The 70,677-nt window shown below is 48.3% G+C and overlaps 1 protein-coding gene across 4 annotated transcripts; it reads left to right on the forward strand.

The window, feature by feature from the left end:
- Nucleotides 1-3,329: 3,329 nt before the first annotated feature.
- CEP43 (centrosomal protein 43) lies at nucleotides 3,330-31,741 on the forward strand. 4 transcript variants are annotated; one of them, XM_070796509.1, is made up of 13 exons: nucleotides 3,330-3,512; nucleotides 4,359-4,412; nucleotides 5,014-5,068; nucleotides 5,535-5,623; nucleotides 6,064-6,201; nucleotides 10,351-10,431; nucleotides 12,943-13,002; nucleotides 22,497-22,720; nucleotides 24,615-24,727; nucleotides 26,415-26,483; nucleotides 27,089-27,128; nucleotides 27,997-28,093; nucleotides 29,493-31,741. In XM_070796509.1, the coding sequence occupies exons 1-13, from the start codon at nucleotides 3,411-3,413 to the stop codon at nucleotides 29,565-29,567; spliced, it is 1,197 nt and encodes a 398-aa protein (XP_070652610.1). In that variant the 5' UTR covers nucleotides 3,330-3,410; the 3' UTR covers nucleotides 29,568-31,741. The 4 variants fall into 4 exon arrangements, with proteins under 4 accessions (XP_070652610.1, XP_070652612.1, XP_070652609.1 ...); XM_070796508.1 differs by having other exon boundaries at nucleotides 3,331-3,512; nucleotides 22,494-22,720; XM_070796511.1 differs by lacking the exon at nucleotides 12,943-13,002.
- The last annotated feature ends 38,936 nt before the right edge of the window (nucleotides 31,742-70,677 follow it).

Consider the following 70,677-nt stretch of genomic DNA (forward strand, 5'->3'; position numbering starts at 1 on the left):
CTTTGACCTTAATTTAAGGCTTATTCGGGATATTTAAAAACGTAATAGTATGTTTCCTTCAATTATGAAAATGAACTTTAAGCAGTGAAGCCTGGAGTGCTGTAGTTCATGGGGTCGCAAAAAGTCGGCACAACTTTGCGACTGAACAACAGCATTATTAAAAATCCCAAGTTCACAAATTATAGAGACATTCTCAGCATTAAAGTGCTGAAGGAAATGAATATTTTAACAGAACTTTCACTCTGTGGACTTTACAATAGGAAACACACGTGCGTTTTAAGGCAAATTCCCCCACTGAATAAATGACTCTCTGGGAGCAAGTGAGGAGTTATATTAACTTTTTTGATAGAGTAGTAATCGAAATTGAAGGTAACTTAGAAAGTTACCTTCCAAAGCTGCTCAAAGAATCAAAATGGAGAAGCACAGCTCAGCTGAAACAAAAGCCCCAGGGGCCGACCTAGCCGGGGCCAAATAAAGATGAGCACCGTGGCCGACTGCCTGCCTGCGGCAAGCCCCCTCTGCCCTCGCTCATCCCCACCCCCGCCAACAGGTCAGATCCTCGTCTACAGTATTTTAAATGACAGAAATCTGTGAGGTAGGTTAATGCTCCATAGCTTAGCAAGGCCAGGAGGCCTAGAGAATTAACAAGTGGTAGAAATCCTCAGGCAAAGGAGGAGGAGAAGCGGGCAGCAGAGGATGAGATGGTTGGATGGCATCACCGACTCAACGGACAAGAGTTTGAGAAAACTCTGGGAGATGGTGAGGGACAGGGCAGCCTGGCATGCTGCAGTCCACCGGGTTGCAAAGAGTGGGACACAACTTCGTGGCTTTACGACAACAACCACAATAAATCCTCAGACTCAGGAAACCCAGTGGAGTGAGGGGACGTGCTCGGAAGTGCTGGACAGCTGCTCCCCCTGAGTTCTAACTTAGAGCACTCGCCCGTTTCTGCAGTGTTTCCCACCACAGTGGGCTTCAAGCCACCACAGTGATCTCATGGGCACACACTCTGGGCTGATAGCTGGCTGTCATATTCTTCCTTCAGCATTTTTCTATCATTAAAAAAAAAAAAAACTGACTCCACAATCTTTAAAATTCCCATCGCCCCCACTTCCCCAAATGTTGGAGGGATTGCACAAGTCACACCCCCAGCATGCACCCACTTCCCGCTTGGTCACAGCCACAAAGCTGTGGCACCTTTCCAGGGTTACCACCACCCCGCTTACCACCACAGTGGGTCCTCGCTGCCATCTGACTGATGAGGAACCGAATTCCAGACCCCATCCCTGTGTCTGCTTTGCATGACTCAGTCTGGGGGGACTGTCTTGGTCTGAGGGCCTTGGGAGGGGATCCCAGGAAGCACCAGTGTGAGCAGGGAAACGGGACCTCATAAAGCCTGTTCCCATTTAACTAGAACTTGAAACCGGACGCTGGAAGCTAGTGGGCACACCTGAGATGAACCTGCTGCCCCCAGGGGTGACAGAGCTGGGGGTCCTCACCTATTCACTGTCTGCGATTGCAGACGCTCTCAGGAGGTACAAATCCCCTGGCATCCCAGGTCTTCCCCCAATGCAGGCAGACCAGGCTCTGGTGGCGAAAAAAGCCAAAGCTGGAGGCTGGCCCGGGGGCAGAAAAGGTTCAGCTGAGGGCATATGGGCTCTGCCTACCGACCTGATGCACCCTGAATACTGTGAATGCTGCTGTTTTCCATCAATTACGGACAAAGTCTGAAATGTAATTATAAGTACAGAAGGGAATGCAAGTTCTTGATAGTATAAAAATAAAACTTGAACTAATAACATGGGTGGGAGAGAGTATAGATACACTAACGTCCTCATCTCTCTTTGCAGGGAGCCAATAGGTAATATGTAAATTTATAAATAATGACTTAGGTAAATGATTTAAAACTCATAAAATCTTCCACTGTTAAAAGTATGTAATTTTTAAAATTAGTAGTTGAAAGAAAAGATAAATTTTTATTCTTTGAAAAGATTTTTTTATGGTTGATGGGTCAGGATATATGTTATTTAGACTTAAAAAGAACCAGAAGAACTAAAAAAGAACTAAAAACAAACTTAATTGTATTAATAGCTGGGGGAGACATGGGTTCGATCCCTGGGTTGAGAAGATCCCCTGGAGAAGGGAAAGGCTACCCACTTTAGTATTCTGGCCTGGAGAACTCCATGGACTGTATAGTCCATGGGGTCACAAAGAGTCAGACATAACCGAGTGACTTTCACTTTCACTAGGGTATGGTAACAGGTGAGACCTAGGTGAGTAGGGAGGATGCAGATACTTTTAATATTTTCCGCTTTCTTTTGATTTTAAACCACTGGTATGAGTAACTTTCATAACAGACAAAACAAATGTAAATAAATCAGAGTCTATTATAAAGAATAGCTATGAAACATCCTTAAAGAGAATACTACATAGGAGTTAAAAGACAGAGGCAGAATATACCCGTCAAAAAAATGATCAGGATTTATTGAGTGAAGTTAGTAAATTAAAAAGTAGTCAGCATAGCATCCAAATTAGGGAAGTGAAAAAAGTACTGTGTGTTTGTAACATACCCAAGTGTAAGGCTGTCTGGAAAGGCACATGTCAGTTTGAACAGACCTGCCAGGAAACCGCGCCTTTTCCTTTCTCACTCATTTGTAACCCAGATGGTCACCTGCAGGTCAGCGCGTTGGAGCCCCGGCTCCTGGAGAAAATCGACTCTGAGGATGGGCTGCAGACTCGCCGGGCGGGCGTCGGGGGATTCTAGAATCTACAGCTTTCCCCTGGAAGTGCTAGTGGTTTGGGATCACCTTCCTCCACACGTGACAGAAGAGCTGTGTGAACACGCAGGGTGGAAAACACAGCAACGCAGCGTTTGCACGTCCACACACCCCGCAGTGCACGGCGTGGGGAGGTGTGCGCTCCCGGCGAGCGTGCACACACAGCTGCCCTGCACGCACACTTCGGCCGCACCTTGGGAAGCCACTGGGGGACCCAGGACTTCAGCCCCTCTTCCACAGCAGCGACCCGCAGGCGTGCACCTGACACCTTCCAAACGCCGCTATTTCCGCCTGCCTCCCGACCTAACCCCACTTTCCACCCGGGCCCCACCAAGCCTCTGGCCTCTGCGGACCGCGACGCCCCGCCAACCCTGCGCCGCCCGCGGCCCCGCCCCCCCGCGCCGCCCGCGGCCCCGCCCCCCGCACCGCCCGCGGCCCCGCCCCCCGCACCGCCCGCGGCCCCGCCCCCCGCACCGCCCAAGGCCCCGCCTCCCCCGCACCGCCCGAGGCCCCGCCCCGACGTGACGGCGGGCTGCGCGCCGACGCCGGGGGCGTGGTCTCGGCCGCGCGCCCTGCGGGCTGAGGCGACCGTGGCCGTTGGCGCGGCTTGGGCGGTTGTCTTGGAGAAGCAAGATGGCGGCGACGGCGGCCGCGGTGGTGGCGGAGGAGGACACGGAGCTGCGGGACCTGCTGGTGCAGACGCTGGAGAACAGCGGGGTCCTGAACCGCATCAAGGTGAGGCGGGGGACTGGGAGCTGGCGGGCAGGCGGCGGGCCGCGCTCGCGGGCCGCAGGGCCCGTGTGGACGCGGGCGTCACAAAGGGGCGCGGGGCGCGATGGAGGGGCCGCCCGGGCTGGGGTCCGAGCCGCCGGCCACCTCGGGGGCGGCCCGCGCGGGGGTCCGGGTCAGTCACGGGGAGCCCCGGGCGGTGCGGCAGTGAGCGGACGAAGGGGTCCAGCCGGCTTCAGTCGGAGGAGGCCGACCCCGGCGTCCGGGGTCCAGTCTCCGCAGCCCCCTCTGGTCCCCACTGCACGTTTGGGGTCCAGTTGCTCACTGTCCCCTCTGATGCCCACTGCACGTTTGGGGCTCGTTTGCCCACTGCTCCCCCCGGTCCCCGCCCCGCCTCCGATCGTACAGTCGCCCACAGTCCGGTGGTCGAGTTGCTCCCCACTCCTTGGCTGTCCCCCGCCTCTGGCCTGTGCTGCCGGTCGGCCAGCCCCTCCAGCTTTCTGTAACAAGCGGGGTGCGGATGTCCAACGGCTTGCTTCTTGGCGTGTGTTTCTCATTCATTCACACTACTGGTGGGCATGGTTAAGGATGGAGGTCCCAGCTGAAACCAGAGGCATGGGTGCTGAGAGAGACAGTGCCAGGGGCACGAACAGTGGACTCGAGAGCTTGTGTCATATTCTTCAGAGTGCGTCAGGATGCCCTCTGACCTCTCTCTGCACCTGCCTCCTAAGCGTTGTAATCTTGCTGGTTTTCGTTTTGACTTTGGAAATTTCGGTGTTTGTGCTTCTTGCCATGAAAATTGTCTGGAGATAATTTTTGTTCTTTTCCTCCTCTCCACCCCGCTTTGTAAAGGCTGAACTCCGAGCAGCTGTGTTTTTAGCACTAGAGGAGCAAGAAAAAGTAGAGGTATGAAATCTACAAACTTTAACGACCGTATTCATTTATGTTTAAGTTCTAATTGCTTAAAAGCCATTCTGAGATGCCGTTTATAGTAGTGTATAGCCAGGGATAATTTTGAATTAAAGATTATGCTTCTTTACTGTTAGGGGAGAGTCAAGGTCGTTCTCTTTTCATGTATACTTTAGACTTTTGGAGTAACCTAAAGAAAGTTATCACAGGAACTCTGACGTCAGTACTAAATCTCATAGATACCTTTCCTTAGGGGAAATTGGAAACACTTGAATAAATGGTTTCATAGTCCTTTATGCTCCAGGGATCCTCTAATTCATTAACATTTAAAATCCATTACTATTACATCTAAATTACACCTAAAAATTTCTTTTGCTGCTGTCAGGAACAATCTCCTAACTACTCCCTTACCTGTCTCAGTCCTCACCTTAACAAAAAAACCATTCCTGTAATAATCAGTAGTTACAGAATGGGTTTAACCATGATTTTTTGTGTGACAGTATTTTACTTAATATCTTGCAAAAAAATTAAACTTTGGTCTACATTTTGTAGTGGGGACGAACATGTAACGTTTAATGATATTTCATTTTTTTAACAGAACAAAACTCCTTTAGTCAATGAGAGCCTGAAAAAGTTTTTAAATACAAAGGACGGTAAGATGTTTGTTGTTTATTTTGTCTGTTTCTGAATTTTCGAATCTTGACTCCATTTGAGAGAAGTCAGGAATTTCAGATTATTTTTTGAACTTTCAAATATTAGAAGTTCTCGTTTTAAATTGTATATGATTGGACAACCGTTGGTTTGCTATTGAAAATCCTTGGCTATGGAACATTGTTGGTTAAAGACAGTTTTATTACAGAAAGCTGACTTACTGCAAAAAGTTATAAGCAAATTAGTCTAATCCATTTATGGAACGTCATATTGTCTTATTGTTTCAGACTGACAATCCTAATGAGGGAGACTGAGACATTTATCCCTTAATTGTATTATTCAGAGAGAAGAAATTGTAATTTAAAACCTTGAGAAACTTTATTCCCTATAGCTGTCTTACTTCCAGTGTCGGTGATGAGGCTTTGGTTCCTAAAGATCCTCTCCCACTTTCTCTTTTGCTCTTTGCAGGCCGGCTGGTGGCCAGTCTTGTTGCCGAATTTCTTCAGTTTTTTAATCTTGACTTTACCTTGGCAGTTTTTCAACCTGAAACTAGCACAGTAAGAACGATGCTTTTTAATGTCTGTCCTTGAAGCTGCCTTTGACACAGACGCGTTCGTTACAAGTTGAAAATTAACAAAATTTGACAATGTAGAGTGTCTTGCATAAGGATTGTTTTTATAGCTGATATGTCTTAGTTTCTTAAAAGCCATCTGAGCTGTTAGACAGCTGGCGCCAATGTCCCTGCTTCACAGAACTTGCCAGAATTGTTCTTGCAGAGTTAGTGTGTTCTGGTGTTGGCCTGCGCCTGCTAGGGGGGACTTGAAACGTGGAGATGTGTAATCTTAAAAAATGGAGATTTCATTCATTAGAAAAATGGTGTCTTTGAGTTTAGAGATGCCTTTAAGTTTGAAAATAGTTTTCTTTCACCTCTGAAAATAGTTTTGCTATGTTTTTGTGCATTTCTGTTTTACTTTCTTACATCTTATTTCTTTCCCAGTTTCAAGGTCTTGAAGGTCGAGAGAATTTAGCCCGAGATTTAGGAATTATTGAAGCCGAAGGTACTGTGGGTGGACCCTTATTATTAGAAGTGATCAGACGCTGTCAACAAAAAGAGAAAGCGCTGACCAGTGGGGAAGTGAGTACCGTCCTGTCCTTTGCTATCTGCTCCTGTTTCCAGTCATTGCGTATCCAGGGCGGCCGTGCGGGGTAGTTGACACGTGTTGAGTAAGCTTGAAATAAAAAGAGGCCATTCCTTCAAATCAAACCAGACATACTCAGAGGTTGTATAAATGCACAATTTGATGAAAACTGTAGACGCAGAAGCTCTGAGGCTGCTGCTGTGCCTTTTCTGGGGAGGGACCCTCAAAGCGTGGGGTTCGGACCAGGTGTGTGGAGCCCCTGCCGGCTCCCCCACCAACCAAGTTCGGCCTTGTTCACGCGACTCCCCGCCCGGCTCCTCCTCTGGACGGGGATGGTGGACTCCACTCAGGCCCTGGGAGGCTCACGTGCACGAGTCGGTGCATGAGGGAGACTGAGGACACCCGACGGGTCGCTGGTCGTTATTGTTATTATTGCTTCTAAACGTAGACGGGCTGAACTGTAGGCTTGTTAAAAAGTTTTTGAACTTAAAGTCTTTTTAAAACGAGGCTTAAAACTTTGAACTGTTGATTTTGCAGTTTCTAAACAATTTCATAGTTTAAATTAGCCATTGTATTTCTGATTCTTAGCCTTTCTTTTTAGAAATCATGCTAATGAGATTAATGGTCTGGTTTCCTTTACAAACAATCATATCCCATCAAGATGCTGTTTCACAGACAGACAGCACTGTGATTGTCTCAGGTATCTTGTTGAACAGAGGTGGGCAGGTAGGAACCTGGGAGGCTATGGGCTGTGTGTTTCCCATTAGAATCTTTGAAAATCATTAAAGCGTGACTGAGTACCTATAGCATCAAAGGCATACTAAATAGATTGTTTAATTAAAAGATAAAATATAAGCAAGCCATCTGTTCTGGAGGAGTTGGGAGCTAGTCACGGTGTGCTCACATAAGGAAATGGACATTTCAATTAGGGCTGCCATGGTGGTTCGAATCCACCTACAGTGCAGGACATGGAAGAGACGTGGGTTCCAGTCCTGGATCGGAAAGATCCCCTGGAGAAGGCAATGGCAACCCAGTCCAGTTTTCTTGCCTGGAGAATCTCATGCACAGAGGAGCCTGGCGGGCTACAGTTCATGGGGTTGCAAAGAGACACTACTGAGCAGCCGAGCTCACACAGCCGTCATGGAGGACGGGCGCTGTCATCCATGGTCAGCTCTGCACTCTTTAGGGGCAGTAACCGAGCTCTCACACAGCCATCATGGAGGACAGGCACTGTCATCCATGGTCAGCTCTGCACTTTTTAGGGGCAGTAGCTGAGCTCACACACAGCCGTCATGGAGGACGGGCACTGTCATCCATGGTCAGCTCTGCACTTTTTAGGGGCAGTAGTTTTTAGTTAGAGAGCAGTAGTTGTTTCAGGTTGAAATTTTGTTGAGCTCCGTCTCAGTGTGAGACTGGGGGAGAGTGTGGGAAGGGCATTGGAGAAGGTGGTGAGCCCTGACTGCAGCTCATGCATTGGGGCTCAGTCATTTGTAATATTTGAGCAGTTTTTGGTGTGAACTTACTCCATGAGGCCGTTGTGCCAGCTTCTAGTGAATGAAAAGGTGGCCTTGGTCCCTGCTGTCTCCTGGGCCTCAGTCTGTGGGTGGAGGTGACACGTCTTTTGGCTTCTGGGGCCCAGATTGCTGTCTCTCCACTTGCCCCTTGTGTCTTGTTTCTCTCTGCTCTTGGATTCCCCTTGTGCAGTGGTGGCTGCCCTCTGTCTCTCTGGTTTGCTCTCCCTGCCTTAGCATCCTAGTAGTAACCTGGACTCTGTGGCCAGACTGCTTGGGTGACACCCAGGCTCTGCTCCACCCTGTGTGTGACCCTCTTTGGCCACCTACCCTCCACGTGTCTCAGGCCCAGCACCTGTGAGATGGAGATACTCGGGTGTATCGGTGGTCGCATCGAGGACTAGAAGCTGCCGCGTCATGGAGCTCCGGGAGCCATGCTGGGCAGGCCATGACCACTGTTCCTGTTCCTTCCTTTGCTGTTAGGACTGAACACAGGATTCCCAAGCCCAGCCCAATCGTTTTTACAGGCTTGAGACCAGAATTTCCAGCCTTTCACCTGGTTAACTCACTGGCACGTTTGAATCTTTGTGAAAGAAAACTGACTTTGTTGTCTTTACTTCTGACAGTGAAAGCTGCACCAGAGCAGAAGTGGTCCCCACCCCACACCCGCCCGGCCCCTCCTGCACGTCCCGTCTCGGTTTGCGTAGGTTCTGTCCCTGTGGCTCGGCTCGCCCCGGCCCCGTTTGTCAGTGAGAGTGGTCGCTGTCCCTCCTGGGCCCTGGGGGTTTGGCAGCAGCTCCTGAAAGAAAGGCTGCTTCCTGGGAGCTCTCTATGCCCTCCTTGGCAGGATGTCCGCCTCAAACACAGACACAGTAGTTTTCCTGTCCAGTAGGTTTGATTGGAATCGAGACTCAGTAAATGAGTTTTCAGTCTGTGACTCTTACAGATGGGTCCAGAGCTTCCCACTCAGTTTGCCTGGTTCGTAGGTGAGGTCTGTCGCGTGGACCCGGCCTGGGGTCTCAGTAGCTCCAGAAGGTGATCGTTTCCTCCCTCAGGATGCAGACCCGTTAGGCTGGACGTGTCATCTCTACTTCGTGCTGGTTTTCCACCCTTCATGCCCGGGTGTCTCATTTTAGTAGTTCGTGTATGTACACGCACGCAGTGGATTGATACTTTAAGTAGGGAGCTCACGGTGTCTGCGTGGGCCCTTTTGTCATTTACTAGTCCTTATCACTTAGAGGGGAAACATTCTGTGATTTTTATAATGAAATAAAAAATTGTAGATTTAATTGACCTCATTTTGACTTTTGATTCTGGAGAAGAAAACTAGCTGTGGATTAGCCCACTGAACTCAGAGAAGCTTTCACCCAAAGTGATTCTGTGTGTGTGCGTGTGAAGTTGCTTCAGTCGCCTCTGCGACCCTGTGGACCATAGACTGCTGGGTCCTCTGTCCGTGGGGTTCTCCAGCAAGAGGACTGGAGTAGGCTGCCCTGCCCTCCTCCAGGGGATCCTCCCAACCCAGGGACGGGACCTACGCCTCTTATCCCTCCTGAAATGCAGGCAGGTTCCTTAGCACTAAGGCCACCTGGGAAGCCTCAGAACGTGCGTTTTAAACCTTCCTTAAAACCAGGTTGCTGGATCCACATCTTTTCAGTCTTTTCTGTTCATGATTGCTGAATTAATTCTAAAATTCAGCCCTTTGTCTATTTCTTCCCTCTTTAAACGTTGCAGTGAGTATGGAATGACACTGAATAATCTCCAGGTTCCTCAGCGGTGGGCTTCCCTGGTGGCTCAGCTGGTAAAGAATCTGCCTGCAGTGCGGGAGACCTGGGTTCAATCCCTGGGTTGGGAAGATCCCCTGGAGAAGGGAACAGCTACCCACTCCAGTATTCTTGCCTGGAGAGTTCCTTGGACAGAGGAGTCCATGGGGTCTCAAAGAGTCAGACATGCCTGAGCAACTCTCACTTCCTCAGCTATAAGATCCTGCATGATGTGGTCCCAACCTGGCTTTCTAGCCCCATGCCTGGTTTTGAATCTGGAAGCTCAGAGCGCACCCCAGAGTGGCCTTTGCTTCCTTGCCCTGTCCTTTTTCTCTTCTTTCCGCCTGAAGTGATCCTCTCCCCCACCCAGCTCTGCAGTGTTGCCCTGCACCTTCTCTCTCTTTCCTCTCTCACTCCTGGCAGCCCCTGTAACTGAGGGCCCCATCCCGCATTTTTGAAATAGTTACTTGTTTTTATGAGGGTTTTTTTTGAGACCAAATGAAGTAAAGAAGTCCAGGGAGGGAAGAAAGAGATATGTTTGAGAATCAGAGGACAGTGTTTTTGTGGAGAGCAGGGAAAGCAAAGCGAGAAGGTTCGCTTGGAAAGAACGCTAGGGGCGTATTTATTAATACATGTGGCCTGGGGAGCCTGTCCCAAGTGCTTGAGGGAAACACTCAGCAGGTAATTAGAATCCTAAGTCTGTGTATTTGTGGTAAAATTTGGAGAAAATCTAAGGATATTTATATTAATAGGAAGAAATAAAAATGGCAACATTGTGTAGTGGTTTTAAGTGTTTAAATTCTGTTGAGGTATGACTAGTATTTCATGCTTTGTTCTTAAATGTGTCTTAATTTTCAACCATGTAATATTTCAGGGCGCACTGGACCTGTCTGACGTACATTCTCCACCAAAGTCACCAGAAGGAAAAACAGGCGCACACACTCCTCCCAGCAAGGTGAGCGGGCCAAGGCTCCCGTCTCTAGTCTTGGTACGAGTGTCGTTGTTGTTGAAGGTGCTTTTTATCTTTGGTTGAAGTTTTTATTTATGAGACTCTTCTGAAACTTTAATAAGCCCCTTTGGGACCATTATACAAGTCAGTAGGAAATGCCATGTAAATATGTTCTTAAATTGTTTCATCAGTGATTTATATGCTGAGCCACATGAGATTTGTGTCTTAGTACTATGCACTTTTAAAATGCTAAATTTACTTTTTCTAATCAAAAGTTTTTTTAATTCTTTTGCTTTGTTAATAGTGTTCTGAGTATTGTACCATAGAAAGAAATGTGCTGTTAAATGACAGAATTGTAGGATATTTGCATTCATTTCATACTGTGAACATTTTGTCCAATTGACAGAAGAAGTTTACTGATTTTTCACTTTTAAATTCCTATAATTTCAGAATATTAAGTTCCAGAATGTAAAAGTGTCGTGTTAAATACTGTAGACAGGTGCTCAGATTTGGAATTGTGCATTATGATGATTTTTTATACTGATGAGCTATTTTGAGAGCTTAAAAGAACGTTTATGTACTCTGGTTGTCTTTGTGTGGTGTGCATGCGTATGTGTATGAGTCGTGTGTGTCTCTGCACATGTGTGTGTATGAGGGGTGTGTCTGTACGTGCACGTGTGTATGAGTTGTGTGTCGTGTGTGCATGTGTCTGCACACGTGTGTATGTATGAGTTGTGTATCTGTGTGGGTGCATGTGTATGAAGTGTGTGTGTGTGTGTGTGCACGTGTGTATGAGTTGTGTGTGTGTGTGTGTGAGTTCAAGTTAAGGCCTTCTGACTTCAGGGATTTGGATAATGGAGAAGAAACGGAGTGGGACCGCTGCTGGAATTTAGAATCAGGGCTGCCTGTCCTAGTGGGGTGGATGGAAGGGTGACGGTCAGGAAGGGCATCCTCCCCTGCGCTGGGTGGCGCTGCGCGCGGTGGGCAAGCCCGAGGGTGCTGCCCATGGGGCGTGGGTCTGCTGGTGCCGCGTGAGCGCCTCTGGTGGAGCGCGTCCCCCCGCCCCAGCGGCTCTGGTGCTGTGGTGTTCGTGGTTCCAGCTGTGTCTTTCTGAATCAGGATCGTCTAGAGAGCAGCGGTTACACTGCTAGGTTCCTTTCTTTTCCAGAAGCCTGGGAGTGGGCACCAGTGAATGGTTCCAGTTGTTTGTTGCTGGTTCTTTGATTTTGTGGCTCCTTTTTATTTTTTAAATTTGGGAGTCAGAGGAATGTTGTGCATTATTCGCAACCAGAAATGAGGCCATCATGCTGTTGGTAGCTGTCCTGCTTCCTGAGGTCCAGTTAGCCTTTCCTGGTAGGGAGGTGGGCAGGTGTTGGTCTAGGAAGGATTCTCCTACGATGCTCATCAGGCTGGAACTTCTGTGCAGGGAGAGAGAGGTTGCGAGTCAGTCTGATGCTGTCTTCAGGTGAACTGCCACGCAGAGAGCCACAGGAGAAGAAAGCGTTGCTTCCTGTGACAACACCTGGCTTTGGTGGGATTTAAATTAATGCTGAGTGGTGCCTGTAGCACTGAGCTATTCGGAAGTTCTCTTTTTAGATAGTTTTTCTTAACGCATTTTAGGAATACGGACTTTGCACACACTGTATGTCTTCAGGATGAAATACTAATGTCTGTTACGTATTTCTATTCTCTCTACATAAAAATGTTTTAAGCTCGATCATGAGAATGATCATGAGACTCTTAACTTTTAAGTCAGGAAATGTTGCCGTAAGTACAGAGAAGTGATGGTAAGTTTTAAGGTGAACCTGGAGACACCTGATTGTTTCCAGGTGGTCCCCATCCACTCTGACGGTCTTCAGCTTTGCCTGGGCTCTCCGTCAGCACCTAGGCCTGTGGGGGCAGTGGGCACTTCGGACACCGTAGCTCATCTCTAGTGGGGCTGTTTGGAGACAAGGCATTCTGCTGGCAGTTAAAATGCGGTTCCTCTCTAGTCCTACAGAGTCTTGATTCAGGATCCCAGTACTTCACCTACCCCTTTCTGGCCAGCTTCCTTCTCTCTCTGAGGTCTCTGAATGTCTGGGGCTCTAAGAAGGGCACCTCATCAGCCTGGAGAGCTCTAGGAGTCCCGGGAAGCTGTGGCCAGGCCCAGGGCCAGCCTGGCCCAGACGAGCTCACTCTGCTTCCCCCCGAGAAAGGCGGTTCCTAAAGGAAGCTGCAAGGATGGAAGGCTGGCTTTCTCGGGGTGCCTCTGGCCAGAGCGGGAAGGAGTGAGTCTCACGCGGGGAGCTGGGTGGGGTGAGGTTGTGGGCCCTGTGTGTGACCCCGTGACTGCTGGACATGAACTGTAGCGTGAGTTTAGGAAGAGTGTCAAGAAAAGGCTAAAAAATGTTTAGAATATATTAGACTTTCCATTTTTAAGACATTTTCTGATAGGAATCTTTTTTAGTTTGGTATGAATTAGTTTACTTTTAAAGGTTTCTATTTTGTGTTAAAATGTCATTTCATTCTCATGCTCAGATACCAAGGTATAAAGGACAAGGTAACAAGAAGACAAGCGGGCAGCAGCCTGGTGCCAAGGTAACACGCGGGAGGGCGGGGAGGAGAGCGGCTGGCCGGGCACACCGCCAGCCCCTGCGGGCCTCCCCGGGTGCCCAGTTCCCCTTGGCCTAGGGCTCTGTTTCCTTTTGAAATACCGCTTTCTTTATCTACGAGCAGAATATGCCAAAGTCATGGCGACATAAAAGAAAAAGTAGTTTGACTTCCAGTTTTTACCCAGTGAAAATCATATTATTGTATTTTAAAACTCTGCTCTGTTTGGCCTTGAAAATTCCTTAATTTGTTGGCAACAGAAAAAGTTGAAAATACCTTCCTCTTACTTTACTTTCCTCTTAAGTGGATGGTCACCTGTGTTTTCTTAACCTTCTGATTTTTATCTGAGGTAATTAGAGCATCAGACTACTTTTTGGATAAGCTCTAGTTGGTAACCGAGGAGAAGGCAATGGCACCCCACTCCAGTACTCTTGCCTGGAAAATCCCATGGATGGAGGAGCCTGGTGGGCTACAGTCCATGGGGTCTTGAAGAATCTGACACTGCTGAGCAACTTCACTTTGACTTTTCACTTTCATGCATTGGAGAAGGAAATGGCAATCCACTCCAGTGTTCTTGCCTGGAGAATCCCAGGGACGGGGGAGCCTGGTGGGCTGCCATCTATGGGGTCGCACACAGTCGGACACGACTGAAGCGACTTAGCAGCAGCAGCAATTGGTAACCGAAAGGCCATCCCTGGTATCCTTCAGGACACTCTACTTGTGTTGAACAGCTGTCAGCCCTTTGCGTCCGTTAGCCTTTCTCCAAGCCCTGGCTCTCCAAGCGCCAGCCCACAGTGGACTCGGGGACCCGCTGTGTCACTGCCTTGGCTGCTTTTTTTCCTCCCCAAAAGGTCTCAGACTTTGAATAAGTTTGTAGATATGCTGCTTATGATATTTAAATATTAGAATTCTCAGGAGTAATTATCAATTGCCAATGTAGTTCTTACACTTATTTCGAATAAAATCAAGTTATTTAATGTTTAGTTCTGTGAGAGTCGCTAATCCTTGTTGAGTCTTAGTTTATGTACAGATTTTTTTCACTGAGTTCAAGACTTCCAAAATTTAAGCGTTCTGAAAAATTGTGTTTGCTGTGTTAGCTGGCGTTAGTCCTAGTGGTTTCCATGGTAAGTGCCTGTTATTATATTTGTTCACACTGCTCTTTGTGCACTACTGCATGAGAAGATGTTTTAAAATGTATTGGAGTATATTTACATAGTGAGAGTCTTCAGTGTTAAGTGCTGAGAGCAAGACAGATTAACACAGATCCTCCCTGAAGCAGCTTACGGTCAAATGGCAGAGATGAGACAGACCTTAAGAAAATAATTGAAAGTATAAATTGGAATTTTGTTACAGATGTCCTAAATCAACTTCTCGCCCTTTTTTTAAAGTCTATTTTGTAGTATTGCATTTTAAACTCTTGATGGTGTCATGAGTTTTAAAGACGCTAGAACATTTGAAAGAAGTTGATGTGTAGAACCAGAGCCCCCGGGAGACGCACTTCACTTTGTGCGCTGGTTGCAGCCCTGGGGCCCAGACGTCCTGCTTCCTCTGCTCCAAGCAGGGCTCGCGTGCTCTGAGGGATGACTGGAGAGTCTGTCTGCCCGGATGCTGGAGTTGCAGGCTGCAAGTTCGCCCCTCTTGTTTTGTGATTGTACTCCTGAGCCCAGAGCACTGGCTCAGTCACTTGGAAACAGTTTCCCCTCTCCCTCCTGCTTGCATCTCTGAGTCGCTTTTACGAGGAGCCTGTGCTGTCCCCGTGTTGCCTGCTTCCAGCCTGAGAGATGAGCCTGTTCCTCTCCCGTCCCTGCTTTCTGCTCCGCCCTGTGCACACGGCAGGTGCCCAGTACCTCGAAGTAGCCCGAAACGCTCCACACCTAACAACCAGGACAGCGAGCTGCCTCTGGTCTGGGGTGGCCCACAGCCGGGCCCCAGGGGCAGCCCTTCACACCGGAGGGTGGCACCTTCATCGGGGAGTGCCACCCGGCCGTGAAGAGCCCGAGCCCCGGGCGCCCAGCAGGAAGAGCTGCCCTGCCTTACTGTTTGCTTTGCCTGTGGTAAGGCATAAGTATTAATTACTCATTCAGAAACTTGGCTATTTTCAGAGAAGCTATATTCATATCAGAAATAAACTTTAAAAAATCAGTTATGTGGATAACTAGTTTGTATTTACTACTGTTGTAAACCTGTTAATATACATAGAAAAATCTAAGGTTTTGGACTAATTTAGTAGAAATAAAAGTTACATTCCTGGTTTTGTCATTGTTGTAAAACAGTGAAGGATGGATAGTAGAGGAGGAATGCAAGGTGCAAAAATACTGGATGAGGAGGTGTTTCTTTACTCAGACGTTTTCAGTGTGTACTGACATTTGCAGGGTGTCTGTAATAATCTGTTTAATCGTAAACTGTTCTGTTGTACCAAGCATGGTGCTGGTTGTCTGGAAAAAATAGAAAAAATCACAACAGACTTGGTAGGCTCCACAAAGGTTTTTACCATTCAGATGAAAAAACTGAGTAAGATGTTAGATGGTTTGTTTGTTTTCAACATTAAGCAGTTTCAATCATCACATTAAATGGCGCATCGAAGGTTATCTTTTCTGTTCATAATTGTTTTCAGGTGTTTTAAAACTAATTTTTGTTGAGTTTTTTTTTTTTTGCCTCAAGTTCTCAATAAATGACATTTCTTAATTTGTTCCTTATTTTCAGAATTATGGGATAAGCCCAGCCTTAAGTTGATGTGCCTTCCCAGGTGGCTCAGTGGTGAAGAGTCCGCCTGCTGGCGCCGGAGCAGGAGACACGGGAGTGGGGAGGGGAGCGGAGGCCTGGCACAGGGGAATTAAAACTGGACGGATACTTTGAAATGCTTTGGCAGAGCTGGGATATTCCTTTGGCTTTTATGTTTCTTAAGAACAGTGCAGATTAAGCCTTTAGTGTAGAAAAGTAAGCTTTTAAGACAGGTATTTAAGACAGTCTAATAATTGAGTTTTCAGCTACTGAGAAAAGAGTAATTTCTCTGTGAAACTTCTCTATGGTGCTAATTCTCTGTTAATGTAGAAATGATTAAAGTCTTGACTGTGTAAGTGTTAGTGAAAATGGATCATCACTGAAGTTTTCTTTCCGTTTTGCTGTAGTTTACCTTCAAGTGTGTGAGTCCTGACACTCGCGAAGGGCACTTAGTGACTGCGTGGTGCTGGGCAGTAGGCCTCTCTGTTAAGACAAGACACAACTTCGTTATGTTTCAGATGTTTATTATAAATACCTCTTAGTTCCCAGGGCTGCTGTAACAAAGTCCCCCAGACGTGGTAGCTCAGAGCAGTGGACGTGCATTGTCCCCGGCTCTGGAGGCTGGAGGCTGAGATCAGGGGTGTCTCAGGATTGGCTCCTTCGGAGGTGGGAAGGAGAGTCCTTGCCTGCCTCTCGGCAGCTTCTCATGGGTCCTGGCCCTCCTGCATGCTCTCTAACCTGCATGTCGTGTTCATGGGCAGTCTCCCTGTGTTCACCTGTTCTCTCTCATCAGGACACCAGGGGTATTGTGTTAGGGGCCTACCCTCCTCCTCCATGACCCCCTCATAGCTGGTTACATCTGTAGTGACCCTGTTTGTAAATGAGGGCACATTCTCGAGTCCTGTGCAATAGGCTTACAATGTCCCTTTTTGGGGGACAGTGAAGAATCAGTGGAAAAATAACTCCAGAAGGAATGAAGGGATAGAGCCAAAGCAAAAACAACACCCAGTTGTAGATGTGACTGGTGATAGAAGCAAGGTCTGATGCTGTAAAGAGCAGTATGGTGTAGGAACCTGGAATGTCAGGTCCATGAATCAAGGCAAATTAGAAATGCTCAGACAGGAGATGGCAAGAGTGAACGTCGACATTCTAGGAATCGGCAGACTGAATGGGTGAATTTAACTCAGATGACCATTATATCTACTACTGTGGGCAGGAATCCCTTAGACGAAGTGGAGTAGCCATCATAGTCACCAAAAGAGTCCAAAATGTAGTACTCAGATACAGTCTCAAAAGCGACAGAATGATCTTTGTTCATTTCCAATGCAAACCATTCAGTATCATGGTAATCCAAGTCTGTGCCCCGACTAGTAATGCTAAAGAAGCTGAAGTTGAACAGTTCTATGAAGACCTACAAGACCTTCTAGAACTAACACCCCCAAAAGACGTCCTTTTCATTATAGGGGACTAAATTCAAAAGTAGGAAGTCAAGAAACACCTGGAGTAACAGGCAAATTTGGCCTTGGAGTACAGAATGAAGCAGGGCAAAGGCTAATAGAGTTTTGCCAAGAGAATGCACTGGTCATAGCAAACACCCTCTTCCCACAACACAAGAGAAGATTCTACACGTGGACGTCACCAGATGGTCAGTACCAAAATCAGATTATATTCTTAGCAGCCAAAGATGGAGAAGCTCTATATAGTCAGCAAAAACAAGACCAGAAGCTGACTGTGGCTCAGATCATGAACTCCTTATTGCCAAATTCAGACTGAAATTGAAGAAAGTGGGGAAAACCACTAGACCATTCAGGTATGACCTAAATCAAATCCCTTATGATTACACAGTGGAAGTGAGAAATAGATTTAAGGGACTAGATCTGATAGAGTGCGTGATGAACTATGGACAGAGGTTCGTGACATTGTACAGGAGACAGGGATCAAGACCATCCCCAAGAAAAAGAAGTGCATAAAAGCAAAATGGCTGTCTGAGGAGGCCTTACAAATAGCTGTGAAAAGAAGAGAAGCAAAAAGCAAAGGAGAAAAGGAAAAATATACCCATTTGAATAGAGTTCCAAAGAATACCAAGGAGAGATAAGAAAGCTTTCCTCAGCAATCAGTGCAGAGAAATAGAAGAAGACAATAGATTGGGAAAGACTAGAGATCTCTTCAAGAAAATTAGAGATACCAAGGGAACATTTCATGCAAAGATGGGCTCAATAAAGGACAGAAATGATATGGACCTAACAGAAGCAGAAGATATTTAGAAGAGGTGGCAAGAATATACAGAAGAACTGTACAAAAAAGATCTTAACGACCCAGATAATCAAGATGGTGTGATCACTCACCTAGACCAGACATCCTGGAATGTGAAGTCAGGTGGGCCTTAGGAAGCATCACTATGAACAAAGCAATTGGAGGTGATAAAATTCCAGTTGCTGCTGCTGCTGCAGTCATGTCCAACTGTGCGACCCCATAGACAGCAGCCCACCAGGCTCCCCCATCCCTGGGGAATTCCAGTTGAGCTATTTCAAATCTTGGAAGATGATGCTGTGAAAGTGCTGCACTCAATATGCCAGCAAATTTGGAAAACTCAGCAGTGGCCACAGGACTGGAAAAGGTCGGTTTTCATTCCAGTCCCAAAGAAAGGCAATGCCAAAGAATGGTCAAAGTACTGCACAATTGCACTCATCTCACACGCTAGTAAAGTAATGCTCAAAATTCTCCAAGCCTCAGCAATACGTGAACCGTGAACTTGCAGATATTCAAGGTGGTTTTAGAAAAAGCAGAGGAACCAGAGATCAAATTGCCAACATCCGCTGGATCATGGAAAAAGCAAGAATTCCAGAAAAACATCTATTTCTGCTTTATTGACTATGCCAAAGCGTTTAGACTGTGTGGATCACAATAAACTGTGGAAAATTCTGAAAAAGATGGGAATACCAGACCACTTGACCTGCCTCTTGAGAAACCTATATGCAGGTCCGGAAGCAACGGTTAGAACTGGACATGGACCAACAGACTGGTTTCAAATCGGGAAAGGAGTCCGTCAAGGCTGTATATTATCACCCTGCTTATTTAACTTATATGCAGAGTACATCATGAAAAACGCTGGGCTAGAAGAAGCACAAGCTGGAATCAAGATTGCTGAGAGAAATATCAGTAGCTTCAGATATGCAGATGACACCACCCTTACGGCAGAAAGTGAAGAAGAACTAAAGAGCCTCTTGATGAAAGTGAAAGAGGAGAGTGAAAAAGTTGGCTTAAAGCTCAGCATTCAGAAAACTGAGATCATGGCATCTGGTCCCATCACTTCATGGGAAATAGATGGGGAAACAGTGGCTGACTGTTTTTTTGGGCTCCAAAATCACTGCAGATGGTGACTGCAGTCATGAAATTAAAAGACACTCCTTGGAAGGAAAGTTATGACCAACCTAGACAGCATATTAAAAAGCAGAGACATTACTTTGCCAACAGAGGTCCATCTAGTCGAGGCTGTGGTTTTTCTAGTGGTCATGTATGGATGTGAGAGTTGGACTATAAAGAAAGCTGAGCACAGAAGAATTGATACTTTTGAACTGTAGTGTTGGAGAAGACCCTTGAGAGTCCCTTGGACTGCAAGGAGATCCAACCAGTCCATCGCAAAGGAAATCAGTCTTGAATATTCATTGAAATGGTTGATGCTGGAGCTGAAGCTCTAATACTTTGGCCAGCTGATGCGAAAAGCTGACTCAACTGATGCTGGGAAAGAGTGAAAGCAGGAGGAGAAGGGGACGACAGAGGATGAGATGGTTGGATGGCATCACCGACTCAATGGCCATCGGTTTCAGTGGACTCTGGGAGTTGGTGATGGACAGGGAGGCCTGGCATGCTGTGATTCATGGGGTCGCAAAGAGTCGGACACGACTGAGTGACTGAACTGAACTGAACTGAACCTTGTGTGGGAACACAGTTTAACTCATAATAATCTCCAGGGCCTCTAGGGTAGTCCTGGTATGAATTCTAAACCATTGTCAGAGGATTTTTTTTCTGGTCACACTTTTGCAGTACTTTTGTTTTAATCTACAATATGTTTTGATTAATGTTTCTCCTGTTAATGTGGATTTCTTTTTTTGTTTAATAGTAAAAAATACGTGGAATTAAATTTAATGAATTCATTAGTAACCCAGTTAGATAATGGTCTTTTTGGTAAAAAAAAAAAAAAAAAAAGAGCCAGTTATAAAGTAATGACACATTCCTGTGTGATTTAGAAGTTGATTTTGGGAACACTTCCAAAGAAGTTTCAGTGTTTTTGAGGTTTAATTTTTACTCCATAGACAAATAGAACTATAATTTAGTTTTTAAAAGTATGTTTGTATTATGTTGAACATCATAATGTGCTATGCCATGAAAGTTGTCTTCCTAAAACTAGTCTTTTGTTTCATAGCAAGAATGTTGCTAAAACCTGTCAAAAATAATCACGGCTATATTAGTTACTCAGTTCAGATAATTCATTGTATGAACTTAAGTTATGTTGATGATGTGAGACTTTGAAATGACGATTGTTTTTTGTAATGTGCTTTACATTTGTGTTTGTCTGTTTCAGGTCAGGCATCCTTTTGAGTTTTCTCAGGGGTGTTTTGAAGGGGATACTGTCTCAGTATCTATAGTCATAAATGTGTTTAAATAGCAGAATAATTCAGGGTATTTATTTCCTAATGTATATTCCTTTGAAAATATACAAATCTTTTAAAACATTTGTAAATCAGAAATTATAATGGGCATGAATCTTATTAAGAAATAAGTAAGTGGTTGGTGTGTCTCTGTAACTAATAATAACAGGAAAACCTCAAGAAGGTTGTGAGGAAATTTGAAAAATTGTGTGCTTCTTTGAAAATACCCTATGTTGTCTGAAAGGGAGATAACTTGGTGTTTCTCTCTCCAGACATCTCTTTATACAACCACTTATTTCTCTACGTTAATAACGTACGGAATGCATAGCGTGTGTCTTAGCTGCTGTCGCCTAACCGTGCCTTCTAGCGAGTGTGAAAATGTCAGCGAGTATGTTACTGCACAGTCCCCTGCCACACCCGTGTTAAAAGTGCAGTCGTCCTGGTGTCTCGTGCAGTTATAACACGTGCTGTCACTGCCCTGCTTCGGTAGTCAGCAGCTTTTCCCCAACCGCCTATCCCTTTTTTTCTTCACTCCTTGTGGTAACTTGACTTGGGAAAGACTACTCTGGTTCAGTTTTTGAGAGAATTCATGCCTGAAAACATTAAATTTCTTAAAGCTACATAGTAGTAGAGTACGGGGCCTTCCCTGGTGGCTCAGATGGTAAAGAATCTGCCTGCAATGCAGGAGACCCGGGTTCAATCCCTGGGTCAGGAAGATCCCCTGGAGAAGGGAATGGCAGCCCACTCCAGATTCCTGCCTGGAGAATTCCATGGACAGAGGAGCCTGGCAGGCTACATGGGATCCATGGGGTTGCAAAGTGTCGGGCACAACTGAGCACACACAGAGCAGAGACTGCGTTGCGTATTCGTGCTTCAGGAGAGCAGTCCGCTCACACACCTGGAGCTTACTCAGTGCTGCTCTCTGCAGTGGGAGGGCTGGATCTGACCCATAAGAACTGCAGTTTCCTGTGACTCAGCTGAACAGAGAGCACACGCCTTTCGCATAACCTCTGGAATCAGACTCTGATAGCAGGCCCCTGAGCTCCCGGGAGGCCTGGGCAAGTGACCGAGACGCCTCTGCACCTCCCTTTCCTTGTCGGCAGGGAAGACAGAACCTGTCCGCATACCATAGAGTTACTTTGAGGATTAAAATCAGGCAACCATGGGAGACATTTGAAGGCTTTCCATAAATGATAGCTCCTTTTATTATTGCTAACCTGGCTTTTTGGTTTCATTATTATTTTTATTGTTGTTGACATAGACATGTCTAAAGGCAAAAAGAAGTCTGACCAAGGATAGAATAAAATTTGGTTGTGAAGGATAGGCTGACTGAAAACAAGAAGCACGTTTTGTGCAAACGTCACCAGGTCAGTAGGACAAGAGTAAGAATGAATGCTTGGCAGAGTCGTGCGTGGCTTTAAGGCTGTGGAAATCTGGGACTCTCCTTGTGGCTGAGATGGTAAAGAATCTGCCTGCAATGTGGAGTCTCGAGTTCCATCTCTGAGTGGGGAAGATCCCCTGGAGAATGGAATGGCCATCCACTCCAGTATTCCTGCCTGGATAATTCCACAGACACAGGAGCTGGTGAGCTGCAGTCCATGGAGTCGCGGAGTCGGACATGGCTGAGCGACTAACGCTTTAACTTTCACATAGTAACATACAAATACATGCGTCCATGGGAGTACAAGGAAGGTGTGGGTTAGGAGTCACTGAAAGTCTGAATTGAGTGATGATTTCACTTGCAAAACTTTGGTCTTGATGCCCTTGGTATTTGGCACTGAGTAGAAAATTGTGCATTTTCCTGACGTGTTCTCTGTGTTTCTCCTGGGTTCATTTATGTGATGTACTGATGATGATGCTCCTCCTTGCCTCTTTATTATGCTCTCCATTTGCCATTTGAAAACATATTAAGGTAATTTGTGAAGCAGTGATACATGATGCAGGAGGAAATGGGAGAGTTTGTCCATGAATGGGCTGGGTAAAGATATTCCACGGAGGGAGGGAGGAGAGGAATGGTATAAACAGGTTTGACATTTTCCCCTTCAGAAGTTAGTTAGAAACTAACTCTCATGTCACCAAGAAACTCTTGTCTCTTCCTCTGTCTTCTAGAAGGCCAGCAATGATGCTAGTCACAGCGACACCAGTATCTCATCATCAGAACCGAAGAGCAGAAGTGGTCTTCACTTACTGGCCCATGAAACTAAGATTGGGTCCTTGTTGAGCAACAACAGTCTCGATGTCAACGCCAAAGCGGGTCCCGGTCCAGAAGAAGATGACCTGGAAGGGGATTCTTTCTTTGATGACCCCATTCCTAAACCAGAAGCAGCGTACGGTTGGTGAGTAACCTGTGCTTTTATGTTATCAGACCCGAGGCTTAGAAATGGAGTTTCTACATGTTTTATTTTGTGTATAAGAAAATGAGCACCAATGGTCTGTAATTATTGAATTCATAAATCTGATTTTGTGTCCTTAAAGCCTCTTAGGGCTTAAAGAGTCCAGGTTTTGAAAGACCTGGACATTAACGATTTCAGCAAGTAGGTGTGTGGTGCGTGCCGGCCGCGTGCCAGGCGCAGCAGTGATGAGGCAGGCAGGCTCTGCCTCTGGAAACTCACACTCGGATGGCAGCATCAGCAAGGGCCCGTCAGGCACCGTGTCAGGGCGCAGCCACGTTAGGGAGCTGAGCCGTGAGGGCAGGAGTGCGAGTGTGGAGGGCCGCTGGGCCTTGAGGTGTCGGAGCAGGCCTCAGCCCCAGGGTGGGCTCGTGGAGGGGAGAGGAGGCCACGCGGGCCGCGGTGTGGCGGGCCTGAGGCCCTGGGCCAAGGTGCCTGTCGGAGGTGGACTTGAGCCGGGGGAGCAACACGGCCAGGTCTGGCCCCGCTGTGAGGGTCCCGGAAGCCCGGGGTCTGAGCAGCAGTGACCGGACAGACATGTGCTGTGGTGGGATCTGGCTGCTGCGTCTGCAGACGGAAGCTGTGGGGTGAGCCAGGTGGAAGTGCTGAGGAAAGTTGGTTAAGGATGTGTTCTGAATGTGCATCCAAAGGGGTTTGCTGGTAAGTGTGCGGGAGATAGAGCAGTGTCAGGGCACCTCCAGGGATTCCGGGCTGAGGGACTGGAAGGTTGGCACTGCCGTCACGGAGGTGAAGGGTGGAGAGAGCAAGGCTGGCTGCATGGGGCCGTGGGACCGTCCGGACCGCACTTACCACCCGCTAATTTAAGAAGGTTGCCAACGCGAAGAAGTGTGTTTTCAGGTGTGAGCGTGGGTGTGAAGGCAGAGGTCTGGGCTGGAGGAGACAGGAAAGACTCATCCCTCTAAGCTAAAGGCCCGGTGGGGGAGCTGAAGGGCCCCTGAGGAAGGGCGCTGCGGCGGGAAGGGAACCGGGGAGAGGAGGCCAGGGCAGGCGGCTGAACGCCACACCGTGCTCAGCGCCTGCAGGCCGCTCGGGACCCTCCCGGGCAGTCTGCTCGAGGGTGGTCGGGCCGGGGCGGGTCAGGCTGGGCTTGAGAGCCCGAGGGTGGAGGGCTGTGGGGGCAACTGGTTTCCTGCTGAGTTGACTGTAGGGGGCGCGGAGCACACGGTGGCAGCTGGAGGGGACATAGGGTGAGAAGCGTCACGGTGGGAGACAGCAGCACGCCTGTATGTTGCTGAGAAGAACCAAATGTTAAAGAGGGAAATTGGAAACGAGGTCAGAGAGGGACGGGACTCCTGGAGTGCTGGAGGGGTGAGAGGGCACAGGGTCAGAGTGCACGCAGGCGGGCCAGGCGTGTTGTCAGACGTCCGCGGGAGGCGGGCGGTCCTGGCTCTGAGCAGGGATCAGCTGGTGGGGTCGTCCATGGCCCGGCCCCGGCTCTGAGCAGGGGTCAGCTGGCGGGGTCGTCCATGGCCCGGCCGGCAGGGCCGTGTCCAGAGTGCTGTGCTGTGCTCGTGGGCTCCTGGGCTGTTCCTTGCCTGCATCTCTGGGCCCCCGAAGTGAAAGCACAGACGGTGAGGCTGGTGAGAGGGGCAGGTGCGTTTGGGGGAGAAAATTCTGGAGATAGGCGATAATGTCCTGCATGAATTTGCAGTGATTCTTAGTCTGCTTTGCCTTGCAGGTATGGATTTTGGCTTCAACCTGTGACATGTATATTCTTTAGTTCCCAGCCCCTGCATTGCCTATGAGATGTATTCAAGTTGCTTATGCGTTACAGGCAGCGTGTAAGAACCGCGTTAACTGTGTGCTTGTTTCCCGTCAGGAGAAGTGAACCCAGTAAGCAAGCAGGAAGCCTTGCGTCGCTCTCTGATGCGCCCCCCCTAAAAAGTGGACTCAGCTCCCTTGCTGGAGCCCCTTCGTTGAAAGAGTCTGAAAGTGAGTGTCTGAAAGTTCTAGATTTGCTGATTGAAGACATGTACTTCGCAGGCTGCTGATATTTTTCCTCTAATTGTGTATGATCATTTATTTTTTCAGAAAATATATGTAAAATCATAAGAATAGCCTATAATTTTGCTACTCAGTGATATTTTCTGTTAATATTTTGTTACTGTTAAAATTTGAGTCTGGTCATATCTTCTATACTGTTTTGTATTCTGCTTTTCCTGTGCCATGAAAGTACTTTCAGAAAATTGAGTTTTTAGCTGTCTTATATAATAAATAGACATAATTTTAAGCCATCTCTCTTTTGCTGGACATTTAAAATGATTTATGTAGGATTTAAGTACAATTAATTTTTTAAAGTTTGTGTTAGAGATTCTGTACATACCATAGTAATCATTGTAAGAATGTTAAAATGCTCCTCTGCCTTTGGAGATCTGGATCAGCTGTATGTTTTTGTATGTAGCCAAGATGGGGGTTGTTAGCTCAAAATGGAGTGGCCTTGCTGCACACAGATGGTGATGAGACCCAGGATTTAAAGGCACAGCCTTAAACGTGCAGTTGGAGTACAGATAGATGGGCTTTGTGTGCTGTATCAGAGTAGACCCAGGGTTTAAAGGCACAGCCTTAAGCATGCAGATGGGCTTTGTGTGCTGTATCAGAGTAGATACAGGGTTTAACTGCCAGTGTTTAGAGCATAAATGTGCCTCTGAGTAGATCTTTATTAGGAAATTGCTCTGGGATTTTGCACAATCTTGTAGTGCTCCTAAGCTTCCCAGGTGGCGCTAGAGGTAAAGAACGTGCTTGCCAGTGCAGGTGACGTAACAGATGCAGGTTCAATCCCTGGATCAGGAAGAACCCCTGAAGAAGGAAATGGCAACCCACTCCAGCATTCATGCCTGGAGAATCCCCTGGACTCAGGAGCCTCGCGGGCTACAGTCCATGGGGTGGCACAGAGTCAGACACGACCGCGCACGCACAGAGTGCTGCTGAGCTTTCGTGAGACGTCCCTCCACTGTAGATGAATTCCCCAGGGCACGCACAGGAGGCGGTCTGTGGCTTCTCGCAGCATCTAGTAAACTCGCCACATGTCTGTCAGACTGCCACGCCAGTTCCCCTCCTTTTCTCCTTTCCTGTGGCCTTGTCACCCTCGGGGAAGGAGTCCAGAATGCTATGATCGTGCCCCTCTTGATACTGATTCAGGAGTAGTGACTGAGAGAGGGCATTGAGAACAAGGGTTGAAAAACGAAACTGGCAAGGAGATGAGCTTAGTAAGCAAAATAGCCATTAAATTGAAGCAAAAGGCAGAAGTTTAACAGAAAAATAAAACTGATGAGAACAGTTGTGGTCTGTGAATTCATACCCAGTAGGGCTCCTTATGGTTGGGTAAAAATGGTTTTGATTGCCAAGTTCCAAAAAAGAATATAGTATGGTACAAAAGGCCTGTATGCTATAGTAGCGTGTGGTTAAAGTGGGCATGTGACACATGATGTAAGCATGTTGTATTGTATAATGAATACTGCAGTGTGATTCATAGTTTATTCGTAATTTATAGTCACAATTCGTAATTTACTAGTGTTCAGTTATCATGTGTCAACAGACCCTGAAAAAAAAAGTTGACATGGTTTAGAGACTGTTGTATTCTAACAGACAATTTAATGTGCATATTTTTTCCTGTTCACAGGTAAAAGGGGAAACACAGTTCTAAAAGATCTTAAATTGGTCAACGATAAAATTGGATCACTTGGATTGGGTAACTAAATTTCCAGTTTCAGTATTGATTGCTTTCAGGTGATTGTTTTTTAGAATAAAATCTTCAGTGAAGGGCCAGTTAGCCTATCCGGAGCTCCTTATATTAGACAAAGGCGCTCGGGTTCCCAGATGGGCACTGGGCACGTTTAAAGCACAGGTCGGCAAACTCCGCAGAGGGACAGAGGTGGCGCTTTAGGCCTTGTGGCCACGTGTAGTCTGTGTCAAGAGTTGGTGTTTTTACAGTCACTGAAAACTGTAAAAGTCACTCTCAGCTCACAGGCTGCACGAAACAGGTTGTAGGCAGATTTGGCCTGGGGGTCAGGTGTCCGTAGAACCAGGAGGTCAGCAGCTGATGGCCGGCTCCAGCACGTTATGTGGTGGCTGTTTTGTCCTGGAATCGGCTGAGGAAGCTGGAGGCGAGTGAGGGGGTGGTTAGTTTCCCCAAATCCAAGTGCAGCCCAGCTGTCCCCACTGTGTTAGCTGGGTTTTCACTCTTCACTCTGTCTGCCTTGGGGTAGTGTTTGAAGGAAACATGTATGTCTAATTGTAGATATTATGAGGTGTGTTTTTTATAAATACATATGTATGTTTTTTTAAACTTATCAGGGACTGGAGAAGAAGATGACTATGTTGATGATTTTAATAGGTAAGAAAAATGATTGGACAAGAAATGTATAAATTGTCAACAGTCTCCGAACAGGGCAGATGACAGAATCGCATTTGTGCTTATTTAGTGTCTGTCTTCTCGTTTTTGTGTTGATTGAACGTGAGTTAAAGAGAGCTAATCAAGAACTGTCCCTAGACTTTGAAGCATGTTTTTGATGTCACATTAGAATAAGAACATCTTCATCATGTTCAGGGAGCTTAATGAGAATCAGAAGAGGAACCAGCGTTGAAGAGTGACTCGGGCCCCAAGAGCAGTGTGGGCACGGTTGTCGGTGCTCCTGCCCTTTTCCCGTCTCACTGGTGGGAATTGTCTACAATTGGCGTAAACAAAGTGCCCTCTCAAATTGTTTTTCTGATTGAGATGACATGTCTTGATATTTTGTTTCAAATAACTTTTTTATAAATGTAAAAATAATGTAATCTATGACTTGGTTAATAATTGGGAAGTAGTATTTGTTGTAGATATGATTAGAAATTTTAAATCAGTGTGAGGATTTTATGCAATTGATGGTTTTTCTTGCAATTTAGGATTCATGTTTACTTTGTAACATACAGTATTTTGAGAAAGGAAATTTAAAAAATCTGGGTTTTCTTCTTTGATGCCATGTGACCACAGTCGCCATTGTGAGCCTTAGTTTTCTCATCTGTTAAATGGGTTGGACTGTGCCTGCTGCTGCTTCTAAGTTAGCTTAGGATCAGGTGAGATGGGATGTATGAAACGAATGACAGGTAATATTTTATTGTATTTTATTTAAAGAATTAAGATGCCCGAAACATGAAAGAATGGTAGTTACTCTTTCTAAATGCTTGTAATCAGAGTTCTTATTTTTATTTTTCCCTGAAATTAGTACCAGCCATCGCTCAGAGAAGAGTGAGCTGAGTATTGGGGAAGAGATTGAGGAGGACCTCTCTGTGGAAATGGATGACGTCAACACCAGTGATAAAGTACGAGGCCGCTCCTCCCCGGGGCCTGCCGTCTGTGCCTGTTGCCTTGAGTCACTGGGAGGCTTCAGAAGCTGGGAGAAAAGCAGTTGAAAATTAGCAAAGGTTTATGGTGGGGTTTCCTGCTCCAGATCTGAGAACAACACCTGTCATGAATGTTTTCAGTTATGGCCCGTTTTGCTTGTGAAATGCCTGCGTGTTATTACTGGGACTTCATTGCTGTGGGTGTAGGGCCACTCCAGTGGGTCAGGACTGGAGTCAGAGCCACTGCCTCAGGGTGTGGACGGTGTCGGCAAGGGGTCCTCGTCAGAGAAGCCCCTGTGGGAGGAGGTGGCCGCAGAGGAGCCCCGTGGGTGCCGGGGGAGGAGAGACTGGCTGCAGGTGTCGGCGCGCCCTGAGCAGGCCGGGGAGATCGAACGGACAGGCACTCAGGGGGAAGTCAGGACTCGGTTTTGGAGATGCACACATGAGCTGTCTGTCAGCAGAGAGCAGAGTGCTCAGGTGTGTGCCAGGTGTGAGATGCCAGGTGGCACCTCAGGGTCGGGTGCTGATGCCCACGGTAACCCGAGGGCGGCTGCCTCTCGGGTCAGGGTGGCTCCCACCTGGAGGTGAAACTTGCTTTGCAGAGTGAGGTAGGACTGGCTGTCACAGACTACCACGGGGAAAGGCCTTCGACCAGGCTGCACTGTGTAACGACTCTGGCCCGCCGCCTTCTTCTTTGATGTGTGTTTGCTTCCGCAAGCTCTAGCCTGTGACCCTCAGTTTCTTCATTCCTGAGATGGGGGTGTTATGCCCCCTTACAGGGCTGTTCTGAAGGCTGAGTGATAGTATGTGAGGTGCCTTCTCTGGTCCCTGATACCATGTACTAAGTTTTCTTACCGTTTCACCTTATGTCATCCTAACGAGTCCAGAAAATACTGCTTTAAAGTTACCAAAAGAACTACAAACGGGTGATTTTAGCAGTCAGTCGTCTTGTTAATGTCGAGTTCACCTGGCTGCTCAGCTTCTGTTGTCGTCGCCAATTTCAAAACAGGAAGAAGAAAGTGAGGAAGAGGACTTTAAAAATATATATATACTTGGAGGATAATTGCTTTACAGTGTTGTTTTCTGCTGTGAATCAGCTGTAGGTGTAAATATGTCCCCTCGTTCCCGCCTCCCCCCCGCTCCCACCCCTGTTGGTCATCACGGAGCCTGAGCTGTGCTCCCTGGTCATAGAGCAGATTCCCACTGGCTTGCATCTTAGTGTGGTAATGTATGTGTTTCCACACCAGGACAAGGACTTTTCACTGTGAGTCAGTTTGTAGAGTGTAAGATGGTATTTTAAGTTACAGCAGTATGCTAAGAATCATTTACGACTGTTTTTTTGCTGACACTGATTCTCTTCTTTCTTCTGAACGACCAGCTGGACGACCTGACGCAGGACCTGACCGTGTCCCAGCTCAGTGACGTCGCCGATTACCTGGAAGACGTCGCCTAGGCCCGAGAGAGGCAAGCGCGCTGGTCAGCAAAGGACGGGACTCTGATCAGTTCCTTTTTCCGTCCAGACAATCACTCTTTGCTGGAATGTCTGCTCCCTGTTGGTGCCTTGTGTTTCAAAAGATTACAGATATTTTTAAAAATTAACCTTTCATTATACTAAACAACAATAATTCCTATTTGAGCCCATGTGTGGAAGATTTAATATTCCTAATTTGGTTTAGGTCCATGTTTCTCTATGAAAGTTGATTAGGCTCAAATTCACCACAAGGAGGGAGCTAGTACAATGCCAGTATTAAACACAGCGCGAAGGTGTCAGTAGAGCTGTCGGTCGCAGCTCCGCATGCTGCCTGCGGGGCTCCGGCGTGGCGGCAACAGGAGGGGCGTCTGCAGTCAGAGGGTGCGGTGGTGGGTGGTTCCGCAGGGAGCTGGCCTGTGGCCCGGAAGATCTGCAGCCTGGAGCCCGTCACTGTAAGTTACACTTGATAGGTTGATTCGGCTTTGCATTTCCTTCCATTTGGGAGGTCTTTTAGATCATTAAGGTTATGTTAAAATCCTCGTGTGTCCTTCGTTTTGCTTATTTTAAAGATTGAAATCTGGAGGTGCTTGTGGTTTTTGATTTGTGGAATCAGTTCGTGGAATTGTCCCTGATGTATTTGAGGTCACCACCCTGGTTCCGTGTAAGCAGTTTTATTCACAGGTTCTCCTCATTGCAGTTATAATTTATTATTTGTAAAGATGCTTTGAAACATATTAAATACCAAAATGCATCTGAAACCACGAAGCAGTGCTTTCATTTCAGATCTGTAAGCTGGTTAATTTAAATCCACACTGGACTGAAACGGTGGTCATGGCCTAAGACCAGACCCAGATGACCAGTTTTACACACTGCAGTCTCACTGGGGCCCTTCAGGGTCGAGCCGGGGATGGAGTTTGGTGCAGTCTGGTGTGTGTCTGCCCCCCGTGCTGCTGTCTGTACAGGTGCGGACACCGTGGTCCTGAGTGTTAAAAAGAGCTGCGGGAAGCGAGGCGTGCTTGTTGGTAAGCACAGCTGTGACCGACCGTTAAATTCTGTACTTTTTAATTTCAATTCAGACTTTTTATTAAGAGTCGCCTTTGTTAATAAAAGGAGCAAATTAGAACTTATTGATCTCAAGAAGTGAACAGACTTTGTGGTTTGTATACCAGGTTTTCATTTCATGAGTCTACAGACTTCACACGTGCTTACTGGGCTCTGAGATGCGAAGGGAGATGATAATGTAAGTATTCAGGTTATACGACATTAGAATCTGATTTTATAAAATTTCAGTGAAGCTGAACCATGAACCCCAAGAGGAAGCAAGGCAGAATGAGGGCGAGGGCGGCCTGGAAGCCCCTCTGTCAGCCCCAGCTGTGGGCGCTGGTCTTGGTCAGGCGTGGCTCTCCGAGGTCCGTGTGAGGAAACAGTGCTGATGAAGACCAGTCTGCTCTCAGAAGCCCCCGGTGTGCTTCAGAAAACGTGTCTCTTGGATGTCACGTCTGTGAACAGTCACTTTCTGTAAACATTAGAATTCTGTTCTGGCCCTCTGGAATCTGTCAGATATGTGATTTATTTTTTGTATTGTTCGATAGGAGGTAGATTTCTGTGATTTAAATGATTAAAATCATTTAATTAAATCATTAAATCGTTAAATGATTTAAAATCATTTCAGTGGAATAGTCATTAGGGTGTGGCTCTTTAATCTTGTGGGAAACTTTTGGATAGTACCATATGAAATTTGTCATTTTTCTGTTGCCCCTAGAGTCTGATCTGGGGGAATGGGGAGAAAGATGCTAAATAGGAGACTCTGTCATCACGCGCTGCGTCTGTCTGAGCCAGGAGATTTAGTAGCTTCAAACTCCGCTCTGAAAAAGCTGTTTCCATGTGTGTTCCTTGATTAGACAAAGTTTTGCTTGTGATTAGCATGTTCTTTTTGTTAAGAAATACATGGGAGAATTCCCTGGGTAGAGGAGCCTGGTGGGCTGCAGTCCGTGGGGTCGCAGAATGGTTGGGCCCAACGTAGTGACTAAACAGCAAGAAACACACACTGAAATACTAAGCCAGGAAATAGCGTTTTTACCCTAAAACTTGTATTTTACATTGGAGTTTTTCAAGTGTTTTTTGTCAGATGCCAATAAAAGTCTCGCTTCACTGATGATTGAAGTGCGAGCTCACACTTTCATATTCTTCAGTAACAGTGGCCAAGGCTCCCCCATCCCCACGTTGCCCTTGTCCCGATCTGACCCCCTCCTGCCTCTGGCTGCTTCACCCTGTTCTCACCCTGGCACCTGCCGCCCGAGCCTGTGTGCCACTGCCGGCTGCCCGGTGGTCCTGCTTCGGGGTGTCCTTGCCTCGTTTCCCCAGAGCCCTGTCCCGCTGCCTCATCTCTGTCCTGGTCTTAGAGAAGCTCCCGCTTGGAGGGGAGGCCGTTTTCCCTGCTGCCCTGTCACTTCCTGTTTGCCCTGGGTGCCGCCTCAGTGCTGCCTAAGCTGTGCTGAGTGGGCGTCTGTAAGCTCCGTGGGAGCTGGCCTGCTAACCGGTGTGCCCCGCGGTCCCTGGAGCGGCGTTGAGTCTGCAGACTGTGCTCAGTACGAGGCCAGGGCGGCAGGAGCAGGCTCTCCCAGCTCAGAGCAGGGGCGGAGCAGGCAGTGTGTGGCCGGGCAGCTGCTGCCCGAGGACAGCACTGCGTGGTTTGGCGGGGCAGCTGTCCTTCCCCTAGACCTGCAGGGGCTGCCAGCCTCAAGTCTGAGGAGTGGGCTCGTGTTCAGTAGAGGCGGTCTCCTGGACAGTGGGCCCTGGCTGCCCTCCCGCCTCCAAGGTGCTCTCGAAGGAAATAGCCGTTCTGTCTGTGGCTCAGCGTGGACACTGGCAGAAGAGAAGCAGGGCTCGAGGTGGCCTGACTGACCGCCCGCTGGCCATGCCAGGAGAACAGGCGTTGGAGGACAGTGCTCGCTGGAGAGGCGTGCACCCTGCCGGGCAGCGCTCACCCTGCAGGGTCTGGCCCGGGGCTCGCTGGGCCCCAGCTGGTCTCTCCCTGCACCTCCACCCACCTCACCCGACATGTGTGCACTGCCGGCCCCCGTTGAAGGAAGGGGCAAGCAACGCAGAGGAAGGGAGGGCAGCACCTCCACGCACCATCCACACTGGACCCGGGTCCCCGGCGGGGAGGAAATGAGCAGTGAGGGACAAAGGCTGAGATGAACCGACAAAACGGCTCATCGTAGGGGACACAATTCAAAGAACAAAGAAATTGTAAAAACCTCATTGGAGATTTGAGACCATTTGTACCTAAAAAACTGGTGTGGAAAAGGAACAATCACTGATTTTTGATTAAAAGCTTGTTGGGTCAAATCATTCGGCTGAATGATGGGATAACTTCAACAAAAAGAGGAGCAGCCTGAAAGACAAAGTGCTCTCTGCATGTGTAGCAGAGGTGACCAAGGAGGAAGCAGGACGGTCGTGTCCGTCCACAGGGCTGCAGCTGAGGCAGGAGACGTTGGCAGAAGTGTGCTTCTGTTCAGAGACACGTGAGTGTCTGTGAGTGGAGCCAGGCCCATGGCCATGTGGACCCTGATTAGTGTGGAGAAAAGGCTCCGCCGAGATCATTTGAAAGGAGTGAGAATGAATTTGCCTGACTGCATGCTGGAAGTAATAGAGCAATGACTGCAAAGTTAGGAGGCAAGGTGAATTTTGAACTTAGACTTTCCACCCTGATTGAAAAAAGGAGCCTTCTGCCTGTAGGAAATAGCTCCCACGGCCAGGTGTGAGTGGGTCTGGTGTCTCGGTCTCGTGCCCCTGGGGTGGTGTGTGCTGCTCCTGGCAGTGGGAGAGGACCTGGGGGCCCGCTGCACCTTGTGGAGCACGCGGTGCCCTTGCCACGGCTTTGCCTCTGCAGATGGTGGCGCTGGGTAAAGTCAGCCTGCTTCCCCAGAAACGGGAAGGAGAAGAGATGGCCGGGGGGTCCCTGGCCGGGTCCCTGGCCTGCAGCTCAGGGCGGGTGGAGAGGAAGAGGGACGGGGGGAGCATCAGGATGGCAGAGGCGGGACCCCACCTCGCCTACGGGGCTCGTTCCTGATAGTTTAACCCGAGCTCGTTTCGGCAATTTATGAAATCTTCAGATTTGATGGTGAAGTTAGTTCTCAATGTTAATTTTCAAACACTGAGTTCCTGCAAAGGCCAGTTTGTTTTATCAGTCAGCTACTGGATATGGATACTAACCTTTCTTTTAAGTAGTTTGTAAAACCGAGTGGTAGCTCTTCTGAAATGGGATGTTTTCTTGAATGAGTACCCTTTTCACTTGAAGCATTTAGCATCTCTCTCTCCCTCCTCTCAATCCATGTGGTGTAAATGTTTTTATCTGACTAAGTTTAAATTTTTGGTAGGGAGAGTGCTGTCTGCACCACCACACTGAGTCTGGTGTGGGCCTTGGTGGCAGGAGCTCCTGCAGCCCTGGCATGTTGGTGCTTTGGCTGGGAGCACCACCTTCCCTGACTCCGCTTCCCCATTGCACACACCTGGGCCTCTCCTACCCTTTCTCCTGTCTCAAGGCCCAGTTAGAGGAAGTCAGTGTTTGCTCAGTATACCAGTGTTTACGCCCTGCACGCCCTGTTGCAGGGGAAATAAACCAGTATTCCTATAGATACTGACGGTGCCGGGTGCCAGGCGTGCACAGGTCTCTGCAGTCGGTGACAGAGACTGCGAAACACGTCTGTGCCGCTGCATGCTGAGGGCTGCCACAGGGGCGTCCTGCTCCTGGGCCCTGAGACAGCGTCCCGTGGGACCACCAGAAGGATGGAGCTTGAGATGATCTTGGGTTCCCTGGAAACTGGCGGGCTGCTGGGGTCTGCCCAGGATGGCTGGACTTGGAGTGAGCAGAAGGCCCCCCTGAGGAATGTGTCCCCAGCAAGGTCACGTGCGCATGCGCGATGCCGGGGGCTGCAGTGCCAGGGGGCGGTGGGGCGGGGTTGAGGGCCCTCGCCCAGATCCGGACCCTGGGCGCCTGCTTCCTGGCTGAGTGCTGGCGGGCGGGTTGCCGGCTACCAGCGCTCTCGTGTGCTCACCTGCGCGCGGGGCGAGTGCCTGCCTCCTGACCTCACAGGACAGCTGCTGTGTAAGGAGGGTGACACTTGCAGAGAGCTCGTCAGCATCCTTGGCAAATCGTTAAGTACTCAGTAAATGTGAAATTGTGCTTATTAACTAGGAAGGTAAGAGTCAGGACGTGGTTGAACTTGGATGTTGAGGGAGAGGAGAGGAGAGGATCTTGGGTGATGGCAGATGAATTTCCGTGCCTCCTCCGTGGCCTGGTTTAGAGGTCATTCCCACCCCCTGAGCTGCTCCAGGGGGGCGCGTTCACGGTATGCCCTTTCCTCAGGTCCCTGTCTGTGGTGCCCCGACGTGGGTTTAACTGGCTTCACCACCACTCACAGGAGCCCTGGAGTGGAAGTGGAACGAAACCACCAGGACTGCAAAGTCGTGGTGTGCCATAAAGACCCACATCAGATAGGACCGTAACACCCAAAGCACTGGGATTCCCGTCCCCAGAGAAGCTGTCCGCTCCTAGTGCAGTACAAGCTGAGCTGTGCAGGGCTGGGGCTCAAGCTCAAATTTACAGGGCGAGCCTCTCTATTCAGTCCTGCTGCTAAGGTCTGTGTGATGAGCCTGAGGATGAAACATCAGAAGTTATCTCGACATTAAAAGGTACTTACTGTAACAAAATACTTTTTCAGATTATACCAAAGTGGTAATTCATGAATTAGATTTTGAATACAAATAAATCACTAGGCTATTGTATTGTTTGATAATCCAGTTAATGAAGAGGAGAGAATCATAAACACACTAAAACTATTTAGATTTACTACTGATTTGACATTATTGAAGACCATAGAATACTGTGATATGCCATTTATGACAAGACCATTAATGAAAAACTGGTGAATGAATATAGTTGAGAGCATTGAAATGCTATAAATTCCAAACTCATATGTAAAAAAGAACTTGAAAACGGTTTCCAAAAGATGGCAGCTCTCAAACTTAACACGTATGTCATTTCCAAAATGAATTGTAATTCATCAATCAATGAAACTCTTAAAATACATCAGTAGTTGAAAAAACACTTTGATCAGTCATTCTAGAGTAAAATTATTTTATCATCTCCATAGAGATTTTAAAAAGTCATTCTGATGAAGAGGTGATATCAGCAAGTATGCTGTTAAAGCAATGTAGGAAAAATGTTGTGAAAATACATCAAGCAGTCAATGAAAATATTTTCCTATATTTTGTGATGTTTGTGGTATTCATCAGATTGTTAAATTTTGTAATTTGCTGTGATTTTGTTTTTTATTCAGAGTATGTATATTTATAGCTGGTTTTGCATAAGTAATTTCGGTGTCCCTTCGCTAAAAAGGTACTCCCAAATGTTACAGGCCACTAAACAAGGCCCTGCCTTAGTCGGTAGGCTAGGAGTCTTATCGAAAACAGTGGAAATGGAAAAACAGTTTAAATCTGTTACCAGGCAGCACTGGTCATTGAGAGGACGTCGGCGTCTGAAACGTGAGCAGATTCGGAAGCTCCGACAGCTGAGGCGCGCTGCGAGTTTCCCCGCGAGCCTCGGGTCCTGAGGACCTGTGACGGGGGTCTACGCGTCCGATGCCGCCTGTCTCCTTGCGGGTCCTTGCGGGTCCCCGCCAGCCTGCGGGCGGTGGGCGTGCGGCCTGCGGCGCTCATCCGGCTCATCCGGCGCTCAAACGCTGAGCCCAGCGCCTCTCCGGCTCCAGCCTGCTGCAGGGGCTTCGCAGCGCGGAGGCCCGCGGCCTGCTGTCGTCTGCCGCCGCCTTGGCCTCTGTCGTCGGATGCCGCGCGTCCTGGTTACAAGCTGCAGACTCAGCCTCTCCTCAACTTAGACAGAGATGCAGTTTCTTAGAAAGACCCAGGGGGGAGAATGAGGGGTAAAAGACAGGCAGGAAGCTAGGGAGGCAGGTAGAGAAGGGGCCCCAGGTGCCCCTACAGCAACCCCGACCCAGACGCCCGCCCCCAGGGCCTGGCCCTGGCCCCTCCCACGTGGAGCCCCCGCGGCAGGGCCTCCTGCCCTCCGCCCTGGGCCGGCGTCCAGACTTCGTGGTGGTAAGCTCCGCAGCCCACTGGACAAAGGTGAGAGCGTGGCGGGTGGCCGCACAGGCGCTCCTCTCGGACCTGCACTTGGGGTCCTCTTGAGGGGGAAAAAAAAATGCTCAAACTACCGCACAATTGCACTCATCTCACACGCTAGTAAAGTAATGTTCAAAATTCTCCAAGCCAGGCTTCAGCAATACGTGAACCGTGGACTTACAAATGTTCAAGCTGGTTTTAGGAAAGGCAGAAGAACCAGAGATCAAATTGCCAACATCCACTGGATCATTGAAAAACCAAGAGAGTTCCAGAAAAACATCTATTTCTGCTTTATTTTACTGTGACTGTGTGGATCACAATAAACTGTGGGAAATTCTGAAAGAGATGGGCATACCAGACCACCTACTGCCTCTTAAGAAGCCTGTATACAGGTCAGAAAGCAACAGTTAGAACTGGACATGGAACAACAGACTGGTTCCAAATAGGAAAAGGAGTACATCAAGGCTGTATATTGTCACCCTGTTTATTTAACTTCTATGCAGAGTACATCATGAGAAACGCTGGGCTGGAAGAAACACAAGCTGGCATCAAGATTGCTGGGAGAAATATCAATCACCTCAGATATGCAGATGACACCACCCTTATGGCAGAAAGTGAAAAGAAACTAAAAAGCCTCTTGATGAAAGTAGAAGTGGAGAGCGAAAAAGTTGGCTTAAAGCTCAACATTCAGAAAACTTAAGATCATGGCATCTGGTCCCATCATTTCATGGCAAATAGATGGGAAAACAGTGTCAGACTTTATATTTTGGGGACTCCAAAATCGCTGCAGATGGTGATGCAGCCATGAAATTAAAAGACGCTTACTCCTTGGAAGGAAAGTTATGACCAACCTAGATAGCATATTGAAAAGCAGAGACATTACTTTGCCAACAAAAGTCCGTCTAGTCAAGGCTATGGTTTTTCCTGTGGTCATGTATGGGTGTGAGAGTTGGACTGTGAAGAAAGCTGAGCACCGAAGAATTGATGCTTTTGAACTGTGATGTTGGAGAAGACTCTTGAGAGTCCCGTGGACTGCAAGGAGATCCAACCAGTCCATTCTAAAGGAGATCAGTCCTGGGTGTTCTTTGGAAGGACTGATGGTAAAACGGAAACTCCAATACTTTGGCCACCTCATGTGAAGAGTTGACTCATTGGAAAGGACTCTGATGCTGAGAGGGATTGGGGGCAGGAGGAGAAGGGGACGACAGAGGATGAGATGGCTGGATGGCATCACCGACTCAATGGACATGAGTTTGGGTGAACTCTTGGAGTTGGTGATGGACAGGGAGGCCTGGTGTGCTGCGATTCATGGGGTCGCAAAGAGTCGGACACGACTGAGCGACTGAACTGAACTGAACTGAACTGAGGGGAGAATGCCCCGCCTTATCATGTGTCAGCTGATTTCTGTGCTGCACCCGGATCCGCTGAGCACTTGTGTGTTCTCTGACTCAGCCCTCCTAACTTGATGAGACAGTAAGTCGATGCTGTAATATCTTGTGTCTAAACCCATTGCAGGTTGGTTTTTCGCTGATGTTAAGTCCACCGTGGCCCTGGGTGGCCGTCTCCCATGGGGCAGGTCAGCCCGGCTTCCAGGCACCCAGTAGTGGGTCCGCTCCTCGGTGGCTGCAGGTCGCTGGCCCCTCTGTCTCGGCTCGGTGCCTCGGCAGCTGTCCTGCACCCACTGTCAGCGCTGCAGCTCCCACAGCATCTCTGTTGACCAGACCCCACGGGGACCTGCTGGACTGCAGGGGGGCTGAAGCACTTCTCTGCATGCAGGGGCAGGGGTTGGGAGCTGAGCCAGAAACACTGCTGAGAACTCAGCCGGTCACCACCCTGGGCACTCAGCACGAGGGGCCACCGCAGTCTGGAAAAAGTGGCCCCTGTGTGACCAAACTGGACGCTAATGGGTTCAAGTCCTTTATCAGGTATTTTGCAGATATTTTCTCCCACTTGTGGCTTGCCGTTTTCTTCTATGAGTCTTTCTCAGAAAAGATGTTTTAAATTTGAATTAAGTTCAGATTATGAGATTTTTCTTTTATTTGTATGGGTTGTACTTTTGGTTTTATATCTAAAAACTCATCACCAAACTCAACGTTCATCTAGATTTTCTCCTGTTTTTCTTTACACGATTTGAGATACTGTGATTTACATGTAGCTCTGTGATATGTTTTGAGCTTATTTTTATGAAAGGTGTAAGATCTGTGGCTAGATTTACCTGTTTACGTATGGCTGTTCAGTTGTTCAGCACCATTAGAGAAAGAACTGCCCCTTCTACACTGAATTGCCTTTATTCCTTCGTCAGAAATCAGGTTGTATTAAACTTGTATTAAACTTTATTATAAAGAACCCTCCCCTAAAGTCTCTCTGCCAGCAAGACTGTTCAGTACATATCAGAGAAATTTAAGGAACATTAGATGTATTCTCATTTGTTTTTACCTTGCCTCTTAAAAAAATAATCTGCATTGGGAACTGTTACTAAAATAACTGCGATTCATAGTAGCAGTTGCTTGTGACCACAACCTTCTCGGTTCTCATAGAGGGTTCTCCCAGGAGACGTAAGCTCCATAAGGCAGGTACTTTTTTTCACTGCTGTGTCCTTCCGTCAGAGACAGCTGTTCTCTGTGTGATGCACCCAGCAGCTCGGGGGAAATGGCACATTCCTCACTTACAGGTAAGACTGTGTAAAGTTGCAGAGTGGAGCCTCAGCCTTTCAGACAAGACGTGCAGAACGTACGGCTTCTATACACCAGCAGAACCGGGGTGTACTTCAGAGAGCAGGTTGTGCAGACTGAGAAGTGGGACTGCTCACTGCGGACGGTCAGGTGGTAACTTTGCACTGAAGGTTTGGTTGAACCCTGTGTAGTGGCCTAGACGGGGTTCTGAGGGGGCCAGGGCAGGAGTGGACACGCCCGGCAGTCTTTCCACACCCATGTTTGTCGTGTCGTCCTGAAAGTGCACGTGTGTTTCCTGGGCAGGGACTGACGGTTTCTGAGGGCAGTTACCAGCTTGGTTTCCTTTATTCTAGCTATCCTCTTCCTGCATTGGTGTGGTGAGGGCCAAATTGCCATCACCAAACCCATTTCGGGGGGCTGTATTGTAGGTGAAGTGAAGTACAAGTTGCTCAGTCATGTCCAACCCTTTGCAACACCATGGACCGTACAGTCCGTGGGATTCTCTAGACCGGAACACTGGAGTGGGTATCCATTCCCTTCTCCAGGGGCTCTTCCCAACTCAGGGGTTGAACCCAGGTCTCCCACATTGCAGGCGGATTCTTTACCAGCTGAGCCACCAGGGAAGCCCTATGACACTAAATCGAAGGTATATTCTAGGAAAATTTTTCCTTTAAAGTCGTCTGTGGAGTTTTCCTGCCTGATTCTACTAGAATTTTATATATATATGTTGTTGTTTTCAGAAGCTTTATTGACCCTTTAAACCCTTAGGAGCAAACTGCCCTTAAATTTTTCTAAGGAGAAGGTAGACAGCCGTCCAGAATTTTGCAGCATTGCATCTTTGGCCCCCTTTCTTAAAAAAGATATAGGTTCAAAAAAAAAAAAAAAAGAAGATATAGGTTCAGTTTAATTAACACCGACTTTTTAATTGTGCAAAAATGTACCTCTGCTTTTTTTTTTTAAAGCAAATAAAAGGAAAAATATGGCATCATTCCAGTAATCAAATGCCAATAAAATGGGAACAGTACAAAGAGCTACGCAAATCTAAAATACCTCAGATTCATAATTAGAATAGCATGAAATAATTTTAGCAAGAAAAAACTTAATAATAGGTAAAGGAAACCAAATGACTGTGTGAACTGTAATTAATCTTACAAACTTTCCAGTATCATAACTGCTTGCTTTTGAATAACTAAATGTAAGCCTCATTTTTTAAATTAAATGCCTACTCAGCAAAACTAATTGGAACAAATACATTTCTGCAAATTTACATCCTAGAATACCAGAAAACACAGGAGACGTCAGTCAAGGATGAGTAAGAAAGTTCTGTTCTTTCTCATCATCTGTGTGATCAGGTGGCAAAGGACACGCTTTTCTCTGCGCTTTTCCCAAGCCACTGCTTCCTGCCTCCTCAGGAACCCTCATCTCTTTTTCTGAATCTTTAGGGGACAACCTGAAGAATTCTCCAATTCCTTTTTGCCACTTGGGAGTGGTAGGTGAGAAACCCCCCAAATAAGGATCTGCAGGCTTTATGAACATGGACCTCTCCCCTGAGAGAGGGAAAGGAATTTGATTCCCTCAATATAAATAAATTCTCAGGAAGAAAGGGGGAAAGACTCCTGGGTTCTTGTTCTTTGGAATGTAATTAAATGTCTCCAGGAGGAGAGACCCCTGGAATATCTTCATGGCTCCTGGGTCTCAAACTCTTTTGAAATATAAGCACAGACCACAAGAAAGGCGAATCTCTATGCATTAACTTCTAAGGCACTTTGTCCAAGGTCCCAGTAAAAATTGTTCAGAGAGCCCTAACCATGCAAAATAGAAAAATATTTTCTCTGAAGCCTACAGTCTGATGCCCAGTCATTGGCATAACTCAGCCAAGAAGAAGCTGGCAAGCAGTGGGCTGGAACAGCTGAGACAAACTTTGGGCCAGAGAAAGGGTGGGGTGTGCACCTCAGGCCAGAACACGCCGTAATGCAGGTCCTGGCCTTTCCCCGGGACCAGGATACTCACACACCATGCAAGTCAACCGTCTACTCACAGAGTTGTGCCGCCACCACCATACTCAGTTCAGAAACATTTCCATCTCCGCCAAAAAGAACCTTGTACCCACTGGCAGTCATTTGCCCTTTGACGCACCCTCCAACCTTCCCCCAAGACAGTCACTTCCTGTCTCTCTAGACTTGCCTACTCTGGGCCTTTTTTTTTTTAAAAGTGGAATTAAACAATATGTTAATTTTGTGTGTGTGTGATTGACTCATTTCACTTAGCATAATGTTCTCAAGGTTTATCCGTGTGGTAGCATCTACCTACCTTCTTTTTATTGAGAAGTAATATTCTGCTGTATGGATATATGGATATACCATGTCTGATATGTTAGTTTGTAAGTTGATGGACATTTGAGTTGTTCCCACTTGTTGTTGTTACGAATAATACTGATAGGAGTATTCACCCACTATTCACATGCAAGTTTTCGTGAGGATGTATGTTTTCTCCTGAGGACATACGTGGAAGTGGAATTTCTGGGTCGTATAATAAGCCCATGCTTAGTATTTCGAGGAACTTCTAAACTGCCTTCCAAGTAGCTGCACCATTTGACATCCCTGCCAGTGGTTTCCCAGCATCCTCTCCAGCGCTCATCAGCATCTCTCCGTCTAAACGTAGCCGCTCGGGTGGACGCGGGGTCGTCCTGCACTGCGGTTTGGGCTCACGTTCGGAGCATGGCTCGTGCGCCCTAGGAAGGTGTGTCCTGCTGCTGCTCTACGGCTGTCCTTTAGGTCTAGCTGGTTACTGGTGCTGTTCAGGCTTTCTGTTCCCTTGATCTTAGGTTTTCTGTCCATTACTGGAAACAGGGTCTTGAAATCTCCAGCTATCACTGTTTAGCTATCCGTTTCTTCCTTCCGTTCTCTCATTCGGTCCAGTCGCCTGTGAGCCAGAATTCTTCTTGAGGTGATTGTACATCTTCCGGAATGGATGCCCTTTCATCATAAAATGCCCTTCATCTCTTGCACTTTGTCTTTGTTTGTTTTAAAATCATTTTGCCTGATACCGGTGTAAACTTTCTTGTTCTTATGGCTGTTTGCATGATATGCCTTTTCCTTTCAGCCTGTTTGTATCTCTGAATCTAAATAAGCTGTAACTTTTGCTTGAGTTATTTAATCCGTTCACATTTAGTATTATGATATAATTTGATTTATGGCTACAAGTTGCCCTTGTTTGTTTTTTATATGTCACGAGCTTTTTGTTTTTCTGTTCTTTCTTTCTCTTTCTCTTGCATCAAGTGATTCTTTCCTAGTATAATAATTTAACTCCTTGTTTGCTCGCTGTGTGTGTGGGTGTCTTTTCCACACACGTCACTATGTGAGTCTCAGGTGATCAGCATGATGGTTTATGTCATGTACCATGATTACCACAGTAGGTTTAGGAAACATCCATCCTCTCGTATAGATACAATAAAAAGAAAATTCTTCCTGTGATGAATTACTCTTAGGGTCTACTCAACAACCTCCTATGTGTTATCAGTATCTCTTGAAAGTTATTTTCTTAAGTGGTTGCTCTAGGGCTTACAATGTACTTCTTAACTTATAAGCTTCTTTTTTGGGTTTGTCCTAAATTATTCCCACTGAGATGGCTCTCCTGTACAGTTTTATTACCTCCTCCCTTGTTTTGTTCTGTTACTGTTATTACCTCTGTGCCTGTTACAAATCCAAGAATTACCTATTATAACTTTTACTTTATATCATTTTATGTCTTTTGGATCACCCATGGCCATAAAGTGAGGTGGGGATTCAGAAAAAGCATATGAACAGGGAGCTGTGCCTCTGAGTGGACAGAGTCCCCGGAACTGTTGCTAGAGGGGGCTCTACGAGCTTCTGCTGGGCGACTCTGCAGCGAATGGCACCGCTGCCCGCCTCTGTTAGTCGGCAGCGTGTCCTGCTTCAGCCCTTCCGTTACCAGGCGCTTGTTCCGGGGCAGGGTCGCAGAATGGCTCAGGGCGCGCTTGTTTCTACTGTGCTGACGCTGTCATACACTGTGCTCTGTACTGGGATTTCTCACAACTTGGATACCTCCACTTGAATTTAAATATAGTGTAGGCAGCAACCTTGTATAGCTGTCTGTGATTGTTTAAGAACCCGTGAAATGTCCAAAATGTGATGAAGGTGGTCTGGGGCGTGTGCTGCAAAGACTCGGAGCAGGAGGCAGCGTTGAAACCGAGAGTTGAGTGGTGAGGAGACTTTTGGAGCTTGGTCCCTTGCTCCCTACGCCTCTGGACACATGTTTCTACAGGAGATGAATGCCAACCCTCTGACCTATGTGACGGTTTTGAAATGTCTTTCATGAGTGGAAGCTTCAGTAATTTTATGTGGTTGTACTCTGTATCCGTGGGCCGAGGAGGGGGCAGTGGAAAGCCGCTTCCCCCACCCCCACCCCCAATATACAATCAAGTTCTGAAATTTGAACAATTTTCCTTAACACCTCCCTTGTGGGGAGCTGCTGGCCTGGACGCCTCTGTTGTTGGGGTCAGCATGCTGCCCAGAAGGTGTAACCACCAGGCACAGGAAAGCCACGCTTTGTAAAGAAAGCAGAGGGGACATCTCTGCCATCAGCCAGCATGCTCTGAGGACACATCAGGGGCACACACTATTGCCTAGCAAGTCTTGCTCAGAGTTACTGAGAAGAATTACTGAAATCAATGTGTTAAAAGCAACCTTCTCCCTAAAAAACCCACCCACCTAAACCTGAGTCACGTTTTTCTGTTCGTGTCTAGGTGTTAAGCAGCACCGTCTGTGTGATACGCCCGTAGCAGCACCCAGTCAAACTAGGTCACTCACCCATGTGCGTTTTGAAGTCTTACCACTGGAGCAGGAGGTGGTGTTTATCTGCCGCTATTTCCATTTCTTTGAAAAAGGTAAAAACAATTGCCATGGGCTTATAAAAATATTTGGCAATGGATCTCCTCAGAAACAGCAGAGAACGTTTAAAAAAAATTTTTTTTTTCTGAGCAAATGGAGGATGCAGAAAACTTGGAAATAGAGTGTTTAAGCAAACATTGTTTCTGCTTATTTACAAACATTATTTTGCAAAATTTAAAAGTCTGTAAAATGGCCAACTTTCTAAGAACAGAGAAATATATATCCAGTTGATTCATTATGGTCAAGTAAGTGGGGAGCAGGGGAGTCGGGGGGAGACGAGGGAGAAAGTGGAAAGAGAGGCGGGTCAGGAGAAGGTGTGAAGAGGAGAGGGAGAGAGGGCAGGGCAGGGAGGGCGAGGGCTGGGAGGGCTGGACGTCGGGGGGCGGTGACCGCGTAGGGCCAGTGCTCCCTGCGGTGCAAGAGCTGTGCTCACTGTGCCGCTGGCCTCTGGCCTCTGGCCTCGGGAGCGGATGGATGGTCAGCTGGGGTTCATGTGTCGGCTGTGACCACCACTCAGAGTTCTCTTTTCCATTGGTGACTGACGTTTCTGGATCAACTGGCCACGGAAGCTTCCCGGGAAGAAATGTCCTCGACTGCTGTGGGGTGGACACGTTAGTCTCCTAAGCTGCTGGCTTCCAGCACATTTTCCGTGCTCCAGTTCTGAGGTTACTAGAATACGAAAGGCAGGGAGGGAGGGATGTATTAAGGTATCACGTTGTTTTTACCAGTGATGGCCCCTGCTCATCCTAAGTAATTCTCAAAAAATGAGTTGATTAGAAAAAAATCTTCAAAATTCTCAGAGGTGTATGTTTGTGTATTGAAAAAGAAGTGAAATCTATACTCCTGTAAATATTTTAAATATCTCATTAATATTTAAAGCCTGTCTGTGATATTGAATCCAGAGCCAAAGAGGCAAACTCTTTACAAAAATGTACAGTTTTTTTTTTCATAGAGACTAGCTCTTTAATTGTGTGAATTTTAAGAAGCATTAGAAATATAGGCCACCTTCGAATGCATACCTGAATAGGAAACTTTGCAGAAGATAATTTTGCTATTTCTCTCCAGAGTAGCTGAATTTTCCACTGTGGTTTGGCCTCTGTGGTTTTAGAAATTATTTATACGCTAAGCATGTGTTCAATTATGTAATAGTCACAGTGTAGGTGTGCTTGTCCATCGACCTTTATTCAGCCAAAGTTGTTTGAGGTAAAAACCCACTTAGTAAGATGATTCAGAGGTGGAGTGCTCTTGTTAATTAAGTTTACCTTTATAAAAAAGATATGGAAACTTTAACATAGAAAACGTCTAACGTGTAGATCCACTAGTTAGTGATCTTAATGTTCAGACTAAGACGTCAAAGTGGCCGCTATATAATGCTTCTTGAGTGGAAAGATGGAAATTATCAGCAAAGAAAGAGAAGCAGCAAGGAAAAGTAAATGAAAGTCAGAACTGAAAACTTCAGAAAAGGAAACAAAATACTCACGGAATGGGCTCAGGAGCGGAACAAGGATAACAGAGGCAGTCACTGAACTTGCGAACAGTCCTACAAAATTATCTGGTTTGAACGACAGAGAGAAGACACCGAAAACCAAGAACAAAGTCGGGGACTTGGGGATGTCACCACAATCTGTATCACAGGCATACCAGAGAGACGAGAAAGAGTGCACAGAAAAACATTTGAAAAAAGAATGGCAAAAGCTGACCAAACCTGGCAAAACGTGGAAACCTACAGGTTCAGGAACCTCAGGAGACTTCAGACAGGACAGCCTGCACCTCACACCAAATTCATGTTCTAGACATGTGATGATCAAACTCCTGAGAACTACACGAAAGAAGCCTGGAGAGCAGCCACAGAATGCAGTCCTTGTCGTGGATCAGAGGTTCAAATGCGCGCAGATCTCAGTAGAAGCGATGCCACACACAGCGACAGGGTCTTTCAGGAAGAAAGGCGAAAGGAAGATCACCTCAGATAAAGGACAAACAAGATGTGTTGGTAGGAGACCTGCTCTGAAACACTCGCTAAAGGAAGCTTTTCAGACAAAAAAGATAACAGGATACTGGAGGAAAACATGAAAAACCAGGAGTAAAAGAAACGTCAGAAAAGGCAGTTGTATAAGTAATATAATAGACTAGTCTTTTTGAGGTTTTAAAATGTTTATGATTAAAAACAAAAACTAAAGTCTGTTGGGGTTTAGTGTGTGTGATGTATACAGAGGCAGCTCGGTGGCCACTAGCTTTCTCCACGCAACTTGAAGTGCTGAAAAAAAAACCAAGTTGACAAATTTAGCTAGGTTGACCAAGGAAAAGAGAATATTCAAATTATTAGGTCAGAAATGCAAGAAAGGACATTACTTCTGATTTATAGGGGAAAAAAGGATTGTAAGCAAACATTATGAACAACTGTATGCCAACAAATTAGGTAACCTCAATTAAGTGGGAAGTTTCCTAGAAAAACATTCACAAGACTGACTCAAGAATAGAAAGTCTGAATAGACCTGTAAAAAAATGAAGGGAATGAATTATTAATTTAAAAGAGTACCCAAGAGAAAAATCCAGTCAGGTGGCTTCACCACTGAATTCTACCGCATCGTTTTAAAATTAATAACAATTCTTCACAAACTTCTAAAAAAAGGAAAAGAGGCAAGAACACTTTCCAACTCACCCCATGAGGCCAATTTGCTGACACCAGAGCCAGACGGAGCTCTCACAATGTATGAATACGGAGACGACTGACGGACGCCTCCTGTGAATATGGATGCTAAAACTCTGAGCAAGGGCTTAGTTTTTGTCCAAACTAAATGATTTCTTGATTCTTAGTTAAAAGTAACCATGATAAAAATCGATTTGAGCCCCCATTTTTGAAAGTTTATTCTCCAGCTGAGTCACCTTGTGTTCAGAAAGACAGAGAACAGAATTGGAGGGAAAACTAGTTGTTGTTTAGTTGCTAAGTCATGTCCGACTGTGACCCCTGGACTAGAGCCTGCCAGGCTCCTCTGTCCATGTAATTCTCCAGGCAAGACTGTTGGAGGGGGTTGCCATTTCCCTCTCCAGGGGATCTTGCCAACCCAGGGGTGGAACCTGCATCTCCTACATTGGCAGGCAGATTCTTTACCACTGAGCCACCTGGGCAAATAAAACTTCACCAGTTTATCCAGAAAAGCAGTTACATTTCTAATTTCTCCTTAAAAATACCTGAACACTCTGACTTCAGTCAGATCTGAGAAGGAGACAAAGCAGCTTTGCTCTGGCCTGGGCCTGGCCTTGGGCAGAGAGACAAAGCAGGCGGCTTCCTTCCAGCTCTCTCCAGCGATTCTCCTCCCTAGTCTCCCCCCGCCGTGATCCTCGTGGACAGCTGGCCAGGCTCCGGATCTTTCCAGCAACCCCAGAAAGGCTTGCCTTACCTGTAGTCCCATTCTGAGACCTCTTGGTACGGTCGCACAGGGGAAGAGCCTGTGTCACTTGAAGGGCACGTTTGAGCTGAAATCTAATCCTCATATGCACGGCATGTATTAGGGCCAAGATTAATCTCCCCCCGAGCCTCAGTCTGTGCATCTGTAAAATCAGGGCAGCACCTCGCTGGCAGAAAGGTTGGGAATGCTAAGTGGGAAAGCGGCAGGCAGCGCCCGGTTAGGGTCTCAATACTAACCATCGTCTTCCTCCTCACCTCTGTTTCCTGGGCTCAGTGTCCCCGAGCAGCGTGTGTGGATGGTAACGGAGGTCTCTGGGCTTGCCGCCGTGAAGCCAGCAGCTCTGGGCAGTGCATCTTCCAGACACAGGGTGTGGGGCTGGAGTTAGGGCTTTATGCTGCGAAGACTCTGTTTATTAAGCGCATACAGGAGTCCTGGGGTCCGATCTTCCTGGCCGGGTAAGCGTGGGGTCCGATCTCGTTCCATCGCTTCCTGGCCGGGTAAGCGTGGGGTCCGATCTCGTTCCACCGCTTCCTGGCCGGGTAAGCGTGGGGTCCGATCTCATTCCACCGCTTCCTGGCTGCGTAAGCGTGGGGCTCCTGTCTGTCCTCCTTTGTGACTTTCCCGCCTCCCAGGTGTGTGCGGATCCCAGCGGAGGACCCATGCGAAGTGTTTTCAGCACACTGCTGGTGCAGAGGTCGGCACCCAGAGGTGAGGCCCGAAAGTGAGAGGGCAACCTCCCACACGCTCTGAGAAGTGGAGCCCACTCTCTTCAAAGGCAAGAGGACTGAAACGGCCCTGTTTTTAGCGCCATCGAAACACACCCCTTGAAGAACGGTTCTAAGAAGGTAAAAGTTCATACCGCTTCTCTTTAGGGAAATCTTTGCTTGCCTTTCAAGTTTTTGAAACCTGTCACTGTGGTCAACCAGCCGGATCATGCAGGGTAGGCAAGATTCTGCTGTGTTTCTTGTTTCTCCCAGACCCGTGTCTGTCCCAGGCCTGCCCCACAGCACCCCTGCTCAGGGAGGGAGCTGACCGCCTCCCCCCAGTTTGGAGAAGCTGCACACCAGACCTTAAAAGTCTTGCCCAGAAGTGCCACGGATCTCCAGCTTCTGCGCACTAACTGAGGCAAGGCTTGCCCTGACACCAGGTTGGTGGAGACTTGGCATCTGCTCTGGCCACGTGAGCTGCCGTGAGCCCGAGCAGAGCGTCCGAGCAGCCAGTCCTGTCTGACCCGTTGAAGGACGCTGCCCACCCAGCCACAATGCCCTGTGGGGGAGGGAACGTGGTGCTCTCCCTTTCCCAGAGGAAAACTGCTGATAAGACCTACTGTTTCAGAGTTGAATCTCAAGTGATTTATAGGAACAGCTTTCTCTAGGAACTCATGGTCAGATAAAGATGGATTTGACACCCTATAGACTCAGAGCCTGTGGTTTTATCTAAAAGGAAAACCTGCATATCATTGCTCCTAATAGAAATTATTATATTATTATATCAGTTCAGTTGCTCAGTCGTGTCCTACTCTTTGCGACCCCATGGACTGCAGCACGCCAGGCCTCCATGTCCATCACCAACTCCCGGAATTTACCCAAACTCACGTCCATCAAGTCAGTGATGCCATCCAACCATCTCATCCTCTGTCGTCCCCTTCTCCTCCCGCCTTCAATCTTTCCCAGCATCAGGGTCTTTTCAAATGAGTCACTTCTTTGCATCAGGTAGCCAGAGTATTGGAGTTTCAGCTTCAACATCAGTCCTTCCAATGAATATTCAGGGCTGATTTCCTTTAGGATGGACTGGTTGGATCTCCTTGCAGTCCAAGGGACTCTCAAGAGTCTTCTCCAACACCATAGTTCAAAAGTATCAATTCTTCAGTGCTCATCTTTCTTTATGGTCCAACTCTCACATCCATACATGACCACTGGAAAAACCATAGCCTTGACTAGACGGACCTTTGTTGGCAAAGGAATATCTCTGCTTTTTAATATGCTGTCTAGGTTGGTCATAACTTTTCTTCCAAGGAACAAGCATCTTTTAATTTCATGGCTTCAGTCACCATCTGCAGTGATTTTGGAGCTCCCCAAAATAAAGTCTGACACTGTTTCCACTGTTTCCCCATCTATTTGCCATGAAGTGATGGGACCAGATGCCATGATCTTAGTTTTCTGAATGTTGAGCTTTAAGCCAACTTTTTCACTCTCCTCTTTCACTTTCATCAAGAGGCTCTTTAGTTCTTCACTTTCTGCCATAAAGGTGGTGTCATCTGCATATCTGAGTTATTGATGTTTCTCCTGGCAATCTTGATTCCAGCTTGTGCTTCTTCCAGGCCAGCGTTTCTCATGATGTACTCTGCATATGAGTTAAATAAGCAGGGTGACAATATACAGCCTTGATGTACTCCTTTCCCTATTTGGAACCAGTCTGCTGTTCCATGTCCAGTTCTCACTGTTGCTTCCTGACCTGCATACAGATTTCTCAAGAGGCAAGTCAGGTGGTCTGGTATTCCCATCTCTTGAAGAATTTTCCACAGTTTATTGTGATGCACACAGTCAGGGGCTTTGGCATAGTCAATAAAGCAGCAAGAGATGGATGGATGTTAGACAGAGTTGGACAGCAATAGAAATAGATGAGTATAATATTATTACATTATATTCACCCAGTACTTCAGCCACCTGATGTGAAGAGCTGACTCATTGGGAAAGACCCTGATGCTGGGAAAGATTGAGGGCAAGAAGAAAAGGGGACGACAGAGGATGAGATGGTTGGATGGCATCACCGACTCGATGGACACGAGTTTGAGCTCCGGGAGGCAGTGAAGGACGGGAGCCGGGCTGAACAACAATAGAAGTTAAGTGAGAAGCCGGGCGTGCTGCGGTCCACGGGGTCGCAGAGAGTTGGATGTGGCTGAGCAACAGTAGAAGTTAAGTGAGAAGCCGGGTGTTCTGCGGTCCACGGGGTCACAGAGAGTTGGATGTGGCTGAGCAACAGTAGAAGTTAAGTGAGAAGCCGGGCGTTCTGCGGTCCACGGGGTCGCAGAGAGTTGGACGCGGCTGAACAACAGTAGAAGTTAAGTGTTTAATAGGTAATTTTTGTCACTGGAGTTCTGATAACAAAATTTCTAAGGAAAAGACATCAGGTTCATGTGAACCACATCCCCATTTAAAGCATCAGCAGGAACGTTTTTTGGTGCCAACTTTCATGTTTATCGGGCTTCCCTGACAGCTGAGTTGGTGTAGAACCTACCGGCAATACAGGAGACCCCAGTTCAATTCCTAGGTTGCGAAGATTCACTGGAGAAGGGAAAGGCTACCCACTCCAGTATTCTGGCCTGGAGAACTCCATGGACCATATAATCGTTGGGGTTGCAAAGAGTCGAACACAACTGAGTGACTTTCACTTCACCTTTTCATGCTGAGAGACTTATGACTAAGTGAGACCTCATGAGTTCTGTTGGGGAGCTGGTCTTTCTTAAGATCGTCCTTAAATACATCACGTGTCCCCTGTGTGCACGTCTTCAAGTAAGTGGGAACCCGGGAGACCTCACTGGTAGCAGCGTATGTTATGTCGGTTTTAGCATAAACTGTGTCCCCTGGTGAGATGTCACGTAACAGAGGCGTGCACGCAGCAGAAACACTTGGGCATCGTGAGTAACGGGTGATGAGGACATGCCTACTGCTGGCAGGGTAGGTTCCAGGGGTTAGGGGAAGGATTATGTGCGCAGACAAAGCAGACTGAGGTTTATGAATAGTTGTTGTTCAGTCACTCAGTTGTATCCGATTGTGATCCCATGGACCGCAGCACGCCAGGCCTCCCTGTCCTTCACTGTCTCCCGGAGCTTGCTCAAACTCATGTCCATTGAGTTGGTGATGCCATCCAACCATCTCATCTTCTGCCATCCCCTTCTTCTCCTGGCCTCAATCTTTCCCAGAATCAGGATCTTTTCTAATGAGTCAGCTCTTCACATCAGGTGGCCAGAGTATTGGAGCTTCAATTTTAGCATCAATTCTTCCAGTGAATATTCAGGACTGATCTCTTTTAGGATGGACTGGTTGGATCTCCTTGCAGTCCAAGGCACTCTCAAGAGTCTTCTCCAACACTACAGTTCAAAAGTATCAATTCTTTGGCACTCAGCTTTCTTTATGGTCTAACTCTCACATCCACACCTGACTACTGGAAAAACCAGAGCTTTGACTAGATGGACCATTTTTGGCAAAGTAATGTCTCTGTCTTTCAATATGCTGTCTAGGTTGGTCATAGCTTTTCTTCCAGGGAGCAAGCGTCTTTTGATTTCATGGCTGCAGTCACCGTCTGCAGTGATTTTGGAGCCCAGGAAAATAAAGTCTTTCACTGATTCCATTGTTTCCCTTCCACATGCCATGAAGTGATGGGACTGGATGCCATGATCTTTGTTTTTTGAAAGTTGAGTTTTAAGCCAGCTTTTTCACTCTCATCTTCATCAAGAGACTCTTTAGTTCCTCTTCACTTTCTGCCATAAGGATGGTTTCATCTGCATATCTGAGGTTATTGATATTTATCCTGGCAATCTTAATCCCAGCTTGTGCTTCATCCAGCCCAGCATTTCACATGATGTACTCTGCATATAAGTTAAATAAGCAGGGTGATAATGTACATCCTTGATGTACTCCTTTCCCAATCTTGAACCAGTCTGTTGTTCCATGTCCGGTTCTAAGTGTTGCTTCTTGACCTGCATACAGGTTTCTCAGGAGACAGGCAAGGTGGTCTGGTATTCCCATCTCTTTAAGAATTTTCCGCAGTCTGTTGCGATCCATACAGTCAAAGGTTTTAGGGTAGTCAATGAAGCTGAAACAGATGTTTTTCTGGAATTTTCTTACTTTTCTGATGATCCATCAGATGTTGGCCATTTGACCTCTGGTTCCTCTGCCTTTTCTAAATCCAGCTTGAACGTCTGGAAGTTCTTGGTTCACATCTGTTGAAGCCTGGCTTGGAGGAGTGGGTTTGAATAATGAACAGTGGGTTTGAATTGTGCCCCAGGCTTATGGTAATTCATTCACTTGTTCAGGTTGCACTGGTGCAGAGAAGTAAGTAAATAATGAATCCTGGGGTAGTAACGTAGCTAAAAGTGCTTAGCTTGGTGTCTGGCTCTGGAGTGGGTGCTTGATAAATGCCTGATGGAGCTGCCCTCAGAGCTCTTTGCAGCGCGTTCCTGCTGTCCTGGAAACCCGGGGAAGTCCCAGCCGTGACAGCGAGCCCCTTCTCAAAAGGCTCAGTTTCAGGTCCTCACGTTGAGACATCATCTCAGTCAACCTGTGGGGTTTCTAATTATGCCCTCCTGCCCCTGCCAGAGCTTAATGCGTGGTGAGAGCTGTGGGCTGCCGCCCCTCCCGGCGTGCCCAGGGGGTCCGGATCAGCTCCTGGTCCGTGTTCCGGAACGTTGCCCAACAAGTGGTCCCTGTACGCCGTCAGCGCCGCGTCAGGAGTGCTGACTCTCGGGCCCACGCGGGGCCATTGCACCTGTGTCTGTGCCTCGCAAGACTTGAGGGGATTTACGTGCTCACTAGAGGCTGAGAGGCGCTGGACGTTCAGAATGAGAAACGCTGGTCTTCTGGACTCTCAGTTAAGAACGGGCTGTTACACAGCTACTTGATGCAGACTGCTTCACGAGCCTTGAGCGTGGATCTTCTGGCGGGAGGGGAAATGGCCCGCTTTCTTCCTCGCTTTGATCACTAAAGACGCAGCCAGGACTGCTCGTGGGACAGAGATGGCCCGAGACACCCACATGAGATGCCCTCGTCTCTGCTGCCGGGGCGCGTCTGGAGCCTCCTGCACTGCCGTCCTGGCTCCATCCTGGCTCAGGGTCCGGCCTGAGTAAGGCCAGGGGCTGTGCCCGCCTGCAGCAGCAGTGAGAGGGAGTCCAGCCTGAGGACGCGCCCTTCCTCTAACTGTCTGCTCTGGGGTGTTGCTCTCTGTTTTGTTTTCCCGCTTTATGCAAGTATTTTTAGATGTCTTGATCCCCTGCTCCTACTTTGCGCCTCCCTGTTCCCCTCTTCCCACTGGCAGTCATTGGTTTGTTCTCTGTAGCTGTGGATCTGCTTCTTTTTAAAATAAATATTCATTAGTTTGTTGTAGTTTTTTTAGATTCCACATATAATGATATCATACGGTATTAAAATTTGTCTTTCTCTGTTTCACCTATTTCCCCAGCATAATACCCTCCAAGTGCATTCATACTGCTGCAAATGGCAAAATTTCTGTCTTTTTTTATGGCCAAATAGCATTCCATTGCATGTATGTGCATAATATACATACATACTTATGTGTATATACAGGGGCTTCCCGGGTGGCGCAGTGGTAAAGAATGCACCTGCCAGTACAGGAGACGTGGATTCAATTCCTGGGTTGGGAAGATCCCCTGGAGGAGGGAAGGGCAACCCATTCTAGGTTCTGGCCTGGAGAATCCCACGGACCAGAGGAGCCTGGCGGGCTACAGTCCATGGGGTCAGAGAGTCAGACACGATTGCCCAGCTGAGCATAAGCACAGTGTGTGTGTGTGTGTGTGTGTGTGTCTGTGTGTGTGTCTGTGTGTGTCTGTGTGTTCACATCATGGAGTGGTGTTTGTGTATTCACGTCATGGAGTGGCGTATATACCTACGTCTCCATCTGCTCTCTCGGCTTTTTTCCATGCCTTCGGCCCTGCCCTGGAGAGTCAGTCCCCAGTCTCACCTTCTGCCCGTCTGGACCCCAGCCTCTGCTCACTCTCGTCAGGTGACTCTAGGTGCCCCCAGCTCCACTGGGCTTTGATGCTGGTGCGTTGCTGCCTCAGTCTGGTTAGGGCTGTTCTGCATTTTGCCTGGAGCCCTAAGTGGGGGGATTGGACCTGTTCTTCACATGTGAAGTGGCTGAATGTGTGTGTCCCAGCCTCTGGAGTCAACACGGTGTGCTATAGTAAATGCCAGCTGTTAGAATCCACTTCCTCTCACGACACAGGAAGCCTCAGGAGGGGCTCATTCCCACCGGAGCAGCAAGGAGACCCCAGGTCGTTTATAAAGTCACAGCACTTCTCAAGCTGTCGAAGAGCTCCATGTGCAGGACAGCTCTGCAGCTGAGCCCTACAGAGAGGAGAGCCCGTTGGGCGGGGTGAGCTGGCACGAACCACACCAGACTTGGCAGAGGAGGGGAGAGGCGGCTGCCAGACCATGGCGAAGAGAGGCTGGCGGTAAGGAAGCCAAAGGCCAAGGGTGGGCTGGGGATGGCGAAGAGAGGCTGGCGGTAAGGAAGCTGAAGGCCAAGGATGGGCTGGGGGTCAAGTGCAAACGGCGGGGCCTGGGACATAGGCAGGTTCCGTAGCACCCTCGCCAGGGGCTCTTCTCTGCAGCCTCCCCAGGAGATGGCAGGGGTGTCTAGGGGCAGGACTCTGGGGCGAGCTCCTCTGTGGATGGTCCTCCATGGGGCCCTCGGGCTCTGGGAGGCAGACACAGCTCTTTCTCCTCCCCGTTACCCTTTCCTGCCAGTTAGTAAAAGCCTTAGGCTACGGACAGAAGAGCAGTCCAGCCTCTCAACCAAGGACAAACAATGACCCACTGCAGCTCGGGACAGAACAGGAGACCGTCTCCCACCCGGGACAAACCCCAGCCACGAGGCAGAGCGGGGCTTCCGTGGGAAGAGGGGCAGGAGTGCTTTGAAAACCTTGCGTAAAAGCCCAGATTCATAGGCTGACGCGAGCCTCGGGGCAGCAGAGAATCCCTCATTCCACCGCCAGGAGCTGAGCACGGGGCAGCAACAGCAGCTGCCTGTTTCTGCAGGAGAAACTTTGGAACGAGGAGATGGGCAGGAGCACGGAGAAGAGCCCAGCAGCACTTTGCCCACTGTGGGGCACCGAAAGTCACGCCTGAAAACAGACACCCTGAAACCCAGCTCAAGCCCCGATTAGACAGACGACCTCCTTGCTCCTGGAAGCACATGTTAAATGATTGTTTTATGAACATAAAAGCTACTTACTGTGGTCTCTACTATTTCTTTATGTATAATTTTCAGCAGCCAATCCAAAGCTGATACTTTAACAAGCAAAGCAAAACAAAACCAAATGATTGCCAGCAGATAAAGCGATCAGCAGGACCAGAACTAGTAACGACCCAGACGTTGGAAGGCCAAGGTCGGGACTTGAAAATGACCATGGTAATGACATGAAAGGGTTCCTTTAGCGGGCTTATCAGTAGACTAGTCTCGGCTGAGGAAAGCTAATGAACTTGCAGGTAGATCAGAAATCATAAAAAATGATACACAAAAAAAGAATAAAAGGCTGAAAAAAGCCATAACACAGAACCTAAGATCCTTGGGACAACATCATATAATCTAACACGTTCCATTGGATTCCTAGAATAAAAGTGAAAGAAAGAGCAGAAGAAACGTCTGAACAGACTGTCATCGTTGTGCACCGCTGTCTCGTCCGATTCTTTGCGACCCCGTGGACCGCAGCACTCCAGGCCTCCCTGTCCATCACCGTCTCCTGGAGTCTGCTCAGACTCATGTCCATCGAGTCGGTGGTGCCATCCAGCCATCTCATCCTCTGCCGTCCCCTCCTCCCCCTGCCTTCAATCTCTCCCAGCATCAGGGTCTTTCCCAATGAGTCAGCTCTTCGCATCAGGTGGCCCAAGTATTACAGCTTCAGCTTCAGTCCTTCCAATGAATATTCACGGTTGATTTCCTTTAAGAGTGACCGGTTTGATCTTGCTGTCCAAGGAACTCTCAAGTATCTAAACAGATAGTGGCTAAGAATTTTCCAAAAATAGGGCAAGATAAACTCCAGGTCCACCAAGTTCAGGGAACTCCCAACAGTGTAAATACAAAAATAAACTCCAAAACTGAAGGAAAAAATCCACCTAGACATATCATAAACTTCTAAGACAATATTTTGGAATTAAAAAAAGTTTAAAGAAGCAATTTCAGATTGGTCAGCTCAGATTAATTAGTTCAGGTTAGTTGCTAATATCAGGGACCATTGTTGTACGTGAAGAAGCATAGGACACAAGGGCTAATCTGAAGCTTAAATTTTGAAGGGGAAACAAGCTTGTTGTTTAGTTCAGCGGATCTGGGTTCACGGACACCAGCAGCACTTGGGAGCGTTGAGGATGGAGCTTCCTGGGCACCGTCCCTAAGGGCCTGGTGCTGCGGGCGCTGCAGACCGCCCGAGGCGCGGCTGCCCATTTCACGGGGCCCCTCCCGACCCACACCCCCTGCAGCCCACGGAGGCGACCCTCCGGGGAGGAGGTGCCGCGTCCTCGGTCACGGAGCCGAGGCGGGTGGGCCAGATTCAATCGGGTAAGTGGAGGTCCTCGCTGCTGAGAGACTGTAGCTGGGGCGAATTCCACAAAGCCCCCTCCTTCCCGCGAGGAGCTGTGTTCTTGCAGCGGTCAGTGAGCAGAAATCAGAACCCTGGGGACAGCGGGGCATCCTCGGTAAATGCCTGGACCTCCCACTCCAGGAACTTGGGGGCCACAGAAATTGTGGGCCAGCCTCTCGGCGTGGGGCTCCCTGGGGCTCAGAATAGGAGGCGCTGAGTCACGTGAGCCCTGCCTTCCCGCTGTGGGCAGAGGTCACAGGTCAGCGGGGTCTCCCCGGGACCCGGGGTGGCCGGGCTCATGTGCGGTGTGTTCCCTGGGGCCAGGGTTCCTGAGTCGGCCGTGGCTTTGGTCTGGAGGTGAAGAGGAGGATGGAGCTGCCATCAGAGATGGGTCAAATCAGCAAGAAGCAGGACTGGCCTCCCAGTCCTCAGGAGGAGGACAGCGTTGCAGCTGTGCTGCTGAGGGGGGAGCCGCTCGGACAGGACGGCGGGGAGGGTCCCCCACCTGGACCTCGGGTGGGAGCGGGGTTGGGACTGGCAGGGGAGGGTCTTCCTTCCTCTCCCGGGACGCATGCTCCGGGAGACGGTGATGGACAGGGAGGCCTGGCGTGCTGCCGTCCACAGGGTCACAAGGAGTCGGACACAACTGAGCACCACGCAATAAAGGAATCAGAAGCGTGGAAGCTCCGGCGCCTCCTGAATTAGCCTTTGTTTCCTCCAGGTGACAGGAAGGGGAGCGGCCGCCCCGCCTCTGTGGCTGTTTTGTTTTTCCCTTCTTTTCTGGTCCTCCAAGCCCACTTCCTCCACCTTGGGGGTTCCTGTATGTAAAGCAGGGACAGACATCTCTGCAGCCCTCACACCTGGCTGAGTCGTCTTCCTCCGAACCTTCTACCAGCGGGGTTCCCAGGAGGCGTGGTCGGCCGGCCAGGGGCTGAGGTTCGGGGGCTCAGTGGGAGGTTTTCAGTCCCGGGACAGGTTGGACCAGCAGAAGACTAGACCTGCCATCCATCTCTTACGGTAGCCTGGGCATCACCTACCTGTCCCTCCTCCCCTGAGCCCTTCCCTTGATAAAATGCACCACTTGTCAAATGCTCCCCAGCAAGGCAGCTGCCCCGCCCTCTGTCACACACTCAGGGAGATGACGTGACTTACACAGGGCTCCCAGCTGAGCCCAGCTTCAGATACTGGTCTAAATCCACGGTCTAGAAAGCTCTATTACATTCTCGTCTGGGCAGATGGGAGGGAGGTTCAAAAGGGAGGAAATATATGTATACCTATGGCTGATTCGTGTTGAGGTTTGACAGAAAACAGCAAAATTCTGTAAAATGATTATCCTTCAGTAAAAAATAAAAAGCCTGTGTCCTGGCGTCCCTGCCCCCAGTGGCCCCGCTCACTGCAGTCCCATCCTCCAGGGTCCCACTGGTCCTTTACCTTCTCTCACGTCCTAGGCTTGTAGTCTTTGATAGTTTGACCAGGGGAAAAATTCAGGCTTAAAAGGCAATGCAAAAGCATGGGTCATGTAGCCTGGGCTTCCCTGGTGGCCCAGTGGGAAAGAATTCACCTGCGAAGGTAGGAAACACAGGTTCAATCCCCGGTCTGGGAAGAGCTAGTCTGTGAGCCACAACTACTCCAGGAGCCGCACCTGCTGAAGGCCACGTGCCTGGAGCCCACGCTCTGCGAGGAGAGAAACCAGCGATGAGAAGCCCGCACGCGGCCGTTAGCCGGGAGCGCCTGCTCACTGCAGCCAGAGAAAGCTCCAGGCTGCCGCGGAGGCCCAGCGCAGCCAGGAATAAATACAAATGCATCTTCAGCATAGCCCAGTGTGAGGTTCCAAACATTCCCTCGAGGGGTGTTTGTCCGCTGGCCAGAGCATCCGTGTGTCCCGGCGGAGCAAGGAGCTCCATCCGGCAGGATGCTTTGGCATCCCCTCCGGCAGGGTGGTGGGCGAAGGGTCCAGATGGAGAAGGCCTGAGGGAAGTGGCCGGGCCCTGTGTGCTTCGGGTGAGTGTCCCACATAAAGGCTGCCTGCTTTTATTTCTCTTTCAAGTAGAAACCTCTTCCCCTTTAGAGATGACAAATCACAAGGTCGTCACGCCCCAGATTGCGGTGAGTCCCCCCGTCTGTGCAGCGGTGAGAGGCGGATGATGATCAGGTCTGAAGATGGATGCCTGAGGAGATAAGCTTTGGAAGCCCACACTCCTCAGATTTTCCACGCCCGTCACTACTTCCCTCGCTCGTTCACTCGGCAGGCCCGTAGGCCTTTCTGGAGCACCTGCCCGCTGGGGAGGCGTTCATGGGAGCCAAACAGCAGCTCCGTCTCTGCGGGGCCAGCACGCTGGTGGTCGTAGACAGGAAATGCGGCCCATGGGGAGAGGAAGCAGGGCTGGAGCCCTGGCGAGAGCCCTGTGGGTGGTCAGGGAGGCAGGTGGTCTCTCCCTGGGGTGGGCACCTCAGCGGAGAGCGCCCGCCCCAAGTTGTCTGGGGAGGGCACATCCTTGCAGAGAAGTCCGAGGACAAAGGCTGAGGAATGTGCTGAGCAAACTCCAGGAAAAGGCCGGATGTCAGGGTCCTGGGTGTTAACAATGCAGAGAGGTAAAGCCTGGAGGGGAAGGCGGGGGTAGGGTCCCGGGTGAGCCCTGTAGGTCCCGGTCAGGATGCAGGCTGGGGCCGGGGGCGCCCTGGAGGGTTTCGAACAGAATCCAGACCTGACTTGAACAGTCGTGAAAGTCCCACTGGGCCTGCCGAGTGGAGACAGGAGTGGGGCAGGGCCACCTGGAAGATGCGAGTGGAGGTCCTGGTGATCGGTGGTTGGCAGGGAAGGAGTCAGGCCGTGGGATTCGGGATACAGGGTTCAGGTTAATCCCGAGGACAGAGCCAAGGGGATTCGCTGATGTGCTTGTTGGGGAGCGAGAGAGAATTGGGGCGCCTCCAAGGTCTGTGACTTCCCCGAAGCTCAGATGGTAAAGAATCCACCTGCAATGCAGGAGACCTGGGTTCGCTTCCTGGGTCAGGAAGAGCCTCTGGACAAGGAAATGGCAACCCACTCCAGTATTCTTGCCTGGAGGATTCCATGGGTGAGGATGAGATGGTTGGATGGCATCACCCACTCGATGGACATGAGTTTGAGCAAGCTCCTGGAGTTGGCGATGGACAGGGAGGCCTGGTGTGCTGCAGTCCGTGGGGTCGCAAAGAGATGAGCACGACTGAGTGACTGAACTGAACTGAACCAAGGTCTATGGCCTGAACCACAGGGGTTGAAGGGATTTGGTTGCCTGGTGCTGAAATGAGCTTGTGGATGAGCAACTTTATGGAAGGCAAACAGTTTGATTTTAGACAGGAACTACTTGAGATCCTTGTGAATGTTCTGAGTGGGGGTCTGATGTCTGGGGTTCCAGAGAAGGGTCTGGGCTGGAGACAGAGTTTCACGGTGTAGTTAGTCGAATACAGTCTCACCCAAACTCAGGTCTGCCGGAACCTTAGCACGTGACCTCATCTGGACATGGTCTCTGCAGCGCGCATGCTAAGTTGCTTCAGTCGTGCCTGACTGCAGCCCTATGGTTGCAGCCCGCCAGCCTCCTCTGTCCATAGGACTCTCTGGGGTGGGTTGCCATGCCCTCTCCAGGGGATGTTTCTGGCCGAGGGATTGAACCCTCATCTCTCGTGTCTCCTGCGTTGGCAGGCGGGCTCTTTACCACTAGTGCCATCTGGGAAGCCCCTGTCTCTACAGATTAATAACCAAGTTGAGGGCCTCAGATCATCTTGGCGTGAGGGTGAGATAGGTGCCCACCCCACCCCGCATCAACACCCCTGTAAGAGGAGAGGATTCAGGTGCAGAGAGGTGATATGAAGGTCAGACAGAGAGCAGAGTGGTGCGTCTGTAGGACAAAGCCCCCCAGGGGCTGCAAGCACTGCCCACAGCTGGGAAGGGCCCTGAGGTGGTTTGTATTCAGACCTACAGAGGACCCAGCCCCGATCCCATCCTGCACTTCTGATCTCCCCAACCGTGAGAGGTTAGATACCTGTAGATTAAGTCCTTGTTTTTGTGGAACTTTGGACATCCCCAGGACGCTAACACAGGGCTTCAGGGCAGAGACAGAGCTGAGGTGAGGTCCAGGTGAGTCACGGAGGCCCCTCCCAGGGCGGCCTGATGTCCAGGGAGGGCAGGTGAGGGGCCCAGTACAGGAGCCTGACCCATCTCTCCTCTCATCATTCCAGCAGACCTTCAGTTCAGTTCAGTTCAGTCACTGCGTCGTGTCCAACTCTGACACCCCATGGACTGCAGCATGCCAGGCGTCCCTGTCCATCACTAACTCCTGGAGCTTACTCAAACTCATGCCCATTGAGTTGGTGGTACCATCCAACCATCTCATCCTCTGTCGTCCCCTTCTCCTCCTGCCTTCAATCCTTCTCAGCATCAGGGTCTTTTCTAATGAGTCAGTTCTTCACATCAGGTGGCCAAAGTATTGGAGTTTCAGCTTCAACATCAGTCCTTCCAATGAATATTTAGTATTGATTTCCTTTAGGATGGACTGGTTGGATCTCCTTGCAGTCCAAGGCACTCTCAAGAGTCTTCTCCAACACCACGGTTCAAAAGCATCAATTCTTCGGTGCTCAGCTTTCTCTATGGTCCAACTCTCACACCCATACATGACCATGGAAAAACCATAGCTTTGACTAGACAGACCTTTGTTGGCAAAGTAATGTCTCTGCTTTTTAATATGCTGTCTAGGTTGGTCATAGCTTTTCTTGCAAGGAGCAAGTGTCTTTTAATTTCATGGCTGCAGTCACCATCTGCAGTGATTTTGGAGCCCAAAAAGATAAAGTCTTTCATCAGCAGATCTTAGAGGTAATAATACTGGAAACTGGCAGGGAGAGCCTGGGACAAGTTTGCTGTCGTTCGGACAGACGTTCCAGCCTTGGAATGACGGGCATTAGGTCTCAACCCCACCCCTGGCCCAGACCTTGGAATCAGCCCGCACACACCTCTCCTGCTTGGGAGGGGCATCATGTTTTAAAAAGCCAACTTTATTGAAGTATAATTTACACACCTTCTGAGGGCGACAGAGGATGAGATGGCTGGATAGCATCACGGATTCAACAGACACGAGCCTGGAGAAACTCCGGGAGATGGTGAGGGACAGGGAGGCCTGGCGTGCCGCCGTCCATGGGGTCACGTAGAGTCCAACATGTCTTGGTGACTGAACAACAACAACAGATTTATACACAACAGAAAGCTTTCATGGTCGGGGCTGTTTCAGTGAGTTTTGGCAAATTTACACCAGTGTACTCACAACCACGATGAGAACAGAAAATGTCGCCACCCTCTAAAGGTCCCCGGAGTCCTTTCCTGTCCGTCTCTGCCCCATGCCCCTCCGCCTGACCGCTGACCCACCAGCTGTGGCCGAGTCCCAGCTGATCGTGTTCCCCTGAGCTCGTGTCGTGAAGTCGCCCAGGGCGTCCTCTTCCCGCCTGTTGCTCTCTGAGGCCCCGTGGGCAGTGGCCTTGCACCCGGCTGACCAGGAGGCGCTGCAGCTCTCTTCCTGGGCCCGCGTTCAGTGACATCAGCTTGGCTGCTGGACACTGGCCAGACTGGGATCATTCACGCCACAGGAGTGGGCAGACCTACTCGTCAGGGTTCCTTTAATCCTGGGGGGCTGCTGACAAATGCTTAAGGGTCTGCCATCTGCATGCTGGTTAATAGTCAGAGCTACGTCCGGGTCAGTCTCCCGGACGCTGTCAGGAAGCCCAGCGTCCACTGCTGCCCCTGACCCTCCCTGCTCACCCTGGGAGAACCCTGGGAGCTCACCCGTGATGGCCTGTCCTGCTCCCAAAGGCGCTGCTGAGGAGGACAGGGGGCTCGGATACATCTCCTCCCCAGGAAGGGCAGGGGCGTTTTCTGTTGACACTGCTTCTGTGCCTTGGAGAGTGGGCCTCGAGGTGGGGCAGAGCTGGTGCCCTGCCGTGTTGGTCTAGGACTGTGCCCAAGCCAGAGGGCTCGTCAAAGAATGCGATGCCCTCACCGAGCGAGGGGCACTCCCTGGGCTCCTGCAGGCTTGACTGTCCCCAGGGCACTGAGCGGGTGGGGACCTGTGGACTCGTCTGGTGGGGGGCTGTGAGGCTGCAGCCACTCCTTGGTGAGGGACGCCCTGGCCTGAGACCGATTTCTGCCCCTTCTCCCCAGAGCTTGAGAGTTCTGGAAACCCAGAGTCCAAGAGAAGCCTTGGTGAGCCCCCCCGGCAAGGTCTCCCGAGCTTGCCAGCGTGGCCTGCATTTACGTGGCTTCCGAGAACCAAGGAGGTCTGCTTCAGGGCTCCTTACTCTTTCTGCTGAGACAGAAGGAGACAGTCCACCGTGACGTGACCGTCTCCAGCTCGGTTCCTCCTCCGGCATCCACCGTGGTCACCTTGGATCCGCAGCAGGTCCTGCGAATTCCTCCCAGGTTCCCGGCGTTTGCATCTGCAGGAAACAGGAGCAGGTTGGCGCCACGGCCGCAGGAGCACGGCGACTGCGCCGGGAGCCCAGCACGCGCGGCGGTGTCTCGGGGCTGCGGTCTGGGGGCTGGGCGAACTGCACGGGTCAGCACCCGCAGCCACCTCACCTCCAGTTTGTCTCATCATCCCACGTGACCTCCGGTGCCTTTTCACCCTTTCCCACCGCAGAACAGAGAACCAGACACCGGGCAACGTGGGGCTGCCTCTAACAACTCCGTCTCTGGTTGGAGCCCTCTGCATGTGTGTATGGGCACGAAGCACGTTCCGCGGAGTCCCCGCGAATCAAACAGCCAAAACGCGTGGCTGACCTCGAGAGCTGAGAGCCGAGGGCCCCTCCCACGGCAGCCGTGGGGCCCGCACCGGGATGGGACTCCCCTGACGCAGCCTCCAGCTTCAGTGCTCACCTGCGGCAGGCGAGTTATCCGACTGTAACGATTCTTTCTATTCATTAGAAAGTTCTCCTGGGTGAGCGGGCATCTATGGAAACTTCCCTTCTTCTACTTCTGTCTCTGCATCCGGCCCGGTTCCTGGCATAGAATTAACCCTCAGAAACTCTTTGGGGAACTGAGAACAAGACTCTGCCTTCCCCAGGTTTGCCCTTTACAGTTTGAAGACAGCTCTCGGGGCGTCCGCAGTCTTCTCTCTTTGGAACTGAACACAGAGCGTTCCCGTAAGTCCTGACCAAGGGGCCCAGCCCCACGTGCCCTTCCTGACCGCACCACCTGGCACTTCTAAGACACGGTGCCCAGGCCTGGAAGGAGTGACCCCTGTCTGCTCGGCACACATACCCGTGATGCAGCGCCCGATGGGCCCTGATGACATCAGCACCCCCAGAGATCAGGCTCCAGCATCCCTGGAGTGATGTGATGTGATGTGGTCTCACACACTCCCCACCAGAAGGCAGACTCGGCTTCCTGGCCGGTGAGCCTGCCTTGGCGCACGAGGCGAAGGGACGGAGTGCGGTTCTGAGCCCAGTGCCTGAGATGCCCTGTTGGCAGTGCCCCTCTCCCCGGGGGCGGCTTGGGCCTCACTGGGGAGGATGAGAGAACACGCGGTGTACATACAGATGGGCTGTCCCGGCCGAGGCCATCCTGCACTGGTCAGCGTGGCTGACCTCCTGGCCAGTGCACGAGTGGCTCAGTCACCTCGGCTGTCTGGCCTGGTCAGGAGCCGCCTGGCTCACCTGCGGGCCTGGGAGCAGTACTAAACGGTCAGTGTTTCATCCACTGAGGCTCCAGAGCTGAGTTTTTTAGTGTTATTTTGGCAAGACATAGTTAACACACCATCTGACTAGCATCACCCAGGATTGGATTACCCATCATAGTGGCTTATGTGAAACATGTGATCAGTCACATGTTTTTTCCCTTGGGCTGACCTTGTGGCTCAGCTGGTAAAGAATCTGCCTGCAACGCGGGAGACCTGAGTTCGACCCCTGGGTTGGGAAAATTCCCCTGGAGAAGAAAACGGCTTCCCACTCTAGTATTCTGGCCTGGAGGATTCCACAGACTGTACAGTCCCTGGAGTTGCAAAGAGTTGGACATGACTGAGTGACTTTCACTTTCATATATTTTTTTAGTTTCAGATTTAATGATTTTTTATCATTATTTTAAAAAATTTATTTACTTTTAAGGTCCGTCAGCAGCAGCCAAAGCTATGGTTTTTCCAGTAGTCATGTACAGATGTTGGATAGTAAATTTGGTGAGAGAGTTACTATCCAACAGAGAGTTGGATAGTAAAGAAGGCTGAGTGCTGAAGAATTGATGCTTTCAAACTGGTGTTGGAGAAGACTCTTGAGAGTCCCTTGGACAGCAAAGAGGTCAAATCAGTCAATCCTAAAGGAAATCAACCCTTAATATTCATTGGAAGGACTGATGCTGAAGCTGAAGCTCCAGTACTTTGGCCACCTGATTCAAAGAGCTGACTCACTGAAAAAAATGCAGATGCTGGGAGAGGTTGAAGGCAGGAGGAGAAGGGGTGACTGAGGACGAGACGACTGGATGGCATCACCGACTCAATGGACATGAGTTTGAACAAATTCTGGGAGATAGTGAAGGACAGAGAAGCCTGGTGTGCTTCAGTCCATAGGGTCTCAAAGAGTTGGACACGACTTAGCAACTGAATAACAATTTTTAATTGGAGGATAATTGCTTTACATGAGCAGTTACATTTATTTGATAACTTTTACATACATTGGTTTCTTGACTTGCAGTGGAACATCCGAAGTGTGGTTAGTCTGAATCGAGATGTGCTATAAATATCCAATGAACATATGCTTTTGAAGACTTAGTACAAAAATGATAAAATATTCCATTAATTTTTATATTGGCTACATGTAGGGATAATTATATTTTGGATATACTGAGTTATAAATTTTTTAAAATATTTTTTGATGTGGGCCATTTTTTAAGGCTTTGTTGAATTTGTTACACTATTGCTTCTCTTTTATAGTTTGGTTTTTTGGCCACAAGGCATGTGAGAGCTTCGTTTCTCAACCAGGGGTTGAGCCGGCACACCCCGCAGTGGACGGCAGAGCCCTAACCACTGGACCACTAGGGAAGTCCCTTGAGTTAAAAAGTTTGAAGATTGCTTTTCCCAGTTTCCTTTGACCTTTTTAAGGGTGACTACTAGAAAGATTGAAGTTACATATGTGACTCACATTGTATGGCTACCAGACACCATTGAGGACTGTGGCCTGCAGCCCACGTGCTCATCATTTTCCTCTGTCTTGTTGCTTTCAGTGCAGAATTCCAACCACATGAAATAATATAGAATCTTGAGCATCATCTACACTAGCAGTTACGCATCTCAGATCTTACAATTCAGCAAATTCGGTGTTTCTTTCCTACCCGTATCCAAGTCATTGATTGAAAATAATGCTGAGTGAAAGATCAGTGTATCCCCGTAACATGTCACTAATCGATTGTTTCCACACTGAAAAAAACGATTCCCTCTTTCTAGGTGTACGTGGTGATTCAAAACCTGAGAGTGGTATTCGTTCAGCCTACATTTGACCAGTTCATTCAGAAGGATATTCAAACATTTTGCTAACATCAAGGTCTATTTGAGAAAATCAGGATGTGCACGAAGTAAGATCAAGGTCTGCAGAGAGGGAGGTGTTTCCTGACGCGCCGGCACAGGAGCGGGTAGAGAAGGACAACAGGGCAGGAGCCAGCGCAGGCAGAAACGTTGGAGACTCCCGACTCCTGTCCTTTCGCAGGCACAGCAGACACACAGCTACTCTAGGGTCATTTCCCTTGGAAACAGGTACAGAGACTGGCTGAGGGACGCCTATTCTTTAGGTAAATGAGAACATGCCCACTTCTAATTTGGGAGGAAAGGCAAGAGCCTCTGGCCTTTGGTCCTGGGCCATATGCTCTGGAGGGAGCTCCCACCTCCCACCTTCCCCACGAGGAGCAAAAGGTTTAGATTCCACATCTGGTGCCCCAGTTTCAACACTCCCACCGGAGGGCCAGGCCCCCAAATCAACTAGCTCTGAAAGTCAACAGGACCTGTGCCCTTGAGACCCACAGAACTATAGTGAACAGAGAAGCAATTCTTAACGGGTGAGGAAGGACTCACCTGGCTGTTCACCTGGGCTGAGCACAGAGATCAAGAGAGGAGTAAAGACACAAGGGAATAAAAAACAACCAGGAAATAATTAACGAATGACAGCAGTAAGTCCATATTCATTAATGATTACTTTAAATGTAAATGGATTAAATTCTTCAATCCAAAGACAGAGTGACTGAATGGATTAAAAAAAATAAGGTCCAACTGTATGTTGCTTCCAAGAGACTCATCGCGGCTTTAAGGACAGAAGTAGGGTGAAAGTGAAGGGACAGAAAAAGATATTACAAGCGAATGAAACCTTAGAGGGTTTTATGTATACATATGTCAGAAAAAATAGACATCAAGCCAAAGACTTCAGTGAGATAAAACAGTCGTTATATAATGATAAAGGAGTCAGTTTATCAAGAAGATATAACAGTTATAAATATTTATGCATCTGACATTGGAACAACTAAATATATAAAGCAGATATTAACCGATCTGAAAGGAGAAATGGAGAACAATACAATAATAGCATGCAATACTAATAATATTAGCAATGCCTCACTTTTAACAACAAATAGATCACCCAGACAGAAAATCAATCAATAAATATTGTACTTAAACTACACATTAGACCTAGTGGACCCAAAGGACATATATATCATTAGAACACCTCATCCAATGGCGACAGAATGCACGTTCTTCTCAAGTATGCACGGAGCGTGCTTCAGGACAGATAAATCAACAAGAAAAGCCAGCAAGATAAGAGACTGAAGTTGCATCAAGTATCCTCTCCAACCACAGTGAAATGAGACCGTAAATCAATTACAAGAAGAAAATGGAGGATTCACAAATATATGGAGATTAAATAGCAGGCTACTGAGCAAGAAATGGGTCAAAGGAGAATTAAAAAAAGACATTTTAAAGTGTTTAGAGAAAAATGAAAATGGAAGCACAGCATTCTAAAATGCCTGTGATTTGCAAGCATAGTTCTAAGAGGGAAGTTTATAGCAATAAGAATGTGCATTAAGAAAAAAGACATAATTTCGCAGCAATAAGAGAACAGACTCTGTATGATTTCAGTCTTTAGACCATGAGCTTTTTGCACCTAGCTTTATGTCCCTGATATGTTTCAGTGTCTCCTAGTTTATAGTCTATGGGAACTCAAATAGAATTTGTATCCTACTGCTGCGTGAAAATTGTATAAATCTTAATTATGTTGAACTGGTTCATAGTGCGTCTCAGGTTTGCTATATCCTTCTACTTCTCTGTATATTTATTCTATTAATTTTTGAGTCCTTGATATTGAAACTCCAACTAAAAATCTTAATTTATCTACTTTAAAAATAATTGTACCCAGATGTCTGTCAACAGACAAATGGATAAGAAAGCTGTGGTACATGTACACAATGGAATATTACTCAACCATAAAAAGGACTGCATTTGACTCAGTTCTAATGTGGTGGATGGACCTAGAGCCTATTACATGAGTGAAGTAAATCAGAAAGAGAAAGACAAGTAGTATATATTAATACACACATATATATGGAATCTAGAAAGATGGTATTGATGAGCCTATGTGCAGGGCACCAGTGGAGGCGCAGACACAGACGACAGGCCTGCGGACTCGGAGGGCGGGAGGAGAGGGCAGGGCCATCTGAGGAAGCAGCACGGGAGCCGTGCACCGCCACACGGAAGACAGACAGCTGGTGGGGATCTGCTGCCTGATGCAGGGAATTCAGATCCGGCGCTCTGTGACAACCTAGAGGGGTGGGCTCGGGTGGGAGGTGGGAGGGAGGTTCCAGAGGGAGGGGACATATGTATCAGTTTAGTTCAGTCGCTCAGTCGTGTCTGACTCTTTGCAACCCCATGGACCGCAGCACGCCAGGCCTCCCTGCCCATCACCAACTCCCAGAGTCCACCCAAACCCATGTCCATCGAGTCGGTGATGCCATCCAGCCATCTCATCCTCTGCCGTCCCCTTCTCCTCCTGCCCCCAATCCCTCCCAGCATCAGGGTGTTTTCAAATGAGTTAGCTCTTCGCATCAGGTGGCCCAAGTATTGGAGTTTCAGCTTCAACATCGGTCCCTCCAATAAACATTCAGGCTAATCTCCTTCCGAATGGACTGGTTGGATCTCCTTGCAGTCCAAGGGACTCTCAAGAGTCTTCTCCAACACCACAGTTCAAAAGCATCAAATCTTCGGCACTCAGCTTTCTTTATAGTCCAACTCTCACAACCATACATGACCACTGGAAAAAATATGTATACCTATGGCCAATTCATGTTGATATTTGGCACAAACTAACACAACATTATAAGGCAATTATCCTCCAATTAAAAATAAATAAAATTTTAAAAATCATAATATGTAGTGGAATTATATGTAACTTTATTCTGTGTTTTCCAAGTCTCCTGTAAATGTGTTACCATACTTTCATAACTTAAAATATTAAAAAAAGAAAAAGAAATATTTAAAGTAAACAACTAAATTTACACCTCAAAGAACTTTACACCTCAAGGAACTTTACATCTCAAGCAGAATAAACTAAGCCCAAATTTAGTAGAAGGAAGGAAATAAAGATCAGACCAGACTCGAATTAAATAGAGACTACAAAAATCAGATGGTTCACTGTTGAATTCTATCAGACATTCAGAGAAGAATTAACACCAATCGTCCTCAAACTCTTCCCAAAAAATAGAAACAGGAAGAAATGCTTCCAAATTGATTTTATGAGACCAACATTACCCTGATACCAAAACCAGAAAAAGGCATTACAAGAAAAGAAATCACAGGCCAATATCCTTGCTTAACATAGATGCAAAAATCCTCAGTAAAATACAAGCAAATTCATTTAAAGAATACTTTGAATAGATTACACACCATGATCAAGTGGGATTTTTTTTCAGTAATGTAACAGTGGCTAAACATTGACAGGTTAATTATTGTGAATCATCACATTAGCAGAAATGAATGATAAAGATAATATTGTCACCTCAATTGATGCAGAACAAACATCTGACAAAATTCAACATACTTTTACAACAAAAATTCTCATCCAACTAGGTACAGAGGTAATGTATCTCAATAATAAAGGCCAGGTATGAAAAGCCTACAGCTAACATCATCCTCATGGGTGAAACGCTGAAAGCTTTATCTCAAAGACCAGGAGCACAAACGATGTCCATTCTCACCACTTTTACTCAACATGGTACTGGAAGCCCTGGTCAGAGCAATTAGGCAAGAAAAAGAAATAGAAGGCATCCAAATCAGAAAAGAGGAAGTAAAATTGTTTCCACTTGCAGATAACATGATACTAGACAGAGAAAACCTACAAGAGTCTGCCAAAATAAAGAAAAATGGTTAGAACTAAAAATGCGTGACCGCACCCTCCCCCTTGAGCCCCGGGTAGGCGCGCTGCCTCCATTCCTCATGCAAAGGCTGCAGGAGGAATGGAGAGAGAAACGTTTCTCTCAGAAACAGAGAATGAACCTGTGAGCAGGTCGCGGGGCAGGGGAAGCAGTTACCATCCTGGACGTGTCCTGCGAACGGGGCTGAGACACAGAGACTCGGGCAGCTGGGATGGGCTCTGCGTCTGCCACCA

This window comes from Bos indicus, chromosome 9, assembly GCF_029378745.1.
Source record: "Bos indicus isolate NIAB-ARS_2022 breed Sahiwal x Tharparkar chromosome 9, NIAB-ARS_B.indTharparkar_mat_pri_1.0, whole genome shotgun sequence".
NCBI lineage: Eukaryota > Metazoa > Chordata > Mammalia > Artiodactyla > Bovidae > Bos > Bos indicus.

Excerpts from the sequence above, each read along its gene's own strand:
- CEP43 (XM_070796508.1), top strand. The coding sequence starts at position 3,411 with ATGGCGGCGACGGCGGCCGCGGTGGTGGCGGAGGAGGACACGGAGCTG. Across the intron at positions 3,513-4,358 it reads GGGTCCTGAACCGCATCAAG|GCTGAACTCCGAGCAGCTGT; the intron begins GTGAGGCGGGGG and ends CGCTTTGTAAAG. Across the intron at positions 27,129-27,996 it reads TATGTTGATGATTTTAATAG|TACCAGCCATCGCTCAGAGA; the intron begins GTAAGAAAAATG and ends CCCTGAAATTAG.